Source organism: Cydia amplana, chromosome 9 (assembly GCF_948474715.1).
Source record: "Cydia amplana chromosome 9, ilCydAmpl1.1, whole genome shotgun sequence".
NCBI classification, from domain to species: domain Eukaryota; kingdom Metazoa; phylum Arthropoda; class Insecta; order Lepidoptera; family Tortricidae; genus Cydia; species Cydia amplana.
Genome location: NC_086077.1, coordinates 10849492 through 10921580, shown reverse-complemented (window position 1 = coordinate 10921580; position 72089 = coordinate 10849492). Strand labels below are relative to the sequence as shown.

Below are 72089 nucleotides of genomic sequence, written 5' to 3'. Positions count from 1 at the left end.
GTTATCATAAAGTTTATTTACATTTTTATTTACTTTTAATTTATTGATGGTGTGCCACAGAGATACTCTGCCAAAATATATCATTACCAATACGTTACGGGACAGCCAAGTCGCGAGGCGGCCGCCCCGCCCGCCCGAGGCGAACCCCCCACGCTTCACGATCCCGACCTACGATCACAAAAGCGAATGACTATAATGTTATAAATAATGTACATTATCTATTCTATTTCGAGCATCTTCCAGTGATCTTACGATTAAACATTAACGATTGTAGTGCTAAGTTAGGTGTAAGTAAAACTGTACCTTGTCGAGCCGCACGCTCGAGAACTCTTTCACAAATTAATGAAGTAAGTTATGAGGCGCTTGGACCTGTAGTAGTTTAGTGTTAAATGTGTTGATGTGTGATGTGTTCATATTGGAAACGATCAGCATTTCTCATTAAATAGACTACCTATACTTACCCTCGGCGGCGGAGCCGAGAGCCCCGCCGCGAACTCGGTGTGACGCGGAGTTCTGTTTTACTGACAGTACAAGTAAAGTAACACCAATATAATTTAACATTTTTTTTTAAGTATAGCTTTCGTTTTAAGCCCCTTCGGGCGACGATCGCGAAATTTTTTTTTGCTATCGACCTACAAATTGAATGTCGGCTCGGAGGGGCCGATACTATGACAATGTCATGACGTTTAATGTTAGGTGCCAAAGAGTGAGTATCAAAGATAAGTAAGAGGTGTCTGGGACGATTGGTTTGCATCTCTTCGTTTAGTGACAATCTTCCAAATCGTTTTGAAATTATTTTTGCGGTACGGGTAATCGATCTGATGTTCCTATCTCGGCGCGTCCGCGCAACCAACAGATCAGCGTCAATTCTATTGTCGTAAAGCTCAATTTAAGTGATCAACGTGTTCTTTTTAACAGTTTATTGAAGTATTAACTAAATTTAAATAATTATTTTTTAACAGAAATTTTTCTGTCCAAGTCTACACCAATTCGAAATGCCTCAATCGCAATAGTTTTCTGGTGCAAATGTGAATTTTTATAATACAGCAATAAATGTCATAATTATAATTTTTATAAAGCGTTTTCCATTTTAAAGTTAGATAAAGCCAATAACGGAAAGTATAACGTTCCAGTGCCCTGTAGAATACGTTGTCCATAGACTTAGACGAAAGAAGTCATGCCTTGAAAATGTTTAGTCAGTTAAAAAGTTATCAGTACTTAATAATGGGTATAATATTGTAATGAAACATTGTAAGTGTAGGGGTGTCGGTATAGTGGTGTTAGGTGTCGGTACAGGCCGCGAGCACGGCATGCCGGGCGGCACTCGCCCTACTGCCACTGAGAAACTCGATACACAGGAGTGGCGGGATGCATAACATGCACCGTGTGAGCCGGTCGTGGTCGCCAGACTCGCAAACCGGCTGCGCCAACATGGCGTCCCCAGCTTGTGTTACACATCCTCCCCGCTGTACACGGTCGCCACAAGCGTCGCGTCAGCGCGGACTGCCTATGATGTGCCAGTAGGGTTTGCACGACGGATCCGAAATGTATGGAAAGATCCGCGGATCCGGATCCAGATCCGGATAATTTCATACATTTCGGATCCGGATTGCAAACCCTATGTGCCAGTGGCAGCAGCGTCGCGAGTGGCCTGAGCGGAGTGCCGGCGGCAGCTAGGTTGTGAGACGCGGCCCGCGGCGCGCCGCGTCACTTGAATCTCCTCTCGGTTCAATGACTGCATCATTATTTCCTGCACACGATTGCGTCACGTGCAATTTTAGTATATGTTATTATTATGTTGTTGTATATTTATACTTAAACCTATACTGTAATATGTGTATATTGTGAAATTATATTCTTAAAAGATTTAATACGCTTCACGCTTTCACTTTTAAAAACATTTTTTCGTGACTCGTTTCTGTTATTTAGAATAAATTTACGTACCTAAAAGTAATTATAATAATTATCATAGGTAGGAGATGTAAGACAAAAAAAAACAAAAAATACAAAAAAAAAATATAAAAAAAGAAGCAATTAAAAGAAACCAATGATTGTGCCTCAATGAACTGTGGTACGTTACCGTAACCGATGGCAGGTGTAAACGTTTCCTTGGAGAGAAATATAATGAATTGTGCGAAATCGGCGCGGGAGCCGGGCGGCCGGTCGGGCTCGGCCCGGCCCGGTCCGGTCCGGCTCGGCTCGGCTCGGCCGCGCTGCGGTCGATACTCGGCCACGGCCGCGGGGCCCGTGCCCTCGCCTTGTGTAATCATTAATGAGCTTAGCTATGTTTTACTTTTATCGTAAGTGTTATGTCATCAATCAACATCTAATAGTTATATATATATTTTATATAAAACCTATGTGTAAATATTTTTATCTATTTATTTATTTGTTTTTCATGAAGTTTACCCGAATTAATAAGTAATTTAAATTTTTTCGAGTCTGTTTCTTTTTAATTTTAGTCTAGCGTCTGTCTCTCGCGTGGAATGTGAATCCAAAATTTGCGTCTATTCCATAACACTATGCCAAAGTCTATGTGTAATTGCCATTTGAAACATAACGACCACTGACTTTGTTAGATAGTCCCGCGTAGATCTCTATCATCACAATATACTGTATGATCGTACAAAACGGAGCCCGCCCGCGGGCGCCTCCAAGCTGCTCTGGTATTATTTTAGCTCAAGTATTCAATAGTAGTTTGCTCATAATATTGTTGTTAATTTTTATGTTTAACTCTTAATTAGTGCTTTTAAAATTCTTGTAATATTTTGTAATCTCCGATATTAGGTCTTAATTATAAGGTACCGTTATCGAGAGTTGTGTTTGGCGAATCACACATGCCGCCTGATTGCGTGTCAGACCGCTGTCACAAGTTGCCGAGCGCCGCGCTGCTTGCCAGATGCATACGTTTACCATTTATTATGGTTTCCACATAGACAACCCTTTGTCTCTAGAGAATATATATTTACATTTTGATAAGTCAACGTTGCCTTAATTATTCGGCCAATCCTCATGAATTTACAATCTCATTTTTACACTTACCTGTACATTAAATAATTGTATTATGGTGCGGCAAGCGGCAGAGCGTGAAATCGGTGTTTTGACGAATTATTAACTGTAATCCAGCAAAAATGTGTAACACGCATCTCGAAGGGACCAAATATGTGTGCGGTCGCTCATTCTACAAACAATCCTGCCTGAGCATTCATTTGATGACCTCTAAAAGACAAAACCATTTTTTCCATAATATTAAATACGTTTTTCCGAGCGCATAAAATCTCTTGTTAATGAATACTTACTGTAACGTAACTTTATTATAGTGATAGTGTACAATATACAGAAGGGCCTTTTTAATTTGATAAGGTTAAAGTTTTGCTTGTTGTCTTTATTTATTTATATATAATAATATTTTTGTACGTTAGGGCGTTCGTCGTCGGGTCGTCCCGATCCCGATCAATAGAAGCACATTAGTGATATCTACTTGTAAAACTAGTCTTCCTTGTTTGACGTTACGGCACGTGGAGGCGAGGCGCGCGAGAGGCAATCATTCCTCTAGTCTTGTTATGTGGTGCGATTACATAAGAGATAGATACCAAATATAAAATAACGAAGGCTTTGACATACGTAGTGTTAGCGCTAATGTTAGAGGCCCGAGCAGCTTGGAAAGGAACACGTTACAAGGGAATGGTTGGCTAGTATTATTATATGCATTTATTTCTCTTTGTCATAGTCACTCAAGCATATATTTAATTATTGATTGAGCTAACGCCTAAATTTGGAATATCAAGAGTTTATTTAGGATGTTTAATATTTTACATTTTAGTGTTTAAATATCTAAAATTTACCTTAATTATAGTGAATGGATTTTTGTATTATTGGTATATAGCTGTAAGAAAAAGGGTGTTCTTGATAAACACTAACAACTGATTAATACAAAATAAAAAATGTACTGAGTGACTTTACGTGTAAACAGAGGGCCATTGATAAAAAAATGTTGACTAAGCTAAATTCTCTTTAATGTGGTAATTTAACTTGAATGTGATTGCTGAGAATATTTTTAACTGCTATACATATAGATGTATAGTTGTAGATCGGTAAGTCGCCATTATCTGTTAGTTCCCTCGCGGTCCTTGCATTGTATTTGTGTAGCGTTGGATGTCCCGCGTGCGGATCGTTGTATGTATATAGGTAGGTATGTACCGCGTACGGCCAACCCCCCACCACCAGTTAATTGATGCAGTAGACTCCAGTTACTGCTCGCTAACTACACAACACTGCTTCTCTAGTCTCTCGCATTCAAACATCGCTTTAAATAAGCTTTTGTTATCGAGCATAATTATCAATCATATCCTATATGAAACTAGTTTATATTCGTATTATTCTTTCATTAGATCTCTGTTGTACCTGTGTGAAATTGTTTATATTCAATCATTTGTACTCTAAAGAACTGTGCTGGTCTCGACTTGACGTCGTGTCGTAGGTATTAGAATACGTACGTGCTCGCAGTTGATACCGCGCCAGTTCCACTGCTGCACCCAGACTCGTACTTGTATCGGCGTCGACAATACTCTGCGCTCGTTATTTAGTCACTATTGTACCTTGATTGTACTTGAATAATAAACCTATGTAAGTGAGGAACGACTAATACAATTCTGAAAATATACTTAATTTAAATTTTGACAGACTGATAGCTGTGATTAAGAAAATATTTTTAATATTATCCAGTGAGTCGGATGAAATATTTATTTTGTTAGAGGTTTCCTACTGCCAGCAACGCGTATGTAGGTGACGAGACAACCGCTTCGTATATTTTATACTTAATAATGTATCAATTATACATTTCGAAGTGCATTATACGAGTGGATGACTGCCGTTACTGGATTACGTCGTACAAAGACGAACAAGCTAACCTAGCAATGACCCCACCACGTCTAAAGTAGCTATCCCAATGTGTGTATCAAAGAGAATTACTAGTAAGTGAATGTTCATGACATCACCGGCCGCGCCGACCGCGTGAGCACTCGCGGCGCGCCAGAGACTGATATTCCTAGTGTCAATACCACCGATGTCAACTGAAATTTATTTTTCCTAAATATTTGATCTTTGAACGTTGCATATCTACTACATTTCTAATTCGAATTAATTTTGTTCTATTCATATCCGTAATTCCCATAGTATGCGTTAAGTTTGATATTGAAATCCTTGTGTTATAATAATGAGTACTAAATCGAATGCCTTGTAGTGAGTGACACTCTTAAGTAATGATTGGCGTTGTTTTTTATAATAAAAGTATATATTTTTCGGTACCACCTTTGAGTTAAAGTACAATGTAGTTGTAAACTCGTCTCAGTGACGTATTCATCGTAACGATATCAACTGTAACTAAGGATAAGTTAGAGTAGACCTAGCTCAGTCTCCTCTCGCGTGCATCTATGTACTAAACATTGATCCTCGTTATATACCTATTGTACCCTATGTATTGGAACACTTACTATGATAGACAGATACTAAATTTACCTATGTCATAAATATAATATCAATAGGCTTACAATAAGAGATTTTTCTGTGCAAATCTCTGTGATGGGAAAATTTATTCTAAAGATCTAGTATTAGCTGAAAGTGAAACAGTTTCATGGTAACTTTTAAAGTTAAACTTATTATCAGTCTTTTCGCGCAAAAGGTTGTGTATTATTTTTATGTAGTACAAATGTGTTCGCAATTTGATTGCTGCTCTAGTGTTCCTTATGTTCTTATTCGAATTAACTATTTTGGGTATTTATTTGAACCTTGTATTCGTGTTTAAAATTGATTGATGTAACTCAATTAATATCGTAATATATTGAGGCATGCGTAAGGATGTTCGAATAGTAAGTTTTAGGAATGGCTGCCTTATTTAGTAATACTTGTAATCTATACTGTACACCATCTATCCTGTACGTCCCGCAGAGGACAGCACGTACCAAATAATAGAGTAGCGGCGTCGTCGCGTCAGCGCAGCGGCCAGCCACGTTCCGTCTTAATACCTCATGCCTAACCTCACCTAGTGTCCTATATCAGACTTATTTATCGACTCTCCGTACTTATCACGAGCACTGCACTGTTATTTGGTACACACTCATATTACTAACCTCTCTTAAGTTAATTTAAGGCGTTTATTATCATCATCAAACTTATCAGCGTAATGACTAGTTGATGTATTTTACTGTTATTTTTCTGGGACTACCTAAAAGCAATGTATTTTACAAACAAAGCAGGAGAACAATAATTATTATGTAAGTGTAACAGTTAGTGAATTTAAGTGTGCTATTTTCCATTCCAGAACTCAACGATATCAATGTTCTTGTAATACTTATGTTCGGGTTTTAAAAAGATGTTAATATTATGTGTAATTAAACTAAACCTTATGTGATTGAAATGCAATGTTTAGAAGTATTTTATTCTTTATTTTTTACCATTAATAATAGTTAGTAGAGATCTATTTGAGAGTCTAATGTATCAATTATTTGTAAAGTTGGCTGTAACTAATTAGAAGTTACAATAAGTAGAAATATTTTAATATAAAAACATTTGGAGCAAATTTTATGTAGATGACAAAATAGTTGTTTTGAGCATTATGTGAAGTGTTGTATCGTATCGTATCGTATTGTATCGTTAGCGCAATGTGTACGCACAAGGCCGGGGCGGCGCCGGCGCAGGCGGCTCGCGCCTCGCGCACAGCCAGGCGCAGCGCCCCGCTCGCCCCGCCCCGCGCCGCTCCTCGACCGTACCCTCGACTGTCACTGCACAGCACTGCTAGACTAATTCAGTTATTGCGTAAGGATATTTTTCTTACATTTCATAAGAGTAACATTTATAGTATAGGCAATAAATAATGTTTAACAAAAAGTCCCTATGTAATCGAACTGACGACAGAAACGCATGTTATATTTGTGGCCTCTTTATGAATAAGATCTAAGTTACATGTTAAAAGAAAATTAATTTTGCTATGCACAGAAATGATACTCAATTAATTGCCAAAAAGTTATATGTATATTCATAGTTCAACAATATTTCTTTTGGGCATATTTACTTTGAATTTATGCAAGACGTAGATTATGATTAAGTAGGTTGTAGATTAATATGTAGAGTGAATGCATATATTATAATATATCTATATATTTAAAATAAGGTGAATTTGAGATGTATCAATTTCTTGTATTGTTCATAAGTTTAGATAATAAATGGGTTTAGCCATACTTCGGCTGGTTTGTATGTTATATGATTAATTGTAAAAAAAAAATAAAAAATCAATAAAAATGCGTGGTTTCATTTTCTCCCTCACCTAAATTCGCCTTTAGTAGGTACATAACTTCGCCTTAGATAACATAAATTATAATTTCAGTATTATCATAATTATACTGAACGAGTGAAGACGAAAATAGAATATATCTATATTGTTTATGTAACTCCTACTGTCTCCTCCATACATTGTTTACGTCGAAATAAATCTGGTACATAATTTCAGTATAACTTGCATTCATGGCCGTTTAGCCACGGTTTTGGTACCAAAAAGACTATTATTTTCATAGTCGACACTACTCAGCATCGAGTAGCGGAATTATCAGTACTGCTACTTGACAATAGATGTAGCACCGACCGGAAAGTCTTATGTTGAGCATTAGATTCGTTGGTAAGTTGGTTGGTTGGTGATTCAATTTTATTCATCGCTCACTCGGGAACATATTATGAACGAATCCACTGTAGTTTTTCATTGCAATTCAGGTGATTTTGTAAGAAAAAAATTAGATACCTACAAACCAAATAACTTATGTAAGGGTCGGCAACACGCATGTACCTAATACCAGGCGTGTCTCACTCCGCGATTTCGTCGCTTTGCTACAGGTAGCTAAAAGTACATCCGTTCGGCCCCAATTTTGGGGAAAGCCATAAGCCGCGCGTGGCGCTGTCGCCACCTAGCGGCCCTGATCGTAAGACGCGTTTTGTTAGAGAGTGAGTCTTCTGTACTTAGTAGGTACTATTATTTATTATGTGGTAATACCCAGAGTTGCAGGCGGGACGTATGTGCTTCTTTGCCCGACGTACTACAGTGAAACCTGGTTAATTGACACCTGGATAAATACAAAACCTCAATAATTGCAACCAAAGGTCCGGTCCCGGTCCCTTGAGACCAAAAGGCCTCTATAATTGAAATTTTGGAACCTCTATAATTGCAATTTAGATTTAATTGCTTTTCGGAATTTTCCCTTTGTAATTGACCACATTGCAACTAAGACCTCTATAATTGACACTGCTAAAAAAAACCGTTATTTTAGCCTTTCTCATTACCTCTATTATTGAAACAAGTCTTACTTATTACCTCTGTAATTGAAAGAATGTAGGACTTGTAGGGAGCAGAAACAATATTTTAATAGCAATGATAATTTTATTTTAAATCTTCATCCGAAAGTCAATTTATTTATTGGCTATCTATCACAGAGTGTAGTAGGTGAAATAGTTTTAATCAAAACTATTTCACCTACTACACAATATCAAAAACATAGTATGCTTTTTACATTCCAATTAAACTTTCTTCTACAATTCAAGGGATATTTTTTTTAAACCCAAATGACTATAAGAAAATAAAGTAGTAATTAATGTAGTGTAAAAGTGCAAGTTACATAATATATAGACCAGAAACCCAGAATGTAAGCTTGTAAATCTTCTTTCAATTGTTATTTGCACCTCCATAAAACCAATTTGTTAGAACGCAACCTCTATTAATGAGAACCTCTATAATTGACACAACGATTTTTTGAACGTCGTTAATTGGCACGACCTGCTTAATTGAAAAACCTGGTTAATTGACAAAAAATTGCCGGTCCCTTGAGATTGCAATTATCCAGGTTTCACTGTATTAAAAAAGTCATCATCATCATCATGGGCTCTTGTTGCTCCTATTTATTTACCGAAGGAAAAGACAACTTTGCGCGGAGTCGAGGGAGTCTATTTTTTTTCATAGAGTAAAGTAGGTGCGAGGCAGGGTGGTTTAATATGCATGCCTCTGAATAATGCTACCAGCGAGACATCCGGCTTATTTCGCTCGGGACGTGGACTCGTATTCAAATTTGAGATAAATAAGATACCTACTTGTACCTACTTTTATGACATTAATCTTAGGGCGTCCTTCTCGAGTTTCATACCAAAATAATATTTAGTGCCAAAATAGTGCGATCAAACGTACCTACCGTATCCGCACCGTGATTTATCACAATTACTTATAATGGTGTCATTTTTTATTTAAATGTAAATAATTATGCCTCTAGTGCTTTATCTATCTATCTATCTAATTAATACCTTTAAACGAGCAATTCTTGTTTATATATATATATATATATATATATATATATATATATATTTATATACATATATATATATTTCGGGGATCTCGGAAACGGCTCTAACGATTTCGATGAAATTTGCTATATGGGGGTTTTCGGGGGCGAAAAATCGATCTAGCTAGGTCTTATCTCTGGGAAAACGCGTATTTTCGAGTTTTTATATGTTACCCGAGCGAAGCTCGGTCACCCAGATATTATTAGATAAACCGGGTGGGCCATGTTACAGGAGCAATAAATTAAACTAGGTACGAGTAGGCTGTACTCTACAATCTGACCAACATTTGTTCAGCGACTTTTAAAAATAACTTGGTTTATTTTTAATTTTTAGTATTATACTTACTTTAAAGTTTGAAAGCGCTGGTGGCTTAGCGGTAAGAGCGTGCGACTTGCAATCCGGAGGTCGCGGGTTCGAACCCCGGCTCGTACCAATGAGCTTTTCGGAACTTATGTACGAAATATCATTTGATATTTACTAGTCGCTTGTCGGCGAAGGAAAACATCGAGGAAACCGGACTAATCCCAATAGTTTACCCTCTGGGTTGGAAGGTCAGATGGCAGTCGCTTTCGTAAAAACTAGTGCCCACGCCAATTACTGGGATTAGTTGCCAAGCGGACCCCAGGCTCCCATGAGCCGTGGCAAAATGTCGGGACATCGCGAGGAAGGTGAAGATAATTATACTTTAAAGCTTATTCTAGAATGTTTTTGCGAATTTTGATATGCAACGTTAATTACAAATTATGATAGCGTGCATTGAAGATAATAATTAATTTATACCGTAAAATGGAGTAAGGTTCGTGGGGAGAGTTGGGTTATGAATGGGGAGAGAAGGGTTGAAAGGGGGGTGAGATGGATTTTTAAGGCTACTACTACAAAAATAATGTATTCCAATTTAAAATGGAGCTATAGTATACTCATAATAAAAAATAACCCAAATTACGAGGGACAACGGGGTGAGGTGGATTTTCCTGTTTATCGTCAAAGTTATGAAATGGAACTACCCAAAATAAAATAAAAACTAAAATACAAACGTCCGGAACACTTATTATATACACCATTCAGTTTGCATAATATGCATATATTATGCAATGCATATATTATGTAAAAATAAAATGTTATCGAGGTTTGAATTTTGAATGTCAGTTTTGCGCCTACTCACCCCATTTTACAGTACGTAAAATAGGAAGTAGAAGACTTTTTATAATTTATAAAAGTTATTAAACAAAAGTTTTATCGTTTGGACTGTTTGAAGAGTAGTGTGGGCGACAGCCGACCCGCTGACCACGACCGTACCTATTATTATTACATAGATGACCCTAAGATATAAATTCAATTCCTTACTTAAGTTGTAATAGCTAAAAAATAAAGATCTTGATCAACGTAGGTAGCCTAAGACCTAGGTAGACCATGTATTATGCCTAAGTTGTAATTAGTTAAAACCTAACTGAACCGTTAGTTTAAAATGAGTACTAGAACCTTGTCTCTATCCCAGTCATAATAATAATGAGCCCGATTATGCCTGCATTCCATTTATATTTACGTGGTCGCCGATACCACGGCGAAAGCCAGCTTTTTCGCTCTCTAATTGGTCACCAGTAGAGCGAGAGAGTGTGTGAGCTAGACAGGTATAAAAATGGTAATTTTCTCTAATTATTTTGGAGAAACACTTTGATACTCATTCCTACTTCAGGCTTAGAACTATAGCTAGAAGTACGTATGATTATCATTGTAGAAAAAGGTAACGGTGTTGATCTAGGTAAAATCTAGACTCTCACATCTCTCCTCGAACCGTAGGGCGAGAAAGCGTGCCTAGCATTTGTCATTCTTGGCAAACTTTGGCTCATTAATCTGAACCTTGTAGCTAGACCGTAATCATGCACTTGTTTAAACTATTGCCAGTCTATAGAGCGTAAGTAGACGCATCTAATAACGTATAGTAGTATAGCTGAAAGATTTAGCTTGAAGTAGGAAACCTAGATTCTTACCAAATTGAAAGAGAAAATTCAAGCAAATAAGTCTGAACTTGTGCATTTTTACCGAAATCGCATAAGCCAATCACAGTCGCTAGATCTAACGCGTCCCTTGGTTTGTATGTGTGTGTAAACTATCCTGGCCGCGTAGCCAACATGCCCATCGCTTTCGCTCCGTAGCGATCGAAACGCAACTATCACTGTCGCACTAATATGAAAGAGTGATAGAGAGACACAAAGCGTTTCGTTATCGAAGCGATAGCGATTGTCACCTTGGCTAGGCCGGCTGGTCTCTGTAAGTTACCATGGAGAGAGCCGCGAACTTGCGATTGTCATTGGCTAAAAGTCTACACTCGCAAACGTATAAATACGAGCGGGCCTGTAAAATTCGAGTTAGTTGTGACCAGGACCCAAACCGTGCAGTTTAGTTTTTACCCAGGACCCGAACGATTAAAACGTAAAGTGACCCGATCCTAGAACCTAAGCTTAGAACTAAGTTAGTGTTGTCGCGAACCTAAGTTACAGTGATCCTTGTAATTTCCATAAGAACCATCATTATAACAGATACAATCAGACCCCTTTTGATTTTGAACCCTTGAACCTTGAGCTATCGTAGATGTCTCTGTAGGCGACCGTCTCCTACAAGTAGGTAATATGTTTTAAATAATACATCTCGAGTTACAGGACGCGCAGTAATTAGAATTACGTAGAGTAAAAGTAACGTACCGTAAGTTGTAATTATGCCTACTTGAATAAACTATCTTTTATCTTTATCTTTACCATGCTTTACGTTACTTGTGATCGTTGAAGAAAAGTCCTTTTAAGTTGGTATTCTCATTGCAGTCTCGCAGAATGTAAAATGCCGGCATTCCATCGTCAGGATGGTAGGGAACTAGGGAAGGGTTCCGACAAGAAATTTGAAGTTTGCTACTGTGGTCTGCTAAAAATATTTTAACGCCATCTTATACCTTTAAACGAGCAATTCTTTGTACCTATATAATATTTCGGGGATCTCGGAAACGGCTCTAAGAACGATTTCGATGCAATTTGCTATAGGTATAGGGGTTTTCAAGGCGAAAAATCGATCTAGCTAGATGGTATCTCTGGGAAAACGCACATTTTTGAGTTTTTATATGTTTTCCTAGCAAAGCTCGGTTTCCCAGATATTAAAAATTATACCACTTCAGTTATTAGGTACACTCATTACCATCAGGCAGGCCGTATGCTTGTTTGCCACCGACGTAGTATTAAAAAAAACGACGTAGTATTAAACTTTAATAACTACCCAACTGGTGCAACTCAGCTGTAACGTCGGAATTTAAGGTAAAACAATGAAATTTTATCGCAGTAGACTACTTGTAGTGTAATAGGTTCACATCTCGTTCTGTTCCTATTAACAAGTGATTTATTAATATAAATTACTGAATAAATAAAAAAAAAAGACATAGACAGGAATATAAAACTAACTACAATTTAAATAACTAAAAATTAAAAGTATCTATCAAAATTAGACCCTTTTGTGTAATTAAATATGTGTACAAAACGCGAGTGTTTATAGTGTTATTACCTATTGATGCTGACTGTATTTTTTATATTAGGTAGGTACCTACTGTAATAAACCTCTATAGCGGTATAAAACTTATATGTAAGTATAAATGCCTACTTATAATAGTGAATTAATTATAAGGTACCTATAATTCATTCATTATTGCTAAAAATATTTACGAATGGAAACGTAGGTATTTTTATTTCATATAAAATTTATTGAATAAACTACAATTACATTACTGAATATATATTTACATATTTGGTGAACTGCTAGTCTTAATTTTGCTATTTTATGTTTAAAATATTTATTTACAATCCATTCAAGTAGGTAGATATTTACAAAAAAATAAAATACAGCGTTATAACTTATAACTTAAAATAAAGTTCTTCAAGGTGACACAATTGATGTACTCTTGTTGAGCTATATTTATCAGCTATGCGAGTGGATGAAACAATTTTACACTTTAACGTCATAATAATAAGAGATATAACTAACTATATACATAGTACAAGGCATGATCATAAATTTATATGCGATGCGGGTCAATAAAATAGTTGATCTACAATTCTATATTACCTACTGTATGCGTTAGAGCAGCGGTTCTCAATCTTTTTTTTTGACGGAACCCTTTTGGAAAGTGAAATACTTGATGGAACCCTACAATAAAACAATAGTTTTTAGAAGTGTATTTTTGAAGTGAAAACTTCTTTAGCGGCGCTGGGCACTTTTTGAGGCGGGGAAAAAATGATACACTCGAGACAGGGTTGCGGCGATCACGTGACCGTAAGGACCGTAAGGTTTAGATGGCCACTCATAATCGGCTCGCGGTGCTCGGGCGCGGCACCGCGGTAGGGTGCCGCGCTTCAATAGGATAGGTTTGGTTAGGTTAGGTTAATTTAGATAGCATTTAAATCAATAAAGAAAAACTCAATGTTATTTGACATTTATGTTGCGGATTCCTTTTCGAGACTCTATGTTCAAATAATTTGACGTTGTTATGGCAGTATGTAAATAAACATGTCAATGAAAAAGTATGATCTTATTTGATAATGATAATAATATATAACAAATAAATAGAATACCTCCGCTAAACGTATGTATCGTGTTACCGGGCGTCGGTAACATAGTGAGGTAAGTTTTCACTTCTATCAGCACTCCCAGAGTACAACCGTTGTTGCTTGTTTTATTAATAAGCATAATTCTAAATTCTTGCGGAACCCCTGCAGGGGTGTCATGGAACCCTAGGGTTCCGCGGAACACACTTTGAGAATGGCTGCGTTAGAGCATCTCAGGGATAACAAATAGGTTGAGTGGACTGGACTCCATTCTATATTTAGATATGTAATAACTACACATACTATATTTGTGTTGGCACTACAGACAAAAGTGCTAAACATTTCCATAGGCGATACTGTCTATACATAGACTCTATGTCTTAAGGGGACGGTATATGACGTTTTCGATTTAGAGCTCACTTTGTGCAATCAATTTGTTCAAGAAATGTTTAATAACTGCATTAAATTATACGTAAATTTGTTCACGAAGAAGCCGTGTACCGGCTCTTCACGGCATAATATTTTTTATTTGCTGTAATTCTCTACAAATCGACACTAAAAGTATCCAAAAATCAAAATATGGAGTTCCGTTTGAGCAACACGCATTACAGTTTTGCCTTTAACAGTAATTGAGTTGTTGTGTGATTTTGAAAGCTAGATAACTAAACTAGCAAATTATTATCTACTTATATTTTTACTCACAAATACAACACAGAAATTCAATCCCAAATGTAAACTTTCGTACAATTTCCATACATTGACGACATCACTCAAAATTCTTCTTCGAGTCAGATGGCCGCTGGCCTTGGATCGAAGCAGACGTGTACGTCGTTGTAGCTCGTTTTTGACATTATTTAGACATTTCATCATATACGCATACGAAAATGTATACCAGTAGATAAATTGTATTTCAAAAAACAGGGTAAATAAATTTATTTAAAATTTGATTTGTTGTTATTTACAGGTCGTAACGATCGAAAACAGCAGTAAACTATCCTAAAACAATACGATTACAATTGAATTTAAGTAACTTGTTCCTTCAAAACCCGCTTAAAATGAAAAAAGTTTAAAGACTCGTTTTACTGATTGGGATTGATTTTCATTATGCTGGTATCAATTTTGCGTCATTAAAAAAAAGTATATGACTTCTGTACGTCAATGACATTTGATGTCAATTGTAATCTTGTATTTACGTTCGAGAATATTATATATTCATTTAAATATTACTTACCTATTAATACGAAGCGTAATTCGTTTAATACCTGAAAGTCTTAGTGTCTACACCTACTTTGTTGCCGTTCGTTCCGTCTATATGTGTGCGATTACGTGCTGTTCTCAATAATCAAGAAACAAGCCATAATCTTCAAGAATAAAATGACAGCAAGACCAGCATTTAGTACTAACTAGTTTTTGCGGATTTGGAGACAAGAGATGAAGCTTACAGGCTAATACCGCTGCGGTCTGGTTATTGTTATGTGTATATATCGAGTATTATATAAATTTACTATAAAATAACAATGTTTTATTTCAATGACATTATGTGCGTAGGTATGTATGTTTCGGTGATTATAAGAATTTTGTCCACACAATAATTGTGCAAAGCAGAGACTGCATCATGCTTTCTTTACGGTATAAGCGGTATGGTACCGTTATTATTTATCAATACCGGTTCGTTTTGAAGGTAAAACTATACCGGTTGAAATACAAAGTACGGTACCGGTATAAAATTACAGCAGGGACAACCATTTTTATAGGTGTACAGTCAGCTGCAGAGAAAAGGTACGACCAGATAGATAATTGTATGCAGGGGACCACCCCTGCATACAATTATCTATCTGGTACAAAAAAGTGAAAAGGTACCAACCTTTTCTCTGCAGCTAGCTGTACCTAAACCATCATTGACCGAGCGTTGGCGAAGGTCTCCGTTTCAACTTGGGCAAAAATGCTTTCGTATGTCCGAATTCTTCTCCTTTGCATATCACATTTCTCAACTGATTCTCGTGAAAATTCGGTAGTCCGATATAATTATTCGGTTTCTTTTTTTTTGAACAATTTTAAATAGGCAGAAATTGTCATAAAGGACTTAAGCGCCAGTAGGGTCTGTGACACTTAAGACCACTGCGATTATTAGGTACTTACTGGCCCCTATTTCACCACGACCACGGTGACAGGTGCGACAGTTGTCGACATCACTGTTGCTGACGTCACAGGCCTCCATAGGCTACGGTAACCGCTTACCATCGGACGGGCGATGTGCTTGTTTGCCACCAACATTTTAATAAATAAATAAACTCCATTATATTGCCACTAAAAAATTCTTATTTTGCGAAGCTAATGACAATTGTCACAAGAAACACGGCAACTGTATCGAAATTGCGACACAGAACTCATTTCCTGTCAAGACTTACCGAAAATTCTTTGAAAAATCTTGTGACAATTGTCACAAGATTTTTTCGCGAGAGAAATGTCTGTTTTATCCGATATAATAAAGTTTTTTTTTAATAATAGGTACAATTACGGTGGCAAACACGAATACGGCCCGCCCGATGGTAAGCGGTAACTGTATTATTAAATTGTACAACGGGACTTAATCGCGTATCTAAGTTTTAAGATTTACCTCCGACGTTTCGAGGACGGCGTTGTCCCCGTGGTCTCGGAGAAGACTGGCTTAAGTTGATATCAGCATCTTCTAACCGCGCGAGTTTTTCGAACTACCCGCACTTGGTCTTGTTTATCCGCTTGAACGTTTTGCGGTTCCGTTGTACAATTTAATAATGTGTAAAAATCGTGAAAGTTTAAATCAATGTTAGCGGTAACTGTAGTCCATGGATGCCTATGGCGTCAATAACAGTGATGTTTTTGTCGTACCTGTCACCGTGGTGAAATAGGGGCCAGATTACGCCGCGCCGCGTGGAACGTGAGGTGCATTGGGGTAAATGCATACCATTCACTCAAGGAAAATAATCTCCCTTATAAGATCACTCGTGTGTCTGCCATTTTGTTAAAGCCAATTTTCACCGTAACTACTGGACTAGTTCAATTGAAATTTAGTACACATATGTCAAGTAAGGAAGTAGTAAGTCGGTGATCCGAAGATGAGTAACGTAAATAAATGAACTTTTAACTTTGCGGCGATTTTTGGTATCAGGTTTGGTATCTCACATATCAGATATAATACATAACTATAAGTAGGTGAGCAAAAATGTACCATAACCTAACTCAGAATTGTATTACATAAATACATATACAAAAAATAGTTCAACGCCAAAAGATTAATGGAAGACAGTCCTATAATAGGTGAGTTGGTCTTAAACAAAAAATATGCAATAAAAATGTGTAACTGTGGAACCCATAGTGAATCCTACTCGTACATGATCGGTTTTTATATTATGTACCTATAAGATATTTTCTACTTTATACTTTATAAGTGTACCTACATAATATTTACTTATAAGCAGTTGTCACGTAAAATATTTGTAGATTTTTTTGGAAGTATGTGTCACATCATCATCATCTTCCTCGCGTTGTCCCGGCATTTTGACACGGCTCATGGGAGCCTGGGGTCCGCTTGGCAATTAATCCCATAAATTGGCGTGGGCACTAATTTTTATGAAAGCGACTGCCATCTGACCTTCCAACCCATAGGGGGTAAACTAGGCTCTTATTGGGATTAGTCCGGTTTTCTCACGATGTTTTCCTTCACCGAAAAGCAACTGGTAAATATCAAATGATATTTCGTACATAAGTTCCGAAAAACTCATTGGTACGAGCCGGAATTGCAATTCGCACGCTCTTACCGCTAGGCCTCCAGCGATTTTTTTGAAGTATGTATAGCACAAAAAAAATATTTAGAAATGTAACATTTAAGGTAGGTAATTAAAATACGGTATAAACATTATTGGAGAAGACTTGGAGGAAGTGTCATAGGGATCTACATTCGATGCGTGGAAAACAAGTTCTTTTGTCTAATTATAATCCATCGGCAATCACGCGAGCGCATAAAACGAAAATCATTTTTTTTTCACTCCCTAAAACTCCCTTAACCTAATAACAGTAAAACAAAAAATAAAATATAGAGGGTTACCAACCAGCCAAAGAATTATAAGTAGATATATGCACTTATCCCAACGCACCTCACGTTCTACTCTGCACGGGGTTCATTGCCGCTCCTACCGCCGTAAGTAACTATCAACACCTACATTATCAAGGCTACGATCGAAGATAATCGCTTCAGCACTGAAATAATACCGGTGGAATACCGGTATAATATTTTTTATTTTAATTGTATTAATTTAATAGTAAGTAGTGTAAGATATTAGGGGTACATTAGCCAACACTGTTTCCATATATTTTCAAATTTTATTTTGTCCGCCTTAATTAAATTTTGCACCCTGCCGGAACTTTATTTATTTAAATTCTCATTTAATTGATTTTGAGCCTTATGAAAAGTCGTATAGAGTAGTAAATAAAATTTTACATCTGACTTAATGACATCTGGTTTTATTCGGTTTAACTTTAGAAAACGCGTATCTCGACAAAGCCATAATGTAGAAAATTGTCAACAACCAAATGAATTATTAGAATTTAAATACGTCACGTGTGACATGAACAGACAAGGAAAGCAAGATTAAATGTATTGTTTCTCTTTCTTCTTTCAATGGAACGCTTTTCCTAAAAGGAGGCCACTAAACTCAAAACGCTATCTTAAAAAAAAACTTGATGGGTCAGTGACCTGTCCCAGTAAAGTGAGGTAGTGTGCGTGAAGTGCGCTTGTGTGTGAAATGGGGTAAATTGACAGAATCTGAAAATTTACCCACCTCTACCGTCACCTTAAGTTAAGTAGGTATAGTTCGTTTTTTAGCATTAGAAAGAACTTGCAAGAAGGTAAGCGATCTTGACATGTCTTTTAATTGAAAAACGCTTTTTAAAAATCAAAAACTATGACTTATGAAAGCAGAAGAATATAAATGATCGTAATAGATTCATAATTGTTACATATTTGCCGTAACTTATTTTTAAAATGTGTTTTTCAATTAAAAGACACATCAAGATTGTTTACCTTATTTCTAATGCTAAAAAAAACGAAGTATAGGTACGAGAAACCACGAGTCGTTTGTAACAAACTCGTCCATTTCTATACTACGTAGGTACGAGGGGCGTTCAAAATATTCTCGGTATTGATATCTTACAACCTCTTCTAAAATTTCTTTCGTTACTGGCCGCTAAGGTTTATTCATTGACATTAAAAAAAAGTATAATTCGAACCGAGATGTTCTTTTGTTTTTCTGCAATTGCTGAACAAACATGAACATCATGTGGGAATTGACAATGTTAACTAAATTAGAACATCGATGCGTGATAAAATTCTTGACAAAACAGGGTACAAATCAAAAAACCATAAAAGAGGAAATGGATTGTGTTTACCGTGAGTCTGCTCCTTCTTTATCTACCATTCAAAAGTGGTCAAGCGAGTTTAAACGTGGAAGGGAGAGTGTTGAAGACGACCCTAGACCTGGCCGGCCTGTAGTAGCTACTTCACAAGAAAATATTGATAAAGTGGAAAAACTTATATTGGAAGATAGTCGAGTGAAGGTAAAATCTATAGCACAAGTAACCAATCTCTCTATTGGTACCGTACATGATATTATCCATGACCATCTTAATATGTCAAAAGTAAGTGCAAGATGGGTTCCGCGAATGCTGACTCGGCTTCAAAAAGACATGCGTGTAGCTTGTTGTTCCGATTTTATTGACCTGTGCGGTGAAAATCCTGATGAGGTGCTGCAAAGAATAGTTACTGGAGATGAAACCTGGATTTATCATTATGACCCAGAGAGTAAACAAGAGTCCATGCAGTGGCACATTAAGGGTTCAGCTTATCCCAAGAAGTTCAAGGTCATTCCTTCAGCTGGCAAGGTCATGGCCACGATATTTTGGGATTGTGAAGGAGTATTACTGATCGATTATAAAGAAAAAGGTGTAAATATCACAGGACAGTACTACGCTAACATTCTACGTCAATTAAAGGATGCAATCAAAGAAAAGAGGCGAGGAAAGTTAACCAAAGGTGTTATGCTTCTGCATGACAACGCCCCCGTCCATACTGCTCATATTGCCAAGGCAGCTATTGTTGAATGTGGGTTTGAAACTGTTACTCACCCACCGTATAGTCCGGACTTAGCCCCCAGCGACTTCTTTTTGTTCCCCAATCTTAAAAAGGATCTGCGTGGAAATAAATTTTCCGATGATGAAGCATTGAAGGCGGCAGTGGAGGAGCATTTTTACACCAAAGATAAAAAATATTTTTATGCAGGATTAAAAAAAAAAATTGATCGATCTTTTAAGTGTATGAACATAGGGGGGGAGTATATTGAAAAATAAAAATATCAAACTTTTCGTACTTGTTTGTTTTCATTCTCATACCGAGAATATTTTGAACACCCCTCGTACCTATACCTACTATATGTTATCCATAGCTAAACCTTAGGCTTATTATGTATATCGCTTAATTAATTAGACCACATTAGTACCCACCTGCATCTACACAATTGTAGCTACAAAAATGGTTTCAATTATTTTCTTGAATTATTCGAAATATCCACTAAAAAGGTTAAGTTTTTATATTCGATATCTAAAAGTAACTATAGTATTTGTATAAAAATTACAAATAGCTCCCTATATATATATAGGTGTAAAAAGCCTCCATTGTTTTATACTTACAATACAAAATATATATCTTTATAACTTAAAATTAAAGTAAACTGTGAAACATCAATATGTTAGATACGTACTCGTAATTTAAAATTTTAATTCGTACCAGTAATTAGAGACATCTTTTTTAACAAAAAAAACATACCTACACTTAAAATCGTAAAACATCTGGATCATATATGATCGTAAAATAAACTTGATAATGGCCAAAGACTTCAATTCGGATAATATTTAAAATATTATCCAGGGTGTGATTGTTTTGAAAACCTTATACATATATGTTTACATATTTATGCTGAAAAGGCTGAACAGAACATGGGCGATGCGCGATGGACATTTTCCACACGACTTTTATGAAAAAAAAAGAAAACGCGACAAATTACAAACACCGAAGTTAGGCGGTGCGGTTTCAGTATGATTGAGAAAAAAGGTAATGTGAAAGTGTTCTACAAAAACATACCTATTATATAGAGCTGTAATAAGTATTTATATGCCTGTTTTTTCTCAACCTTGCTATGAAGCAAGGAGAATAGTCTTTTAGACCTAATTTTCAATTTATGACCCTACTGAGTGAGATTAATACAATGTGTTACTTATTGATATTGGATGTCACAACATAAAATTAACGCTTTGTGCGCTACTTCTAAGTACCCGGACTTCCCGAAAGTTAAGGACGTGGGAGAATAATGTCGATTCCGAAAATCCGAACTTATTCTTTAAATAAAATAATTAACAGTCCGGCTTACCGCGAGAACGCTACTACCGCAGTTAGTATTTTTTCGTTTTATAGCGACAAGTCGACAACAATTCGTAGCGTTTTATTACAAAAAATAAGCTTTTGGAGACAATTTAATATGTGTAATGAAGTAGGTATTCAAATAAGCAATCCAGAGGTAAACGCTATTTGAAATTCGCTTAATTTTTGGTTTAGGTTAGGTTAGTAATAAATACACGCGTAATAAATAGGTACATGAACGCCGCAAAATACTTAGGGCCCGATTCGGATTTTGTAATAGACATCTATTAGACATCGCCAAGATACGATAACGATATGTTTAAGATCTAACCTGTCAAATTTGACATTTCCGCGATTCTAGAGATACTCTTGAACGATGTCCACAAGAAATATCTTGTGGACATCGTCTCTAATCTCTAAGTAATAACTTAGAGATCTAATTCACATCTAGTATATATCTAACACGATCTATCGTAAAAGTGACATTGGTTGCCCGAATTGCGCTGCAAAAGAGAACTAGTTGAAATCTAAACTATAACGTATCTAGAATGGATCTAGTACGTGTCGTCTCTTGTGAATATCTTGAAGTTCGAATACGGCAGTATGGCTCCTATGCTTAACTTTCGAGAACGGGACATTTTGTGTTTCAGTCACAATTCAGCCGCTTAGCTCATGCTATCTCGCCTCGGCGTTGAGGGTCTCGAACACGTGATTGTACCAGAAGTCGACGGTCTTGCCCCATGCACCGAGTGTAGAATCGTCTAGTTTCAGCACTTCAATGAACATCTTCACTATTACGTCCTTTAAATCCTGGAAAAGATATAATGTACGTTTAATCTAAATTAGTTATATAATTATCGTCGACAACTGCGTGGCTAAGATGACAATCGTCCATCGTTAACGCTTCCCCCTACCTATAGCTACTAAATTTATCAAAAAAAGGGTAAGACAACTGCTAGTCACTAAGTGATACATACTGGTAACTAATGAAAAATAATCAAATTCTAAGGATTTTATTACGTTAGTAAACTTAAGTCAAAAAAAGGAAAAAAAATTAGCTAATAGGTACCTCGGCGGATTTGAGATTTTTACCATTCAATTTTCATACAGCGCACTTTACGTAATCGTGTAATAATTTATTAAACACGCAAAAAAAAATAGCAACACCACTAACTTCCTCTTTAATATTCTGATATACTTACATGAAAGTGGCTCTCTTTAATCTGCCGTTTCTTATGCGACTCCCCGAGCCTCCTCATCATGGCGGCGACCACCTCGGGCTGGTTGAGGTTGGCCACGGCCTGGTCGAGCGAGCTCATCAGGTTGATGACGTGCGCCTTGAACTGTATGTTGCTCGAAAAGTCTTCCTCGGTCTGGTTGCGGAGCATCTTGAAGAAGTCTTTCGTCTCGGGGTATGCGCGGAATAATCTGTGAAAGAGGGGTTCGGATTTATAGTTACTATGTTTTAAATAAGGTCAAGCGAGGTAGATAAATGCAACTATGGGGTTATTGCGTCTCACCGTTCTTTCTCGTATACGATTGGTCGAAACGCCCTCTACTATAATATGCAACGTTTCATTTCCAAGTAGCTCAGGCTTTATTACTAGACGACGGGAGCTTTTGTAATTCACGTTGTTGTAAAAAATAAGTTAAATAGACACAATTACCCCATAGTTGCATTTAACCCGGTCGACCTTATGTGTAATTTATCATGTAAAGTGAGAAATTGCGACCAAATAGAAAATATCCATTATTTTGACGTATTCTATATTAATTGACATTTTACGATTAAGGCCCATCACTTGCACCATTCCACTAATCCAGGGTTAACCGGATAAACCTGGAGTTACCATAGTTACCAGTACTCAACCCCGGGTTAGTGGGATGGTGCAAGTGGGCGGGCCCGTAAGACGCCAGTAGAAATTTCAATATATCGATTTTACGATTTAGTGACAATTTTGGCACCGTGACAATTGTATAATTTGATAGATATAGTTACACTTACGAGTATTACGTGCCCTTGTTGCATTTAGCATTATGTACAAGTTATTTAAATTATGTAATAAAACTTTGCCGACAAAAATAGTGTTGCGCTGTTTCATATTTTCAGAAAAGTATGAATATTATAATCATGGGAAAAGGGAAAATAGGCATAAAAGTTCACCTTGTGAGTTCTTGTGTCACGTGAAATACATATGTACAACAATTCTGTACTTTAAAATAAGTTAATATTGTAACCAAAGAAAAGGATTACTCGTATGTGATTTCTTCTTCGTTATTGATTCCACTGGCCCAATGACTAATCAGTAGGCACAATTAATTAAGTCCAGTTTAGCCGGCGCCAATTAGGTGCACGCTGTACTGAGTCGCATAACCAATGAAATTTGACAATAAATTAATTACGAGAGCTGCAATTAGCAGCTCCAGCTTAACGATGCGCGGACAAACTGAATACTAATGGGTCGTTCTACCGTTTCGTGCCGATTTGCCACTTTTTTTGGGATTTTTTTTATTTTGAAGTTACAGTGTAGAGTTTGATATTGTGAATGTGTATACGTATTGTGTATATTATTTTAAGAAAGGCACCTATATACTAGTTATACTTTTGGAAAACAAATAAGGAATGTAATGAAGGCACAGATGGAAATGAAAAAGCAAGGGAAGGTAATGAAACACGAATAGAAGGAAATGAAATTAGATTAAATATAAATTAACTTTATTGCTTAAAATCAAAGTGATAATATTTTAAACGATGGAACCATAAATATCTTGGCTTTTTAAAAGTATATCTACCCTGTTGACCTGTTTAATATAATAACCTACTTTTTAACAATACTTTTTACGATGTTTCAGTATTCGTTTTCGGTCTCATTATTTGTCAGAACTAGAAACATATAATAATGAGATTTGTAATGTAAAAAACTGCTTACATAAATGAAATTAAAAAAGCTTAAATTATCTACAAATTTTTATAAAAAACAATCGTTATTTATGATAAAATATATTATTCGGGAAAGAACTGAGGTATAATTTTAAAGTATCCAGTATCGATGTAGGTAATGTGACTTAGCCGTCTTTGTAAAGGGCAGATGCTGTTTTTTTAAATAATGAAGTGGGCCAGAATATTATATTTCGGACACGACCATGATAAGCCGTTTCAAAGGGAACGGCGGGCTGAGGTAAAGCTGCAGGACAGCAGAGCTGGAGACGAACAAATAGTTGTGTATTAAAAAGCAAACTAGCGGACCGCAAACACGATGTTGAGCTCTAAAGCCATTGGAGGTCGAAGAGCGTACTCTACGAAACACAAAACCCTGTGTAAATAGAGGCCAAAGGCCGAGTACGCCCCAATAATCAAAATACTTATTATAAATAACAAACTCCATAGGGTTGTAGACTCAACAAGTCGCACTTTCGAGGAAAAATGCAAAGGTCAAGCCGCAGGAGTTAGTTAGTTAGTTCTCAAGTTAGGTCTTCTATGGAAGCGCAACGTGATCAAACGGACTGGGCCTTCAGCGTTTATGCGGACCTCGGCCTTTGGCCTCACTTAGCAAAGTTCTGCTCTCTTGCAGATTGATATTTGGCCTTGCACGGAAATGTGCCCCTATCTGAAGCTCCCCCGGGCCTTCGGCCTTGCTTTTTAATACATTCGGCTATTGGTTCTTGTTTGAGGTCAGCTTCATTGAAGCTCAGTCTTTGACCTCGCACGATTGTGCCCGCTGCTAATAGTTAAAAGAAATTTTTAACACCTTTTGCGGAGCCCGGCTTTCGGCATCGGTTGCATTTGGGCATTGAAACAATTTAAGGTCTACTCTCCTGCGAAAGCTCGGCTTTCAGCCTCGCAGGAAAGCGCGCCACAATCGGACGCTCCGAGCTGCTTGCTCTTTCTTTGCGGAACTCGCAGAAAGGGGTGGGAATGGGACGCTCCTCTCCAGTTCTAGATGGTGTTGGACCATTGTTTCATGAACTTTCTAGATTTTTCTAAAGCTTGGCCTTTAGACGGTTACAAAGTTACAAGAAATTTCCCTGATACGGCCATCCTGTATTTTTAACTTAGGTAGCACAAAAAGAGGCTCCCGGGAGCAGATCTTTGTGAGACCCTCCTCATAAATATCTGGCATCGGAGGACTCGCTCTTGAGCTTTATTCAAGAGCTATCAAAAGTTTTCAGTATTTTAATTAGCATATTTTTTTCATTAATAGGCGTTAGATAAGTTTCAATCGGGTCATCTGTCCAAAATGTTCCGCATTTATAAAATGTTGGAAATATGATGTATCTATCCGATATATTTACAATATTTGCCATGACAAAAAAAACCTACTTACGCGCCTATCTGCTTATTTATAGGTATGCAATATTCACAACCAACAGGATTCCCATGACATAGTGTCGGGTATAGATAAGAACCTATACCCTGAAACTCTGTCAAACGGTCTAACGAAGTCGAAAGAATTGGACATATATACGTTTCAAAACATGGGAGTTATGATTTAAGAGCGTATGTGTGTATATAACTCTTGGGCTGTGGGCTAAAAACATAAAAAGGTATCACATCTGTCATACAAAATTATTGTTCATTTCCTTCCAAACTGGTTCATTTCCTTCACCCGACAAGATTGGAAGAAATGGAGAGGGATGAATTGGAGTGGAATGAACTTTCGACGGTTTTTTTAAATTTCTTTATAGTCTTTAAGGCTAGAATGTCATCAAGTAAAAGTAATGAAGATATACCAAAATGCCAACAGATTATTAACAAGGTGATTTTTTTGCAATATATATAGCACCAAATTACTTAATGTATAAAAATGAGTAGTAACCGTGACAAAGTGCCTTTCCGGTGAGGAGAACCTAAATTACTCGTAAACCAAGAGCGCGAAACCTCCTTCGTTGACGTATTGCGGTAGACTAAGGTAGTAAAAACACGTAGCAATCACAGTTATTCGTGAATAAAGGCGCGTTTAGATTTGGCATGAGTGGCAATTTTTTATAGTGAAAATGAAGTCTTTCGCGTGACAAAATTAAAAAGTGCGTTCTCTCTATGATAATTTAACTTTAAAAATACGCACCATGTACCATTATAATACTGATTATGTGCTTATTTATAAACAATAATGGAAAGTAGGGTTTATCTGCAAATAATAGTGTTTTTTAATTTTCGAACCCAATGGTACGCCATTTTAGGTGCGAGGGAAATGAATTTTTCGCATGTTTTTAATTTTTATTTAATAGATCATTAGGTTTAGCTAAATTCCAAAACTGGCGCATTTTTCGTACCACATAAACATACCTTTTAAAAATAACCACAAGTAAAAAAATATAATTTTAACGCTTCATGTGGGCTCGGACACGAAATCGGCACGAAACGGTAGAACGACCCTAATGGATTTTAATTAAGCTGCTCCACGTAGTAGCCTGTTCTGCCTCGCTTAGGGCCAATTGCACCATTCCACTAACCCAGGGTTAACCGGTTAAATCTGGAGTTACCAGTACAATTTGACACTGGGTTAGCGGTTTATCCGGTTAACCCCGGGATAGCGGGATGATTCTCCACCCTTCCATTAAAAAAAGATGTCCCAAAATGTCCATTCCATTACGTCACGTTTTATTATGAGAAAAATTTTCACTTGTATGGACGTAACGTAGTGGAATGTACAATTTTCATACAAATTTTTGGGACATTTTTTTATCATCAGGATTGAATATGCTTAGTGATGCTGAGTTGAAAGAAAACACCAGGATCTGTGAGAATCGGGTTTTCAATATTTATTTTAGAAAACGCCCATCTAGTGCCAAGCCCGTAGTTCTAAAGCGCATCCTGTAGTACGGTTTTCCCAGTAAGTACTCGTAATAAAAATGATTTGTAACGACAATGTGCCGTCATTAACAGTGAATTCGTTAAAGCTGTCTGAGTTTGCGAATGATGAGTGAATTCCCTTTGTAGTGCAAAATGACATTCACCTGTGAAGATTGTATTTACCTAAGTATATGCATTTTCTTTAGAGTACTCGAATTTGAAGGTGTAATTAACAAATGCTATTGATATCCAAGAAGTAAGCAATACTATTCGATAAATTATCGTATAGTACCATGGTACAAGTATAGGTAGTCAACCCGATGACCATTAATTGTGTTTTGGTTCGTTATCGGTTCGCTACACTTTAAATACTCGTAAGGTGAGTTTTAAGGTAGCATCAGCATTCTGCATTCATGCAAATAGTCTTAAGTTAATTCCATTAACATACATGCATAATTCCAAACGATTTTTTTAAAATCCTACTTACCTAAAACAATAATACCAATATGTATATTTTACGGTCAAGTTTTACGATCACTCGCGCCGGCGCCGACGGCGGTTCGGGCAGTAAAACTCGTAGTAAACCATGTTTCGATCAAATTCATTGCTTGACAGGTGATGGCCCATTTGTTCGCTTTAAAATTTTACATTTGCTTCATAATTTGAACCCATGCCATTTTTATAATACAACAACATATTAAACATCATCAAGAAACTAAGAATGTCTCTGGAATAATCAAATTAATACGATTTGAAAACTGCATAATAGCGCTTACAACATAGATATAAAATGGTGTATTTATCTATAATTCAAGTGAAGAGTGTATGTGGAAAGGGCAGACTCGTGAGATGTATCGGTTCCCTTATATTCCATGATTCTTCTCTTTCCGTTGTCCGCGTAACTTACTTTCATGGCAGCTGTCATTTCAGTATAATTTTATATTGATACCCTAACCTTCGATCAACACGGAAGGGATGCGGCATTCGCACTAGTTCCCCTCTGCCTAGGTCTAGGTACAAGATCAACTGATCTAGCGCGGGTAATAAAACTAGTTGCGCTCGGATTTTAAACTAGACCGAGTCCAGACGCGCGAGTGAACACAGCAGCAGAAAAAATAATAATTACTCGGTTTCTTGTTGTAAAAAGAGGTTGGGGACATCAAATTTACAAATAGAAGGTGTTACATTTCACATGTAATATTTTTTTTACATATCATACGTTTCATTACATTTAAACACAATTATTATATTTTAGTCTCATGAAATTGTTGGATTTATCGATTTTGCTCGCCCAGTACAAATTGCGGATCGGTCGAGCGACAAATCCGACTTCTCATCTCTCAGAATACAATAACATTCTTCGACGAAAATGGGTTAGTGTGCGTGTTGTGACACTTGTGACTCATCCGTACACAAAAAGAGATCGAGGTTTGCAAGATTTGTCTTTGACGTGTGTCATTTTCTATGTATTTGTGTCGTCATTACAGATTGGATTTTGTATGTAAGTGTGTGAGAAGTGCGACTGTGTGCACGTTTCCCCCCGCGAAAAATGGCAGAATGATTTGAATGTCAAGATATCGCTTGGGCCTATCCCTTCCGACGTGTCGGAAGCCCGTGTTGATCGAAGACCCTAACTGTCATTTGCATCAATGCGGACGTGTCTCCTCATTGCCGGTTAATTTGTCTTTCATTCGCAACGAAGATCGAAGAAAATGTACATTCCGATAAATACCTTCATTACGTACGCATATTCATTTTTCGATTGGACGCATCACGATGCAGCGTTCGTGCTCACTTATCTAATTCAAGGTTTAGTACCGTAGGTTCTAGATGTTTACCTCTTGAGGAGTTCCGTCCCATTAGCAACGGAGTTTGCAGCGACGGGGGCCCAAGAGCGTTGCACGGCGTACACCTCGCGCCGCGTCAGACCTGACACTTCGTTCACTGCGTCCGGGTTTCCGCCCCACCACAAGTAGCTTAACCAGCCCCCCATTGTAATCTGTAAAAATAAAGTCACTTTTGGCTTCAGACAGAAAATCTAGGTACTGTTTCTTGCGGTGAAGTAAATAGGGATTAGAATAAAAATAATATTTCAAATAAAGGATATACTTTAAAACAGTTTTAAATGCCAATAAAATTAGATCACTTTTCATATGCAATGTTTTTTTAATAACTTCTTTTGAGCAGATTTTCTTAATTATGGACTGAATTTCAAGAGGAATAGAATCAGTGTGGATGGCCGTTTAGACATTTGACAGACATAGTTTTAAGGTAACACTCAAAATATTCAACCACTAGACAAGCACTCCTTTATTTTTAACTAGCATCCCGCCCCGACTTCGCACGGGTAGTTCAAGTAATTTACACAAAATCATTACAAATTATACACCTAAACCTTCCTCAAAAATCACTCTGTTGATGGGTGAAAACCGCGTGAAAATCCGTTCTGTAGTTCTTGAGTTTATTGCGAACATACAGACAAACAGACGTGGCGGGGGACTTTGTTTTATAATATGTATATTGATGATTCTGTCAAATAATATTTATTTCAGCTCATACTCAGCTCATTGGTAAATACATTAATTTCTAGTAAGCTTTTTCGTCATTTAATCGGGTCCCAGGTTCTATGAACGTTAGGTATATAGGTACTGTTAAGTATTTAAGGTTATTAAAAAATTAGGTAACCGTAGTCATAGAATAGATAACATTAATTGAACAATAGTGGGACCATCCTATTCTTATGCAAATTAGAATCAATAAATATGTTCTTACCTTATTCATATTAAATAAATGTCAATTCAGTTAAAAAAAAACTTAGTAGGTACTTAGTTCGTAGATGTGCTACGCCGTAGACCTCTACAATCGAAATGTCAAACATTTAAAACGCATTGAATACATCTCTTGTTTGTGTCTATTAACATCAAACAAAGTTCACATTCATTATTCATAGTAAAATTTGGAGAATAATTGCTAGTTGTACCTACTTAACGTTTAATAGCACAAACCAACTAAATATGTACCTATGAGTAAAATTAAATAAGTAACTGTAGGTTTGAAAGTAACTTTTTATTTTGTATACTCATTGTATTTAATAATGCCTAATGTAGTATTTAACATTAGAATATATACAGATGTATTATTTTGAAAACTAACAAATGGGAAATTAATTTTGCATGAAAAAGGAGCTTTTTATATTTCATGGTAAATAAAACATAAAACATAGGCACATACTTACAGTAGTAAGTAATATTACAAATTAGCACATGTCTAGATGAAAGATTAAAAATATTACTTTGAGAAAAAAATAATATACCTTTGATCTAACCTTTTGCCCACTTTTAAGAATATATATAGGCGTATTATTCTGAAAAATAACAAATGGGGATATAATTTTCCAAGGAAAACGAGCTTTTTACATTTCATGGTAAATAAAGCATAACACATAGGTACATACTTACAGCAGTAAGTAATATTACAAATTAGTACATACCTAGATAAAAGATTAAAAATATTACTTTGAGATAAAAATTATATACCTTTGATCTAACCTTTTGCCCACTTTTCAGTCTTTTTAAAACAACAAGTGCCGTTAATAGAAAAAATATTGACGATAAATACACATAAAGTAACATTATGCAGCCTTCTCTTCGTGTCCACCAGTTTAGACTGAAGTATGAAAGTCCAACGTTTAACTAAGTGAGTGTTCTCAAAACAGCTTTATCATTTGTATCACGGGACATAAATAAATAGGAAAACATTTGAGTGACACTTTGAATGCAATGTTGGTGTAAAACACACAGACGATTGTTCCGTTGTTTATTCTTAAGTAATCTTAGGCATGACTACTATGTCATTGTGTTTTAATGAATATATATATACGCAGCGAAAATAATTATATCATGATTATACTGCATGTGGGACCCGATTTTGCACGCTCGGCTATATATATAAGAAATTATAATTAAAGCGATGAAAAATATTTTCGTGCTTTTAAGTTTATTTTATTTAATTCAAATTACTACTAAGTATATTCAAATCTCGGTTACTCAATAATTTTTGTTCTTTCAATTCGAGGCCTCTATAACGAAGGGAAGCAAACAATAATTATTAGGTGAAAAAACTTTATAAATGAGAAAATAATTGGCTAAGTAACACAACGACCTGCCAAAAGATGGAGTTGATACTGAAGAATATTAGGCATATGTTTCTTTTATATTCTATTCATAAATATATCTATGTGTAAACATTTTATTACTTTACTAGGTATACGCTATAGGGCTGTCCCTTAATTCATCATATAGCAGTTGTTTTGACATTTAACTATACGGTTGAATATTGGTAGATGTAAGTCCTAATTGCTAATTACTAAATTTACCAATTTTGTGATTGTGTCTGTAGTTTTTTTGTAGCATGTTCATCGCATTAATGGTGTCAGTTCTTTTAAATTGGCTCTCTAAAATGGTCTTTTATTGATAGTTTAGGTTCGATTCGAGCAATTGTCAAATATTTTATTGATCAACCTGCACTTCGAGTATCTGTTCGAGAGGTAACCAAGTGGTAGGTAACCCTATTTAGCACTTAATCACATTATCATCACAAAAAAGCGCGTGTGGTCACAATGTATGTATACCTTTCTCAGTAAACAGCATTCGTCGCTGAAACTTATCGCAGAGATAATATTTGAGTAACTCGGCATCACATGCTCGAAGCAAACGAACTGAGACAATATTTACTTGAGACCTAATTTCTTAGCAGGTACGATTTACTTGTGTGTTTACTTTGTAAATCTTTAGATCAAGAGAAACAAACGATGAAGTAAACAGAAGCATACATGCATCACATAGGTATTGGTAGAATATTAGGAACGTAATATAATAAATATTTCTGGCAAATTGGTTACATCGGTATCTTAGACCTTGAACTGACTTGAGCCCAAAGAGTAGTAAATATACATATAACTTGAACCTACTTTGTGACATTCGATTTTCTTTTTGATTCTGTGTTCATATTGAAGTGTAAAAAACGCATATACCTAATAAATTAACACTGGCACCAAAACTTAGAACGTGCTGATGGTTTTAGAGATATTTAATTTGTCAATTAATAAATTGATGGGCTAAATACCTACGCCTTATGGATTATCATACGCGGTTATCAGTATTGTCACACGATGCGGATCCGCTCGCCGGTCCAGTGTGTGAGAGACACAGCTCTCTGCGCTGATATGGCGATGTCCCGTTTGTTCACCGGAGCGCCGTGCGGATCCGCTTCCTTTGCTAAGATCATCATGTTATGCGAAGGTATACTTGATCAACCAGATCTTGACAGTAGAAAAAGGCGGCAAATTTGAAAAATGTAGGCGCGAAGGGATATCGTCCCATAGAAAATTAGAATTTCGCACCTTTTTTTACTGACAAGATTTGGTTGACCAGCTATACATCACACACGGGCTGATATTTTTCAGAAATCCAGACCCTGAATCTCTATGGTCACTAAATACCTATAATACATTCTGATATTGTCAATGCCTTTTTTGTGGAAAAATCTCTATGGTCGTGGAATACCCGAATTTATCAAGTGACCATAGAGATTCGGGATTTGAATTTCGAAAAAAAAAACAACTGCTCGTATGCTTTAGATATACTTGGTCAACCAGATCTTGACAGTAGAAAAAGGCGGCAAATTTGAAAAATGTAGGCGCGAAGGGATATCGTCCCATAGAAAATTTGAATTTCGCGCCTTTTTTTACTGACAAGATTTGGTTGACCAGCTATAGACATAGTGACACAAAAGCCTCCGCGCAGAGGCGGTTCCGTATGTTTGCCGCCTTGGTTGACAGTGAGACACGGTGCACGGACCACGAATTAAATTGGAGTTTGCGGCGACCTCGCGCTCACGCCTGAACACCAATAATTGCATTATGCGGGGTTGGACCGCTCGTTTAACGCAATTGGTCGATCATCGGTCAATTAATTGAGAGTTTTATGTCTTCGCCACTGCCATCTGGAGACTTATTAGGAATGTCAAAAAGATTTTAGAGTTTCACTGTTGCTGTTAATATACCTATTTGATTGAAATAAAAAATAGAAATGAGATTTGTTGGTTACTTTGTTGGTTAATCACGATAGTCACGGCCAAAGTAGCTAATAAAACTTGGTGTTTTTGATAAGTCTACTAACTACATGGTATAATTTCAGCTCTCTAGCATATTGGGACTCGTCCTTATTTTTATGGTAACCACGGTGTGTATACATATACAATACCTATGTATATTGTGGCCACTTTAGCATTCACTATATATTTGATGCAGAATGTACAGTCATGTACACTGCATGTATGTACTATGTGTATCAAATTCCTGCGTTCTTACTTTGTAACATGCTGATTCAAAGTACCTAGCTAATGCACCAATGCTCTAAATAAATTACGAGTAAGTCGATTGCAATCCGATATCGTTCATTCGTACTTTAGAAAATGCAATTTGCTGTAAATCGATAAGAGGTTGTACATTGGTTCGTTCGAGACATTTTTCTTTTTTCAAAGAGAAAACAAGCAAAATCGTCAATAAGCAACCAAACTTACATAAATCTGGAACAAGTTTATCTAAATTTAACTTAAAGGTCTCTGCCCACTACACCGTATTATACCATGACCGTAGTAGGAACGTGTTAGGCAAAAAAATATTCTTTGTATTAAAAAGTATGAGACTATGCCCACTAGCCCGTTCCGTCACCGACCATACCCGTAGCGTGCCATGCACGGACCGTCAAAATTTGTCGGCGAGGATATTTTGCCGGTGCCGAAACGCTTCGTGCATGGCACGCAACGTTGTCAGAACGGCGGCGAAACGATGAACATACGGGCCAAATCGATTCAATCGATTGAACTAAATGGCAAAGTGTAATATGGCGGCAACAGAACCATATTTTCTTTTAATTTATGATATGACATTCTCAAAGTTAATTTTATGTAAAATAAGATTTTATATCTAGCTAAAGTGAAGACTCAAGATTTAGTTTTTTTATAATGAATTCAAAGAAATGTTTTCTGAACTCATGGGCAGAAAAACAAATTACGCTTTTACACTTAAATGGTATAATTTGCCACAAGACGTGGTGCGAAGGCTGCGCCCTTGGGGTTAACCTGCAAATAGCCCAGGTAGATAGCGCTGACCTAAGTAAGACATTCAGATAACCCCTAACATAAATGAAGCTTTAGTATGTCCACTTGTGTTTAGTTGAATAATCGTACCTACTCGTAAATATATTGATGTAGTTTATTTCGGATAGATAAAAAGACACACAATAACAATGATGCTGATTTGGTCAATGTTGAATAATTGAGATAACCTTAAATCAAAATACTTAGCAGTTTATTTAGCCCGTTGCCAAATTTATAAACAACTAGCGACCCGCTCTGGCTTCGCACGGGTTACACAAAACCTTAACCATTTCCTCAAGAATGACTCTATTAATAGATGGAAAACATATGAAAATCCGCTCAAAAGTTTTTGAGTTTATCGCGAAAGACATACACACTAACAGATAGACGCGGCGGGGGCCTTTGCTTATACGGTGAACCCGACAAAATTATGATGTTGATATAGCAATGATTTGCAAATTATGATGTTGATATAGCAATGATTTGCATTTTTTGACAGTTTTAAACAGAAACAATATTGTTTATTTTATGTGGAGATAACGAATTTATTTCTCTACATATGGGCCTTAGTTGCCTGAAATTAAATGACATTTGATTATTTTATTTGATATGATTTTATTAGCTCAGTCATAAATAGAAATATAATTTTATTAGCTCATAATGATTTTATTAGCTCAGTCATAAATAGGTATACTTCTGTATACCTATTTATGATAAAACAGAAGTGATTTTATTAATCACTTCTGTTTTATCATATTAAATGTCGTTAAAACTGCATATTCATCATCTTTTCTCGTAAATCTCGATGTTTAACATTAGGTAGTAATGTTTGACGTTGCAAAACATGCGCGATAATGCCATGACACGGACATTCATGAAAATATCGATACAAAATTACCTAAATTTTTCTCGAGTGTAGGTACTTTACACAATGTATTGATCAAAGCAATCCACAGGGTACCTTTCTATCAATTTACTTCGTACCTATAATTACTAGTTTTAGCAACGTATGGACTATTTAAGGTCGTTTCTCAAAAAGTTGGCACCGCCAGCTTAAAATTTATGTTTTTCAAAAATTATGCATTTTCGCATTTTTTTAAATTGAGATCGTTAAAAGGCAACTTAAACTATTAGAAAATGTGGAAGGGAAGCAATTCCTTCAATTAGTTTAGAAAATTCAGGTGAATGACATCAAGGACAGGTGAAAGATATTTTGTCCCCAGGTTATCGATAGTAGAAGCAGGTTATCGAGAAATAAGTACAAATTCCACTGAAAATATTGACAGGTTATCGAGAGGCTCCATTAACCTGTGTCCGTTGCCGTTAACCTGGTTTCTTGTTATCATTCACCTGAACTGAGTGTCATTCACCTGTCCATCACATCATTTTCAATTCCTTCTAAAAATAATCGAAAAATGTGTCATTTTCTATAAAAAGGGACCTTATTGTCCACTACGATGATTACAATAGTATGTTAAAATTTTGGATTCTGACCCACCTCACCTTCGATACGATTCCCAATTTAACAATAAGTTTCTGTGAATAAGTAACATTCAAACTTGCTGTCACCCTAGCAGTACCTAGTGGAACTCAGGTTTGGTGCAACGTAAGCACATGCTGTTTTGGTCATCCAACTCGTCTTGATGAGCACTTGGGAGAGCAGTACCCAAGATAGCGCTGATGCTGGACTATCGCAGTACCTAGTGGAACTCAGGTTTGGTGCAACTTAGGCACACGCTATTTTGGTCATCCAACACGTCTTGATGAGCACTTGGAAGAGCAGTACCCAAGATAGAGCTGATGCTGAACCCTCGCAGTACCTAGTGGAACTCAGGTTTGGTGCAACATAGACACACGCTGTTTTGGTCATTCGACACGTCTTGATGAGCACTTGGGAGAGCAGAACCCAAGATAGAGCTGATGCTGAACCCTCGTAGTACAAGTGGAATAGACTTGGTGCATCATAGGCATACGCTGTTTTGGTCATCCAACACGTCCTTGGAGAGCAGTAGGTACCCTAGATAGAGAAATCATATTCTTGGGGATCGTGTAGTTTCTGATACAAAATTGAAGAAACTTGATCTTAAAATTCTTCCCGCCGTGTACCGATATGTGTATGTGGGTCCGGGTCCCAGCCCCAGTCCCAGTCCAAGTCGAAATCGAAATCGCCAAACGTGTACTATGCGTCGTTGAAGAGTTCTGTTCTGATCATCATCAGCAGTTCCACTTCATCAAATGCGACATTTTTTAATGAAAATGCTTGATTTTCTGATGAAAATCCAAAAGTCTCTATACGCATGCCTTTAAAATTTGAGGAGTTCCCTCGATTCCTCATGGATCCCATCATCAGAACTCGAGCTTGACAAAAATGTGGCTTAAAAACTTAACTTGCTTAACAAACATAACGAAGAGGACAAATCGCCAAACGTGAACTATGCGTCGTTGAAGAGTTACGTTCTGATCTTGATCAGCAGTTCCACTTCATCAAATGTCACTTTTCTGAATGTATATGCTTGATTTGTAAATAAAAACACAAAAATCACTATATGTATGCCTTTAAGATTTGAGGAGTTCCGTCGATTCTTCATGGATCCCATTATCAGAACTGACCTCTCTCTCTCATCTCATCACAATAAAAGAATTGAGCATGTTTTCACATTTGTACAAAATATTTTAATATGACTGTCTAAAACTAAAAACCCTCATAAGGTACCTTTTCCCATGGGACGTCACAAATCTACTTAATTACTGTCTGAGTATATGTAACGTGGATTTAAAATAGTTATCGTTCACCTGTCATATGGCAAGTGAATGACGCTTCATTCACCTGCTATTGCATCATTCACCTGACTTTTTTGGACGGGTTAACGAGACGTAAGACAAAAGTACACAAATTTGAATAATATGCAGCTTTAATAGACAGGATAGTTTTTATTCCTAAATTACCACACAAAAGCGATATAACCGCTATACAATTATATAGTTACGAGTATTAGTTGTGGTATCAGTGACATTAACCTGCCGCAAAATCTCATCCACCTGGCAGTTTTAGCCAGGTGAACGATATGCAGGTGATGGGGAAAATGGCAGTTATATCACGAATACACAAAATGTATTAGCTTGATGAACTCCATACTTAGGCATATAAAACTAAACTATTGATTACGTTACATATCTTAATAGTAATGCGATAGGTTACCCAATTAGCAAGATATCCACGCCAGGATAAAGAGTACTTACCCATTACAAACTCCAATTTCCGATACTTTGTCGTTTGTGTTTTATTTGCGGAGCACAATAACCACGTCTTCGTCCTACCAGGAGATAGCTGATGACTGACGCCTTCGGCTCGTGCGGAGTGAGACGGGAAAGGTGCGGTGGGGGTTATACAATCGTCGTGAACGTGACGCGACAGGTGAATGTCAAAAATTGCCTTGGACAAACTTTGAAGCCGAATAACTTAAAATATAAGCATAATATTGTTATACGATAGTAATACCTTAAAAGTTAAGGATATATGTTAATAAAATCCGGCAATGACGTTAAATTAAGTCAATAATTTATGTGGTTTTCATAGCTCGGAACATCAGTACCTCGCGTTGGGACACGACAGGTTAGCGGATAAACGTAGTTACAATTTTTTTTTTGGAATCAAATTTTATTAAATCTGTTTCAAAGTATTAGGCCTCTGTGTAAAAAGTCTGTCTAAATATGTGTTAAAATTTTATATATAAAAATTATACATAATGAAAAAAAAGTTCTAACATAAACCTATTGACAGGTGGCGGTGCCAATTTTTTGAGAAACGACCTTAAATAGGTAATTATGTACCCACGAAGGACACGAGGCAAGCAAATTGATAGCAACACAGCTAAATGAGCCCTGGTGGTGACGTGGCCGGAAGGGCAATCTTCTCCCAACAAAAGCAGTCGCTGGTCACAATGTCGACCAAACTGCATACTAATAAAAAAAAAAGCTAAATGAGTCCCGTTCTAGTTTAAAATGCGTAAACTTCTACTAGCGACCCGCCCCGGCTTCAAACGGGTTAACAAATTATACATAAACCTTCCTCTTGAATCACTCTATCTATTAAAAAAAGCCGCATCAAAATCCGTTGCGTAGTTTTGAAGATCTAAGCATACATACAGACAAACAAACAGGGAAGCGACTTTTTTATACTATGTAGTGATAAATTAAAGAAAAAAATGAAAATTCTCACCGCTTCGGGCATTACTCCCTTACTAATTTCTCGGGTGAGATGCTGAAACAAATGTCAAACTAATTCTTAAAGTAACAATATTCTTTTCACCACACCAGCTCGAAAAGGCTTACTTTGCACTTAAAAAAATGATAGCAAAGTTGCATTTTATTCACATGTGAGGCAAAGTAATCAAATGCAAATTTTGAGTTATTTTCTTATTATGTTTGCTGGTAGAATTGACTTTTAAATGACGATTTTGGATGATAAATATTTAATAACATCATTTGGATTTGATTTGGTTTGATTTTGTTTGTTATTTTACATTTAATATTTGCTTCGGGTTGGTGTGGTGAAAAATTTTATGTCTCACTCGGGGGCAAATTTTGTTTAACCCTCGTGCTTTGAAACCCTCGCAACGCTCAAAATTCCATTTTTCGAACCACTTGTTACGCTCGTGGTTCAATTTTGGAATCTTTCGCTTGCTCGGGTATCAATATTAGCACGAGCGGTTAAACAACAACTTTGGCCCCTTGTAAAACAAATAACTATTTCTACATAGCTATGATACAATAGCAAAAATGTCACCTATTTCAGGCAGACATTATATTCTATTATTGAATGAGCTTAACTCTTAAACGGTATCAAGTAACCTTTTGAACTGGTGAGAGGAACGTGGAGGAACTATCCTTTGTGCTCAATAATAGCTGACGTTATTTCATCGCCTGTTATCATTCATATGCGTTTTATTGTAGTGCTATATTATATGTGGCATATAATACTTAGGTACCGTAAAATGGGGTGAGTAGGGTTCGCGGAGAGAATTGGGTTATGAATGGGGAGAGAAGGGATGAAAGGGGGGTGAGATGGAATTTTAAGGCTACTGCTACAAAAATAATGTATTCCAAATGGAGCTATAGTAATACACATAATAAAAAAAACGATCCTACAATCTTCCAAAATCACCTTTGTATGAAATCCCATCTCACCCCAATTACGAGGGACTACGGGGTGAGGTGGGATTTCCTGTTTATCGTCAAAGTTATGAAATGGAACTACCCAAAATAAAATAAAAACTAAAATACAAACGTCCGGAACACTTATTATATAAAGTATACACCATTAAGTTTGCATATGTAAAAATAAAATGTTATTGCGGTTTGAATGTCAGTTTTGCCCCTACTCACCCCATTTTACGGTACCTACTGCATTTTTATTGGGGATTATTTTATTACGCGTATGTCTAAATGGTATGTATAATATTAACTTGTATTTGTTAATAAAGTGGGGTTGTAATCACTCTGTGCATATAATTGATTCTTAAACCTACTACTACTACACCTACGAGTGCACAGGTAGTACCTAGGTACCTTATTGAACATAGTGGTATCATTCCTTTTCACCACACCAGCTCGGAAAGCCGTACTTTGCACTTCAAAAACGGATAGCAAAGTTGCACTTTGCTATCAGTAATTCACATGTAATCAAATGCAAATTTTGTGTTGTTTTCTTATATTTACTGGTAGACTTGACTTTTAAATGATGATTTTGGATGATACATATTTAATAACATTCATTTGAATTTGATTTGGTTTGATTTTGTTTGATATTTTACATTTAATATTTGCTTCGGGTTGGTGTGGTGAAAAATTTTATGTCTTACTCGGGGGCAAATTTTGTTTAACCCTCGTGCTTTGAAACCCTCGCAACGCTCAAGATTACAATTTGCGAACAACTCGCTACGCTCGTGGTTCAATTTTGGAATCTTTCGCTTGCTCGGGTATCAATATTAGCACGAGCGGTTAAACAACAACTTTGCCCCCTTGTAAAACAAATAACTATTTTTAGCTTATCTACAGTTCATTTAGAAATATAATTTGTTTCTGAAAGTTTGTAAATAATTGAGCGTAGTGAAGTTACATTTTCAAATGTATCCAATTATAACAAAACTATGTTTTCCACTTTTATTATATATCTTTAGACTTTATGTCATTTGTTATTAATAAACAAGAATACCACAGCGGACGGGAAATAATTGTAAAACAAACATGCAACATACATCTCTTTAAAAACAATAAATGTAAGCAAATTATAATAAGTAGTTATTTGTTTTATAAGAGGGAAAATAAGTTGTTTAACTCCTCGACCTAGTACTGATACCCGAGCAAAGTGGAATTTTGAGCGTTGCAAGAAATTCAAGACACGAAGGATTAAACAAACTTTGCTACCGAATAAAATACATTTTTTTACGATACCAATGCGAGGTTCTCCTAAGTGCGCTACGCTTACGTACAGTTTTAACAGAAATTAAAAAAAATGTGGTGGTCCGATTTCTTTGCACTGGAGTGTGGTAGTGTTATTTAAATAATGTAAGTGGGCATGATATAATTTGTGGTACGTCCATAGTCCATTTAGAAACCATATGGTTATTTTACAAGCTTGCGGCTACAAATCGTATCCCAAACTTAAAACTAACAATAAAACTATAAATACTCCATAAAATGTCGCTAAAACCGTTCACATTTACCAATTTACGGCTTGGCCTATTTCCAACGAAGTTTGTCAAACCTACCAGAGTAAACGTTTATGATAATTAACGACAGTTATATTCGGCGTTTTAAGTGTTACAATTTTAGACTGGTTTGCATTTGCACGTGCTACGAGGAATATGGGCCCATTTTGAGTAAAACTGTAATTTCCTTCATGTACTGAAGTCGTGAAATTATTGCGCGTAAGGGATTAAGAGTCATTTTAATCGTTTTTGTAGTTACAACCTAAGAGCTAAAAATATATCATTCATTAATATTACCTAATTTATTAAACATTTACCTACTTAACAAAACAAATGACTACATGTCTCGCTAACTCGCGTCTTTAATAATTAAATGAACTCTTATATACATACATGTATACTTATGCAACATTATCGTGCTTTTTGAATTGATGTCATATATATTATTATACTCTATGTGTCAGCCACATCTTTTTAGTAGCGCTCTGTCGATTTCAATTAATAACTTCTCGGATCGTACTAGAGTTCGACCGCCGATAACGATTGGCGTTCGCCGATAATGTCTCGTCAGTTGTTTGCTCACTCATTGCCCGTATGCTAAGTGTGAAATCAAATAAATTTTATGAGTTTATTCTTCTCGGGCGAACTGTTGTGATTAGTTAGCTTATATTTTTATACCATTGTGGTTAGAGTATGTAATTTATTAAAGCCCCATTTCAAAATGTTTAAGTAAAAGCCCACCCTTACTACATAACAATAAGCTTATTATGTCCGTACGTCTGCAATCTGCAAGTCTATCAGCGGGCAATATCTCAAAAATCGTTTGAAAAAGATAAAAAAAATATATTTAAAGCTACAAGGCTCATAATCGGTTGTAAAAATTGTTTTATTGCTAAATCACCAGGTACATGTCATTCCTAAAATACTGTACGAAAAATATATAAAAATAATAATTTAAAATTCCTCTGAAAAGAAAAAACCCTAAATTCCTCTTAATTAAGACTATTAAGATATACACTGTAGATTAATTGTGTGATGGTACGGAACCATCGGGCGGGAGACCGATGGGCATTTGGCCGAAACCACAGCATTATCATAATATTAACAGATCTACGCACTTATAGCCTCCTAAGGTCACAGTCCTACCAGCAATTGCAACTTACTTGTTGTAGGTACTTGTTTCACTTTTTGTACTTAAATTAATTTCATTTGCTACAAATTTATACCTATGTGATTGATTTAAATTTTCCTTGTATGGTGGCTCGCTAGTTAGAGGATATACCTAGAGGAGAGCCGGCTGTATTGTACCACCGGTTAAATCTCAGCACGTCTAGATTTTACGAAATAAGAAAAATATAATGTGGGTTTAATACACATACAAATTTCAGTGACCGGCAATAAAAAATATCTGATCTTTAGGTAAACCTACAATAATAAACATGCAAAATGTCTCATGGAAATAACTTTAAAGGTGTTGGTACGATTTAACCAACTCGTTGGCTGAATCGTATCCATGATTGCCCTTTCAAAAAATATATTGTGACTTAGTTAATTTAATCCCATAATATTCATCTTAATACTTAGCCAAGATTATGTATCTTAGCTAATATTAGGTTTTGATTAGGTATGCCTAATATGCTGTTATTTGCATATTATTCGAACACATTCGTATCTTCATAAACAAACCAACCAAGTTGGACGACTTCTTCACCCGCTGGCGTCTGTGCCCAAATCCCTCTAAGACCGAAGTCTGCTGTTTTCACCTGTCCAATAGGCTCGCACATAAGACCCTGAGAGTTAAATTCCGTGATACCACCTTACAGCACAACAATGCCCCAAAGTACCTCGGTGTCACACTCGACAGAAGCTTGACATTCCGACTGCACACCGAGAAGCTGAAGAGTAAAATAAGGACCAGGAACAACATAGTCCAAAAGCTTACTGGAACCTCTTGGGGAGCTTCTGCATCCTGCTTGCGTACTACGGCGCTAGCCCTGGTTTATTCTACGGCCGAGTACTGTGCCCCCGTATGGATGAACAGCGCACATGCTGGTTCCGTGGATGTACAGCTGAACGAAACCATGCGGCTGATCACTGGTTGCCTCAAACCCACTCCAACATTCTGGCTCCCAGCTCTTAGCGCGATAGAACCACCACACCTGCGACGAAAAAAGTGCCAGCTCCGAGAGGCTATAAAAACCAAATGTCAACCCACACTGCCTATCCATAAAGACCTCACTGACTTTGGAGAGAAACGACTCAAGTCTCGTAACCCGCCAGCTCTTGGGATGGTGCATATTGACAACGAGTGGGACATACACGACTCATGGATGACCGAGTGGAGTGCCCAACAACTTAAGGGTGAACAACTTTTCACACTCAACCCAAAAGCACGTCCACCTGGCTTCGACAAACAGCGCCGGGTATGGAGCCAATTGAACCGCATCAGAACAGGCGTGGGAAACTGTGCCTACCATTGGCATAAATGGGGCTGGTGTGACTCCCCCCAGTGCGCCTGTGGTGACCCTGAGCAGACAGTCGAACACATTGTTCTAGAATGCCCTTTCACCAAATTCAACGGACGGATCGAAGACCTCACGAACCTCAGTGAAAGGGCCATCGAGTATCTGAAGAGTGCAAACATCGATCTCTAGGATAGTGTTTGGATTGAATCCAGTAACTTTAATGCCATACGATAAATAAATAAATAAACAAACCGACCTTTAAGTAAAAATTGGTACGATATTTTAACCGACTTTCCCCTAGAAAACACCTTTTCTTTACGCACTTCATGTTTCATTTAATTTCGTTTGATAGCCGGCATAGGACTGAGTGGCACATACAGATTATATTTATGTGCCACTCAGAGTAAGGCGCAATGTTATGAATATGATAATTTAATTATTTCGAACTCGCACTCCGAAGTAAATTGCCACGCTACGTCGACGATAAATATGTTTTTAAATATTTAATTAATATTCGCTAAGTACCTAGTCTAAGCACATCGTTAGATATATGTTGATTATAATAGGTATGATGTTTATCAAGACTGTTTTATCAACACATAATTTCAGAATCGGATAAAAATACTGCTGTCTTTTGTTTATGTTTCAGGTATACAAGGTCAAGTTCACGCTACATATCAAGCCGGAACCGTGTCACTCTTTCATAAATCTCTCGAACTGCATAAATCAAACGTAAACACGATAGCAGAATCGCGTGAACAACATAATACTTACGATTTACGCCACAGAGCCGATAGAAAATTTGGCGCCCTTTTTTTAACGACAACGTTTGTGATTTTCGTCAAGCCAAGGCACGCGCGTTTCAACCTGCGGGTGGGTAGAGACTGAGCTCAGCTGTTCACTACAGCCGCCCGCCCTCCATACTATCGCCTCGCCACTTTAATACCTAACCTAGATGAATGCATAAGTTAGTTGATAACGTCTAGACGCAATTTAAGACCTGGAAATTGAATCCCATGTGCTCTAGATGTAGATGCAATTTACACGAACTTAATACCTTGCTCGCGTTACTTAAATACACTCAATTCTAGTAAGGTGTAATTTCAAGTAATCTAAATATCAACAACACATCTTTTTCGCTATTTGGACATACAGTGTGGGAAGATAAGTCGGGCCCTGGAGGGAAACTACCTTAAATCCTTAAGCTGGCTCATTTTACTTAATGGAGACATTCCTTTATTTTTAAAAAGAAACAAAACTGCATTCAAAGTATTTTTTTTTCTTCAATTTGGCTTGTCTAAAAAAATCTTGAGTACTAAATATTACATTTTATGGATATTTTGTACGACAGACGAGTTTAAGACCTAATGTTACTTGGAGAAATGTTATCATTAACATTAACTGTATCGACTAGTAGAATAAAATAGCGAGATTTTATTTTTTGGAATTTTTAGTCGGTTCGAGTCCCGGGCGAGGCAAGCGAGTTTGAGAAAATCTTTGAATGCAGTTTTGTTTCTTTTTAAAAATAAAGGAATGTCTCCTTTAAGTAAAATGAGCCAGCTTAAGGATTTAAGGTAGTTTCCCTCCAGGGCCCGACTTATCTTTCCACACTGTATATGGTATTCTAGTTAATAATGTAAAACATAGAAGAAATTTCGACTAGGTAGTTGAAATTACCCCGCAGTCGAAATTGTCCCCCTGTACCTTAAATTGAATTATTAATTAAGTTCAGTTCAATTCGAAGACATTTCGTAAGATCAAAACAGAAAGCTTTAACTACCTATACCTAGAAGAATATAGAAAGCTTTATAAATTATGCTTTCCGCTAATTTATTTTAAATGAAATATACTTACACTAACAATTCTTAGCAATAACCAATAACATACTTTAAAGAGTTATGTCTAATGGATGTAAATATAGCACCAATTGTCCTTGGTAAAATTATTATGATATGGATGCAATATGGTAAGCCAAAAACCATACGATGGGCGCATAACCTGCGTCAGTGTTATCGACCTCACTTTGACATGAGACATGGTAGGTAGGTAAAATATGGGTAAGTAAGTACCTACTTAAAGAACAGAACAGTTAACAAGTACAATTGAAATAGTCAAGCCACCCATTATCGTGTAATCGTATTTATATAAAAAATCGTTTAAGAAATTGTGAGAATTTTTTACGTTTTAATTTGAAGTCGGTTGATATTAGGTGGAAAGTTCTTATAAAGATATTGTTATTGCCTCCACCACTCACATGTGGTTAAATCTACTGCCCTTTTATAATCACACGCTGGTTGGCAACAGTTATTAAAATAAAACCAAGCAATTATTTTTTCACCTCAGCAGCTCGAACAAGGGTACTTTGCTACTTAAAAACAGTGAGCAAAATCGCATTTTGCTCACTGAAAGGACAAAATGAGCAAATTGCGATTTTGCTCACTCAGTGAGCAAAATGCGATTTTGCTCACTGTTTTTAAGTAGCAAAGTACCCTTGTTCGAGCTGCTGAGGTGAAAATTTAATTGTTGGTATATCTTAAGAAAACATGAGTGAATAGAGGTAAGTGATGAAGAAGGAATACATTTTTTGGGTTCTCTAATATGTTCTCACTGCTGAGGTGAAAAATGTTGTGTACTACTCGAGATCAAAGTTATTTACATCTCGTGCGCTTTTGAGTCCCTTACTACGCTCAAGATTCTAAATTAGATTCACTCGCTACGCTCGTGAATCTATTATAGAATCTTTCGCTTGCACGGGACTCAAAATAAGCACTCGAAGAAATATCAAACTTTGATCTCTTGTTGTACAAATAACTATTAATGAGGATAATTATGTCATTAGGTCATTACTCATTACCAATATAAAATAACGTTAATGACAATGACAACTGTTTTGTTATTAAATCATTAGTATGTTAATAAGTAATAATGTTTTCCACCGTAAAACATTTACTAAGCAAATAAGCAATAAACAAGTATCTACTTTGTACTCTGATTCATAGTTCAGCTAGTGGAGTAGCTAACACTGCATACCGCCTAAGAATTAAAAAAATGTACCTCGAACTGAACAACATCTGAAGTAGATGTAGGCGAGGATGTAGACAGCCCCGTACATTCGCTTCTTTAAATTACCCAACAAAACACAGTTGGTATAATAGGTTGGGTCTTGCGACAAACTTGCGTCCGCTGTATTCTGAATTTTGCTTTGGTATTTAGGTACACCTAATGTAAATGGAATTTCGTATGCACGTATGTACCTACAACATATAAATAATCAGCTGCAGATATAGTTGACCCCTCTGCAAAAAATCAATGCAATGCAGGGCATGTCAGTTATTTCTGCAGCGGACTGTATGGTATATATATATCTATCTAATCTAATATCTTTAAACGAGCAATTCTTGTTTGTTTATTTATTTATTTATATGTATATATATTTCGGCGATCTTGGAAACGGCTCTAACGATTTCGATGAAATTTGCTATATGAGGGTTTTTGGGGGCGAAAAATCGATCTAGCTAGGTTTTATCTCTGCAAAAACGCGCATTGTCGAGTTTTTATATGTTTTCCGAGCAAAGCTCGGTCTCCCAGATATTATATACCTAAAGCCGGCAAAAAGCTACATGCAACGTTTGGCTCAATAAATAATGCATCTGTGGCCCGTTATTAAACTTAGTCACGTAACAACAGATTGTAATACAATAAGAACACCAGACGAATACGGAATTCGTTAATCCAAAACTCTTTCATTGTCCATAACACAGAACATATTAAAGAGGTTAGAATGGCTATCGCGCGCAGTTAGTATCGGAACCGGTGTCGCCGCTCGTTCCTCTCCACATTTACTAACACTCGCGCAACGGTAGTAAAAACTTGTGTGCGTGGTGAATGGATACGCCTTCTTTAGACAGATTTGATGTCTGGCTTCTTAATCTGAAGGTTATTGTGGCGCAAAAGGCATGTTTTTCGGTCAGCGCGGGCGAGTAGCATGCGAGCGTTTGCTCAAAACCGGCGGCGACACGTACCCTGCTCGCATCGCCATTCTAACGATCTGTGGTCCATAACTTCTTGGCTCTCCCAACTTGGCCTCTGTAGGTTACACATCGTTTCCTGTGTAGTTTTAGAACTTTTTGGTGGAATTTAATTCATTCTACTAATTTAATAAATGTTGAAGTTTGTATGTTCGGAAAGTACCTATTAGGATAATTTAATTCTAGGGTGTAAAAAGGGGAGTTTATTATGGAAGTGGTATATGGGTATACTAATTCTAGTCAGACGAAGTCGCAGACAGAAGATACTTTACTCTATATGAGTATAGTTATTTAATTTTTACCTTTTAGTACATGACACTGACAATTCTAGGTAGGTATGTACTGTCTTTATCAAACAATACTAACGATCCGCACGCGGCGGTCGCGGGTTCAAACCCCGGCTCGTACCAATGAGTTTTTCGGAACTTAGGTATGTACGAAATATCATCTGATATTTACCAGTCGCTTTTCGGAGGAAAACATCGTGAGGAAACCGGACTAATCCCAATAAGGGCCTAGTTTACCCGCTGGGTTCGAAGGTCAGATGGCAGTCGCTTTCGTAAAAACTAGTGCCCACGCCAATTCCTGGGATTAGTTGCCAAGCGTGGCAAAATGCCGGGACTACGCGAGGAAGATGACTAACGATCCGCATGATTCCTTCACGCGGAATGGACGTAATTTTCTGCATTTGGTCAGGAACTGTTGAAAAATCACACGCACTACGAACATTTACAAACATTTAACTGTAGGTATATTTTTGCTTATTTTTCGTAATCTTCATGTGTTGACAATACTTCTTGTTTTTGACCTTATTGATAAACTGAGAATGTAAATCAAAACAAAAGAGCCATGTTCTTCTTATTTTTGACTGGAAACTTTTAGATGATAACTTGCTTCGCTGAAGGTATTTCGTTAATACTTATTATAACGCATATGCATTCATAATGTCATACCTATTATGCAGCGTTTAGCATCGATAAGAACCATCTAATGACCCATTGTCCAACGTGGTGGACATTCGGTAATGAATACTAAACACTCCCGCTATTGCGACTGCTTACCGAGACACAAAGTACATATTTAGGTTGAAAATGCGTAGTTAGGCCGTGGACTCTAGACAGGCGTGACATGCGTGAAAAAAATATTTACGAGTAATTTATTGGTTTGTATAAAATTACTTTGTTTTGTTGTTTATAAACTAACTATAATAGGTAACTATAATTGAAGGTATCTCTGTTTGGCCCTATGGTTGACTGGTAGAGAATGCCATTTGGCATTAAGTCCGCCATTTGTACATGGTAGTATATATTTTGTGTAATACAGTTTAAATAAATAAATAGGTTAGGTTTAAAGATATTAATTCTCATAAAAGACATACAAGTCACTTACACGAGAACAGAGTTATGAAGTAAAAGTAATTATGTATATCTAATAAAACTAAGTATAATACCACTTTTACGTAAAATGAGCGATGCCATAATGCCGGTTGAAACATCCGGTTCCTGAATAAATCACAGAGAGCTTATAATATGTGTGTAGATAAAACAGTGTAGGTACCTAATATGTTAACGTACACATGTAAATAATTAGGCATTTTATTATGTAGCAGTCACATACTATGATTAGATTATTATAACGACAAAATCTAAAAATTAAAAAATGTCGTTATACCAGTTATTAGGTTTTTCTTGATACTACAAATATTGAGTAATGTAAGAGACAGAGTCACACCATTAAGGGTTCCTTTTTAGGGTTCCGTAGCCAAATGGCAAAAAACGGAACCCTTATAGATTCGTCATGTCTGTCTGTCTGTCTGTCCGTCTGTCCGTCTGTCCGTCTGTCTGTCCGTCCGTACGTCACAGCCACTTTTCTCCGAAACTATAAGAACTATACTGTTGAAACTTGGTAAGTAGATGTATTCTGTGAACCGCATTAAGATTTTCACACAAAAATAGAAAAAAAAAACAATAAATTTTTGGGGTTCCCCATACTTCGAACTGAAACTCAAAAATTTTTTTTTCATCAAACCCATACGTGTGGGGTATCTATGGATAGGTCTTCAAAAATGATATTGAGGTTTCTAATATCATTTTTATCTAAACTGAATAGTTTGCGCGAGAGACACTTCCAAAGTGGTAAAATGTGTCCCCCCCCCCTGTAACTTCTAAAATACGAGAATGATAAAACTAAAAAAAATATATGATGTACATTACCATGTAAACTTCCACCGAAAATTGGTTTGAACGAGATCTAGTAAGTAGTCTTTTTTTATACGTCATAAATCGCCTAAATACGGAACCCTTCATGGGCGAGTCCGACTTGCACTTGGCCGCTTTTTTTACCTTTTTATTCGGAATCGTAAAAATTAAGCTAACAAGTATATTATAAACTACGACAATACTAAAGGGAAAGGGATTGCAAGGCGTATAGGCTAGCGGTAAGCAATTGCAAAGGGCTAGCCTTATTTTTGGCTGAGCTTTTCGGTAAGGGTAAGTCAAATGAATGGGCTTGCAGTTCAAAATGGAGAGTCTTATAATGTGTTAGCCGTGTGTAAGGGACGCCCATTGAAAGGATTTTCTCGCGGAAAGGGTTGATCGGTCCCTGTATTATGTGAACTTTTATATCACTTTATTCAGCCGCTACGTACTTGAACTTAAAACAGCTTGGACTGGGCGGTCGGCTCGTCACAGATATGCGCTCCGTACGTGTAGGGAATATGCAGGCTGAGCAGGTATTTAGCATTAGCCTCTGCCTCTGCTCGGGCACCATAATCATATGATGATTAAAATGTATTGTTTACGTTTAGGGAAGGCACTCCCACAGTACTTATTTTATGTAAACACACAGTTCTACTAGAATATGTGCGTTTTATATACAGGGTGCTTCCTGTAACAGGAGTAATAAATTAAACTGTAGGCTGTACTTACTCCTCAAACTGACCAACATTTGTTCAGCAACTTTTGAAAATAACTCATGTTTTGATTTTTATTACACTTTAAAGTTTATTCTAAGACGCAATGTATTGCAAATTTTGTTATGTTTAAAGTGTGACAAGCAACGTCAAACACACTGATGTCAGCGTACATCGAAGGCAATATTTATTTTGTATGAAAAAGAGGCAGTCGAAAGGATTCATAATTTTTAAAAGTTGCTAAACGAATTTTGGTCAGTTTGAGGAGTACAGCCTTTAGTTTAATTTATTGCTCCTGTTACAGGGAGCACCCTGTCTGTATATTAAAATACGATAATTCAACTTTAATCAGTTCTAACATAATATATTTACAAACGAGTCACTCTCATCTCACCAACGCTCTCCCGAGCCCAGACGACGTCCAGGATAGGTAATTTATTACATCATTCATCTCTTTCATGCAACCAAAAATTAGGAAATAGGTAAATACTAGCTACCCGCCTCGGCTTCACACGGATTACACAAAATCTTAACAAATTATACACCTAAACCTTCCTCAAGATCTTCTTCTATTGATAGGTAAAAACCGCATGAAAATCCGTCCTGTAGTTGTTGAGTTTATCGCGAACATATATACATACAGACAGACGTGCCGGGGGACTTTGTTTTATAAGGTGTAGTGATAATAGTTAACAACATCTTGTGACGCGCTATTTAAATTTAAGTCTCCGAAGATTTTCTATGGGACGATATCCCTTCGAGCCTACATTTTTCAAATTTGCCGCCTTTTTCTACTGACAAGATGTGCTTGACCAAGTATAGATATACTTTTTCGATTTTAATACCTATTAAGGGTTATTAATCTATGCATTTGCTTCGAGCCTCGTATAGTTTAATCTAACTGGTTTTTATGGTACCGAATATAATTATTTTATGGCTATAACACTGTTTAATGCTAAGACGCAACATAGAATTTTGGGTGTTTAATACAAATATATAAATATACAAATATATATAATTATATAATACCTACAAAGTAATTAAAAAAACTAAAACTATGGAAAAAGTGTTTTTATTAACATGGACAGTATAAATATTACAAAAGCACCTAAAACTTATTAAAAATGTCAGTCAGTAACAGTAAAAATAATCTTATGTGGAATATAACTTTGTTCACTGTAACTTATCAAAAACATGTTTGTATATAAAACTTATAAATGTTTCCCACGCCATCATTTGATCGTTTGTCAATTTTAAATCATTCTTCAGCATGCCGACCAAGACATCTTTTGTTTCCTGCAATAAAAAAACATATATTATTATTGATGGATTTTTTTAATAGGAAATACTATTAAGTATACCTAATAAAATGATTTTACGTTGTTGGAAGGTAGGTTTTAAAATTGTGTACTTATTTCTCACTTATTATTTGTGGACCGTTACAATTCACTCACTCCCTCTAACCGCCCAGACACCTATAAAAAGGTCCATTCTACTTAGAGTCTTTAAAAAATTGCACTCAAAGTGCAACGGTACGATATTTGGCACGGTAAACTCTCCAAAGTAGAAATTGACACGCTAACGATTTGTTTGGCGCTCAGTTTATTATTAGTATCATTTCATTGAAATATAGACATATATAGCTGGCCAAGCAAATCTTGTCAGTAAAAAAAGGCGCGAAATTCAAATTTTCTATGGGACGATATCCCTTCGCGCTTACATTTTTCAAATTTGCCGCCTTTTCTACTGACAAGATCTGCTTGACCAGCTATATTTATGTGTTGGCCACTTTTCTCGCCACACCGCATTGAATGACAGAATCCGCCGACCTCTTGCAACCGTCGACGTGCCAACTCTATTGGTCAACCGACAGCTAAAGACGATGGCAAGAGCCCGGACGGCGCGGCGTGTTCCTGGTCTCGTGGCATGTAAGTGTAGCATGAGAACTAACAACATTTGCTGACTGTGTAAGGCACAGCACTGAAACTCACGTGAAAATACTTCGTAGAAATTTTCCTCTTGCTATGTGACTCTCCAAGTTTTTCCATCATAGCCACAACCACTTCTGGTTGCCTCAGGTTGGTCACAGCCAGGCTAATAGCAGACATGAAGTTGATGGCGTGTGCTTTAAATTGGTAGCTGCTTCTTATCCTGTCTTCGTCGAGATCGCGAATAGCTTTGAAGAATGTCTTCGTTTCTGGATCGGCACGAAATAACCTGTGAATAGTTTAGGTACTATATTAGGTTTTTTTTTATCACTTGTGTGAGTCAATCGGTCCTCGCTAGAAATACGGGCGGTCGGTTGCTCTTTGTCGGATGGAAGCTATACATATGTGATGTGTCTAGTAGGTGCATATTGCTGATTTGTTGGGGTAGGTCCCCGCAGCGAGTATGGGTTGTCTGTGAAATATTTCTTTTCTCCAATATGCTCGGAAATGTTCACCTTATTGTAGCAAAAATAGTACAGGAAGTTCTACGTTATTGTCAAACTCTAATTTAAAAAAATCAAACTATCGCTGTCCTGTTCTAGCGGACGGGAATGAAAAAAACACTACAGTAATAACTTATTACTGTAGTGTTTTTTACTTTTTAAAAATAAAAAACGCAAACAGCCAATTATTAAAGCCACGAGCCGCGTCTACACGACCCGATCAGCTATCATTTCAAGCTATAGGATAGAGTGAGATAGTAAGATAAGCGACCTTACTTGTCTCGTTCTTACAAGACCGTTGTGCTCGTGTATGATCGTGCGAATACTGCTTAATAAAATCAAAGATTATTTTTATATTTTTTTAAGGATCTTATCCGTGTACATAAAGTTTATATAGTTTGTCAAAGGACTTTCTCATTTCAAACATAGACAGAGAGAATCATACTATCTTTGTCTTACACTAGTACTAGTACCCAAAAGAAAAGGATAGGTATAGTTTTCCTGTTTTCCTTATATTGCAAAATTATATTGAATGAACGAATATTGAATGGTACTGAATGGCAGAATAACTTTGTGCCCTTAACTTTTAAAAATTAATTTTAGAAGGAAATTGTTTTTGACATTTTTGATGTGAAAGTTCGATTTGAGTCATGCTTGATGCTTAAATAATTATTATTTTACCTTATTTCCTCGCATGTTTGGAGAAAAGCACTATATATGCCTCGGCAGGAATAGCAATTCGTGGATTCGTCTTCTTTGTCGGACTCCGCTTCGCGTCGTCCGACAAAATCGAAACTCATCCACGAATTGCCCTTTCCCGGCCTCTGCAATAATGTACTATTTCTTTTTAGTACCTATATACGAGTTAAAGATTTAATAAGATTTAAGGGAGGGTCTAGATAAAAATATCAACGTTAATAAGTACCTAGAGTCTAACTTAGCTTAGTACCGACTTGAAGAGAACAAAGTAAGGGAGTATCAGTGTAAACTTCATATTTTCATAGAAATTTGACATTAATGCCTCATTTTGTCTTAGAAAATGACATGCAGAGTTAGCTTGGTATGTACGACTCCATGTAAAAAAATTGTAGATGCGGTAATTTATTGGATTTCCCGCCCAAGTTTAGATACGTGAAATCTTAATTCAAGCTTATTCGTTAGATGATGTTCTTAAAAGCATAAAAAAAGTTATGAAACTGGAACTTCATTTGTAGCATTGTAGAAAACGGCCAACAAATATTATCAAATTGTACTGTTCAGAAAGTTACAAAGTACATTGCAATAAAAATGAGAAAACTCAAACAATCTCATATTTATCGATATTATTTTATTTTATATTAATTAAATTACAAAAAATAAATAAACTGCTACATAATTATCAAAAAAATATACCATAATAATTCACAGCTACTCTTTTACTGGACCAGTTCTTATGAACGGGTTGGGTTCGCGATTATTCCGCGCCGAATATTTTCATGATGGGCGGCCGTGGCATTGACCTTTTGCCCCGTATCGCGAAAGGCCCCTTAATATAGTACGCATTTTATGGCACCTGAACGTGAATGCGATGATTCTTGGTGGCAAAATGGCATCGTGTAGAACACGAGCCCAAGGTCTCTCTTTATTCGCGAAGGAAAACGATTATTTTATTTTTTTATTTGTACATTTTGTTAGCAACAAAGCTTTACCTATATTGAGTACCATTCTTATATTAGAGCTTTAAAATATCGAATTGTCACGTCGTCACTTACCTCAAAAATAGCTCCATTCCGTATTTACCCGCGTCTGCGTTCAGGGGCTGCCAGGTGCTTTGAACCTGGTAGACCTGGCGTAGAGTCAGGCCCGACACCGGGCTGGTGGCGTCAGGGTCGCCGCCCCACCACCACCGGCTTAACAGGTGCCCCATGGTGCTGAAACTGTACCATGAACATGCAGTCATATTTATTCAGATGAAAAAGATTTTTAGGTAGAGATCTATCGAATGGTAGAGAGTACACACAGTTTAAATTAGATTAAATTGGATTGATGGTAGAGCTATTTAATTTAATTGGTATTTTACTTTTGGTGGGCATACATACAGTTTGGGTTGTCCCATTCTGGACAAAAACGGGTCAAAGCCGTATACAACCCATGAACACGTAAATGTTTACTAAGTAGGTACCTATGTGTTATTCAGGTACGAAGGGAAATATTTGATATACTGTTTAATTGCTCAAACAGCAAACTCCTACTAATTAGAAAGATACTTGCTGTAAAACCTGAGAACACAAGTTTTTGTTAACAAAAACCGGCCAAGTGCGAGTCGGACTCACGTTCCAAGGGTTCCGTAGATTACACAATTTTTAACAATGTATTTTTTGATGTGAAACGTGAGTGAAATGTCCTTAAAAAACCGGTAAGGGTTGGATCAAAAACTAAGTAATTAAATCCGGCTCACGCTTGACTGCACTGCATTTCTAATAGGTTTTCCAGTGATCTATAGGTAAAGACCTATTTTCTGTATTTTTTTCAAAATTTTAGACCTAGTAGTTTCGGAGATAAAGAAGGGGGGGAAAGGTAATTTTTTGCCTATTTTCTTAAATTACTTCTAAATTATTTATCTTAAAATTATAAAAAAAAAATATTTGAGATTCTCACAATGAGCTCTTTCATATGATATATAACACGATTTACGAGTGCGCAAAACTTTGTTTTTAACTGTCTCATTCCTTTTGAGGTACGGAACCTTACAAAGATCCTCAAAACACGTTTAATGAAATGTAGTAGGTACTCCTTAATAAAATAGATAACCGGTAAAACCGCGAAATATCACACTAGGTAAGCCATAAATTAAGCGCAGACGACGTCGTAGACGGCAAATGAATGGGTCGAATGAGGAAAACCGGCGCGTGTAGGTATTACCTTGCGAAATTGCAGCTTACTGGATTAACAGCGTAACAGCCAGTGCTATTGTTCCTATTGCTCACTGAGCGCAGGAAAGCTTTGCCTAAGTGTAAGGCCTGAGTGGACGCTCGAGTTGGGCGTGCAGCGGGGCGGGGCGTGCGGCGTGCATGTTAAACAAATGCAAGCATATAGGAGCGGCCTTAGTACACGCTGCTCAAATTACTTGTGACCCCGACGCCACGCTGCACGCCCCGCCGAACGCTCCGCTTCGAGCGTCCACTCAGGCCTTACACTAAGCGAACTAGTAAAAGTTAACTCCAAACGCTTAAAACACGTTGGAGAATTGCCTAAATCGGAATTAAAAACTTGAAATTGACATTTCACTCCAGAGCTGCCTAGTCAACGCATACCTACTCAATGGGGCATTGGAAGGTATGCCGCCGTGTAGAACCAGAATTAATTAGGTACATGACATTCACAACAAAAAAGATCATGTGATCTGATATTTTTTCCCAGAAAATCCGTGTCTTCGTTTTTTGGTTTTGTTGCCTAGAATTGTTACTTAACACTCCTCATGCTTTTTAGTTCAACGAAGGAAAAGGCAGCTGCAACAGGGATAAAGTAAAGTATTATATACTCATGGACAAATTTAGAGGAACACAAAAAGAAGGTTTAAATTAAACACTGGATTACAGCACCTAAAGTAATTTCAAAATTAGTACCTAATTAAACTTTTTATTGCGTTCCTCAATATTTTTTCATGAGTGTATTTTCTTCGCAAGGGGCCGATTTTTGAATTTCGACCACTCGATTTCGTGTATTTCGTTAAATAATATCTCCACTACTAGGCATTTAAATTCTACTAATAAAAATTGAAATCGAGTGGTCAATACCAATAGATTCCAAATTTCGATCGCTCGTATTTCAGAAATTAGCATTTCGCCGTTTTCCACCGATTTTCGAATGACGAAATCGGGCGATCGAAATTCAACAAAAATCGGCCCCCACTCTCATTTTATTAGATCTCCAGAGGCGAACGCTCGCCTTCGCCTACCTCGCTAAGCGGTAGATACATCATAATATCGACGTGTAGTGTAGGCAGCATACATCACGTGTCTTTAAGTATACTATATTGAAGCCGACGCATACTCTTTTTACTCGTACGCTACCTACAACTAATCGTAGTATTTGACTCATATTACCAAGAAATGTTGTCCTTCACTTCTATGCTCTAGCATATCAATGAAACTATGTGAAAATTCTACCAACAACTTTTTCTAATTTATTAATTTGCGTAGAAAAATTATATAAGAACTTGAAATAAATACACAGCGAAAAATTTATGTTTGCTACTAGGTAACGTAGACAATAACATCAATAACTAGCTTTATAACTAGCGAATCTACTTTTATCAAAGTAGAGTCATATTAAGAAGTTTTGAGGAATGTTTATATACTTACAGCATACTACATATATATTTGCAGCTGATTGTAAAATTTTGTTTTAAATGAAAGTCGTTGTTTTGATCAGAATAACGCTTCATGTTTATTGTATTATGTATGTCCGAGTCATGTATTAGTATTTGCATAATGTTTGCCGTACGTTTAATACGCCTTGGAATTTGCCTCAAACAAGGTACCCAGATATTCCTTTGAATATAATAAACGGAATTCAATTGTAAATGCGTCGTCAAATGCGCGAAGTGTCGATAATCGGATTAAATGTCTATTAAATTCGAATGGAATTGGCTGTTGGTGTATGCAACCTCGGTTCACGGCTCAGCATACTGCGCGGACAAATTACCTACCTAATCCAAGGATCTCAAAATAATATTAAATAGTAAATAAGTAACATACCTACGAAGTGTAATCTGTGTAATATGTGACATACTTAAGCACAAGCAGTATCATTATTCATGCGCTTTGCGAGTTTTACAGAGAGCTTCTTCGAATTGTTTATGAACTCCATCATATCACAGAATAAATAATAGTACCTACTAGGTACAGAAGACTCACACTCTATCAAAACGCGTCTGTTACGATCAGCACAGATATGGCCGCTAGGTGGCGACAGCGCCACGCGCGGCTTATGGCTAGCCACCAAAATTGGTGTGGAACGGATGTACTTTTAGCTACCTGTAGCAAAGCGACGAAATCGCGGAGTGAGCCACGCCTGATCATATGAGTAAAAGCCAGTCCAGATGGGACAACCAAATAGACCATTTGATCAGAAATTCATCTAGTGTCCTCAGCCACAAAAATGGCAGTCGTGCACCCAAAAAAAAAATCCTTCGTACGCGTATATTTAAGTGGCATTTTTGCGTCCGCACCTCCTGATTTTATCGGTCACGATCTTACAATCGAATCAAGTGGGATCGGCGAGCCAATTTAATTTTTGCGTCCACACCACAATATTGAGAGTAAACTCCAATTCTGCGAAAAATGGTTGCCGTCTGGACTGAACTTAATGTTTGTATAATTTATGTTTACGGAATACTTGTCTATCTTTCACGATAAAGGCTTGGATAAGCAATTCTTTTCCTCCTGGGGATTCCTTAGCAGCAAATTGTAATACTACAATGTTCATTAATCTATCGAAGAGTGTCTATTGTGACAAGTGACGCATCATTTATGAGAATCTCGTATTTACCGTCCTCAACCGTAAACAAGTTTTTATTGCATTCAATTTAATCATTCAGAACGCTTGTGTAAATACTCACTTCGATTGACGTTTGTTTTTGCGCTTTTTTTTTTCGCGTGATTTGTCTTTGGAATATTTTGAGGTTATAATAACGGAGAGAACACGCGCGACTCACTCTGTGACGAAAATAATACTGGCCACCTATCGCGGATAGCTGATAATGATCACGTATGTTTTTACGAGCATGTAAACCGACAAACTATATGCCCTCTACGGACATTTGCAGTGCAATCATTTTTAGGGTTCCGTACCTCAAAAGGAAAAAACGGAACCCTTATAGGATCACTCGTGCGTCTGTCTGTCCGTCTGTCACAGCCTATTTTCTCCGAAACTACTGGACCAATTCAGTTGAAATTTAGCACACATATGTAAGTTTGTGACCCAAAGACGGACATGTAACGTAAACAAATGAATTTTAAATATGGAGGCCACTTTTGGGGGGTAAAAGAGCAAATTAAAAAATAAAGTTTTTCAAACTATATCGTGATACATATCAAATGAAAGAGCTCATTTTGAGAATCTCAAATACATATATTTTATTTATAATTTTAAGATAAAATAGTTTAGCAGTTATTCAAGAATATAGGCAAAAAATGACCATTCCCCCCCCCTTTATCTCTGAAACTACTGGGTCTAAAATTAAAAAAAAAAAACTAAATAGTTCTTTACCTATAGATGACAGGAAAACCTATTAGAAATGTGCAGTTAAGCGTGAGTGGGACTTAAGTACTTAGTTTTTAATCCGACCCCTACGGGTTTTTTAAAGACATTTTACTCACTTTTCATTAAAAAAACATATTGTTATAAATACTTGTAACGTAAAAAAATTAATTTTAAATATGGAGGCCACTTTTGGGGGGTAAAAGAGCAAATTAAAAAATAAAGTTTTTCAAACTATATCGTGTTACATATCAAATGAAAGAGCTCATTTTGAGAATCTCAAATATTTTTTTTTATAATTTTAAGTTACATAGTTTAGCAGTTATTCAAGATTATAAGCAAAAAATGACCATTCCCCCCTTTATCTCTGAATCTACTGGGTTTAAAACTTTGAAAAAAATACACTAAATAGTTCTTTAGCTATAGATGACAGGAAAACCTATTAGAAATGTGCAGTCAAGCGTGAGTCGGACTTAATTAAGTACTTAGTTTTTGATCCGACCCCTACGGGTTTTTTAAAGACATTTTACTCACTTTTCATTAAAAAAACATAATTATTGTTAAAAATAGATGTAACGTAAAAATGGATTTTAAATATGGAGGCCACTTTTGGGGGGTAAAACAGCAAAAAAAAAAGCATTTCAAACTATATCGTGTTACATATATCAAATGAAAGAGCTCATTTTGAGAATCTCAAATATATATTTTTTATAATTTTAAGATAAATAGTTTAGCAGTTATTCAAGAAAATAAGCAAAAAATGACAACCCCCCGCCCCCTTTTATTTCTGAAACTACTGAGTCTAAAACTTTGAAAAAAATACACTAAATAGTTCTTTATCTAAAGATGACAGGAAAACCTATTATAAATGTGCAGTTTTTGATGGGGTTTTTTACTCACTTTTCATTAACAAAAAACATAATATTGTTAAAAATTGTGTAATGTACGGAACCCTTGGAACGCGAGTCCGACACGCACTTGGCCGGTTTTGCAGTTAGGCTCGGCATAAGGACAAAGTTATCAAACATTATTATGAATGTACAGGGCAATAAAAATGAAGTGTTCATTGAATAATTCTATACCTCATTAAATTATAAAACAAGTTTTGTCAAATCATTGTGGTTTTTGCGGACAAACAGTGACCGCTAGGCGCCGCACCCAGTAAACAAATTAAGCTCCCCTGCCTATGCTTTTCCAATAAATAGATATTTGTTTTACAAGGGGGCAAAAAACCCGAGCAAGCGAAAGGTTCCTGGTTCAAAAAATGGAATCTTGGGCGTTGCGAGGGTTAAACAAAATTTGCCCCCAAATGAAACACAATTTTTTTCACAACACCATCCCGAAGAAAATATTAACTGTAAGATATCAAACAAAATCAAACCAAATCAAATCCAAATGAATGTTATTAAATATTTATCATTCAAAATTATCATTTAAAAGTCAATTCTACCAACAAACATAAGAAAACAGCTCAAAATTTTCAACCAACTGAAAATCTAAGTTCCGCAATATCAAAGTTCTGCACTTTGCCGAACCTGCCATCAAGTGCCGAGAGCGCGGTGATGAAATTTATTTGGGGTGATAAAGAATTGTATAATCAGTACTTTACTAAGTTTCTTGGGCAGTCTATGTAGTAATTAGCCGCTCTTAACAATAAGGTTTCAATTGGCTTGTTTATTTCTGATTTGTTAGAGAAGGCCAATTACCTACTGTGTAGTGGCCAATAAGTCCAATAACTATAGCAGTCACCCTATGTTTCAGATCAGTTAGGACTGTTAGGAGTGTCATTGAGAAAATATCATTATAGTTTTATAAGAAGATGAAACAGACAAAAAAGAAAATGCATTTAACTTTTAAATTCTTTTATTTCTATCTATTATTGCCATTTTATAAAAATAGCAAAATAAAAAATCCTATCTTAACAAAATACCTACCTATATTCATTGGTCAACGATTAAAATAATGTTAAATCTAACCTAATTTTACAAACAGCCATACTTGTTTACATTGCTGCAATATAATTTGATAGCAGAACAAACGGCGCAAATACGCTTGTCCTCTGCGGGGCTACATATTTGCGACGTTGGTGTAGAAACTCGGACTCCAGCGAGAAAATCTTAAATTAAGAGACTTAATTCTCAGCGCCATAGATACCTCAGATGACTAGAGGGCTGGCAGAAAAAATCGGGTTTGCTTTACTTGCTGTACTATCATATCACTGGATTCCAGTTACTCTCATCTATGTCATTTAATCACACAACTCTTTTAAATAAGATCAATTTATAAATTGCCTCCTGAGCCTATAGGCTTGCGAATATGTGTTTGTACCAGAAATCGACGGTTTTCGACCAGGCGCCTAATGTCGTGTCATCCAATTTAAGTACTTCAATAAACATTTTTAGTAGCACATCTTTCAGTTCCTGTAACAAAACAAAATTTTATTTCGACTGTACATGATGCTTACTAACAGCCCGTTCAGGGTAGTCTAATGTGACGGATGTGTAACTACGGAACCCTACACTGAGCATGGACCGACATGCTCTTGGCCAGTTTTTTATAGTCGGAATACGATCTTAGTCTTTTACCTGAGGGCCACGAAACGCATGTTCTGCTTTCCGTGGCCTAGGCTTGCAGTAGTTACTAGGTTCCTAACTTCTTCCCGCTTTTTTTCCTGACTGTGCACTTTTATAACTTGGCGACATGGTTTTTCATGAATTTAGCCGTAGGTTAGTGCAATTGACGCGTGACTAGAAGGCTGGGTCGTATCTATTAGGATAGCGGATTAGCATTGCCATACAACGTGGCAATGCTGCCAGCCTTCTGGGCACGCTGCCAATAGGCGTCGATTTGGGGCAGATTTTTTTTTATACCACATCGGTCGCAAACAAGCATATGGGCCGCCTGATGGTAAGCAGTCACCGTAGCCTATGGACGCCTGCAAACTCTAGAGGTGTTACATGCGCGTTGCCGACCTTTTAAAAACCTGTACACTCCTTTTTGGAAGTACCCCATACTGTAGACCCTCGGGAAAACCTCGGAAGGGAGATCATTCAAAAGCCGCCGGAGCGTCCGCGGGACGAAATTCCTCTTAAACCGTAATTTTCTATTTACAGCCTATTTTTAAATTAAGTTTTTAATTTTAGTTTGTAATTTTTAGTTCGGATAAATTCACGATATAACATTAAAAAATAAGTTCAATAAATAGCAAAGACTTACTAAAAAGTGTCGCTCACTAATCTTCCTCTTCTTGTGAGCCTCTCCTACTTTTTCCATCATAGCTGCGACCATGTCTGGCTGGTTCATGTGTCCCACCGCCAGATCGATGGAGTTCATCAAGTTGATAACGTGCGCTCTAAATTGCATGTTGGACTCGTATTCATGTTCCGGCAGCTTTCGGACCATTTTGAAAAACTCACGCGTTTCGGGATAGGCGCGGAACAGCCTGCAAAAAAACGGTGTTATTTTTATATCAAAATTGAAAAGTGTGTAATGTATAAAAATGTAACTTATTTTTTGGTTTATTTCAATATAAACAATTTAAAACTGTAATGTTTAAATATTTTAGAGCAATTCAGATACGTAGTTGAATATATTTACAGAAAAAATATAAATAAAACAGAAGGTACTTAGTTGGGTTACGATGATACAAGCGAGTTCCACAATAGTTAATACCTAACTATCACCGGGCATAAGACCTTCTGTATTAATCATTTACTTACATTAAGTAATACCAATATGCTAAAACACAAAACTGATTGACCTTTAACAACAATTCAACATCCTTATACCTAAATTATTCAACAATATGATGATAGAATACCAATAAAATCTGTGACCTGTAAAAATGATAAATGTTGACCTTATTGATTTATGTCAACGAATGCAGCAAAAACAAATTATAGTTCGAGCGTAGGTCAAAATAAATTAAGTACTTTAATAATAAATAGGCTTCAAAGTCATTAAGCAGATGTATACCTACGTGTTGCATAATATTTGACTTCGAATTGACTCCCTTGGATTCGAATTTAGGAAACATTAATTTCGGCTCTGGGATTTACCTTTGAACTATTTAAATATGCTAAAAACTATTTTGACGCGTATGTCGTGCACGACCACTTTTTTAGCCGAATACCTAATTTGCTGTCGCTGAGTATAGCACAGTTTCTATTTAGGGTACAACGCATGACGTGTATATCAATTATAGGAAGAGATAACTATGTCTATCAAAAGAGTTCTATCTCAGTTGCAGGCACATGTGCATATATCGGTCGGCAGCTTTGATGCGGTCTATAAAACTAATATACCACTTGTAGTTTTACTATGTCATTACGCGGTCAGTTTGACCAATTGATATTATGTTCCTAACATGTTGAGCTACTACAGAGTAGATTATGAAGACTCACAAGTATTGGAGAATTGACATCTTGTACACAGATTCATCTAAAACCAAGATACTCACTTGATTCGGTATGTACTAACATTATTAATTAGCCATTAGATACGAATAGAAATAAATGAAATACATGAAAAAACCTTCCGCCTGGATAAAACAGAAAGAGAAAAAAATAACAAAACCCATTCGCGGTTGGTACCTTAAAATAGTAACGTAAATATTTTAATCTCACCTTTTAACCTAACACTCATATCATTTTATCTATAAGATATTGGAAAGGTGTACTTTATTGCACGGGAATAAGGTAAACAATCGAACGAGTTTTTCGATGGCATCTGGAGTCTATAGCTGTGCGAGTAGGTATAGCTGCCACTCTGATTCCTGTCTACAAAGCGTATTCAACCAGCAGCTCAATGGGAGCGAATTGAATCGACTTGTATTCAATTGGGGACACTACATATTCAATACCAATTAGAAGATGTGACACTTGGCCCCAAGGTTTCTCTGTATTGTGAGCCGAACTGTCAGTACAGTCGATATATTTATGTAGGTACGTTTAGATCGGTTGAATAGAACATTGTTTCACGGGACATTTTCACGTTTAGATTTATCGATAGGTATATGTACTTTTACATTTATGCCCCTGCACATAAAGTACATTATAACAACTTTCCTGGTAAAGTAGTACTATAAAGGTATTATAACAGCAGGAATATTTTTTTAACATTGCATACTCAATTACGCAAGTGTCTTTGATAACGTTACATCCCGACGAAGATTTACGCTTGAACTTAAACTGTGTTGGACGTAGCGCTAGATGCAACGGAACGATGTAATAAATATCGTTGCTACCAAAAGTGTCGACTAATCTTTATTTACCAAGTTTATTAAAACATGTTTCTTATTACCTTTTGAGAAGTTCTGTTCCATTAGCATCTGAGTTTGCGAAGACGGGCGCCCAGGAGCGTTGCACGGCGTATACCTCACGCCGGGTCAGCCCTGAGAGCGAGTTCACCGCGTCTGGGTCCCCGCCCCACCAAAGGTTGCTCAACCAACTGCCCATCGTCTCTAACTGGCGATCCTGGAAATAAAGGATTTTGGTTTTAATTCCCGGTAAGTCATAGGTAGAAATTATCCTTATCTTTAATCCTTAACTTTCGGGAACAGAATATGTTTGTACCTATATTATTTTGTTCCAATTGGACGTAAAACCTTATGTGCTTATTGTGTCTCTTTTCACAACTTTAATAAGATCACCTATAGGTATAACTCTTCTGCACGTGTATGTACGAGTATATTATCCTTTTATATATACAGGGAATAAGGAAGAGAGTCACGCCTGTGGAGTACCTACTAGGCTCAAGATGGAATCAAATGTAGCAGACGTAGAAGTAGCAGAATATGCCACTGAAATGGACCCTAAGTTGAAATAGGGAGAGAGAGAGAGCTTAATCCGTATTAAGCATACGCATAGCTAGAGCCTTATTTTGATGTGCAATTCCAGAAATTTATATTTAGGCCTTAACTCCATGCTAGAACCTCCTGAGATTTATTCGCTTAAAGAAGAATCCGAATTTAAATAAAAGAAAAACAAGGGTTAGGTAATTGTGGGTTGCAAATATGAATTAAATTGTTTATAAATTAAATACATTTTATATTTTTTTATTAACCTTTAGCCTTATGAATCTTATGATCCTACTGATCCTGAATAAAGAAACTTTTTGAAATCCCCGTTAGCTTAACGTGGTGTTTATGAAATGTAATCGCTAATGCAAAATAAAACAAATGACATTCGATCCAACTAGAACAAACAAATTTTAAAATACGTACGTTCAAACTTCCGAAACGTGATTCGAAAAGTTTTCGTTGTTATTGGCAAGGTCTGTGGTTTCGCGCGCGCTGCGGTCAACTGTTACACGTGCACTGTAGTCAGCTGTTTGTTTTGCTACACACTGGACTCAGACACTTATAAGCGTTCTGCCACCTTCTCGTCATTCATGGGAAATGAATGCTGGAGTGCCGAGTGCAATAACAGTTTACTAACGTATAAATGCTACATTGTTCAAGAAAAATTACGTTCATAATTATGCACTGGTACCTACCATTCGTATACAATATAGTACCGGTTAAAAGCTTATGTAGAGATAAACTATAGCTGAAGCTAAAGGTATACTTACGGTACAGTCACCTGTAATAATATGTTACTCTTCGTTAGCCATCATAAAATGTGACACACTCCTATGGCTCTACAAAAGTAATGAGATCGTGTCAGATATTTTTGCGGCCTTTCGTTGTGTAACATATTATTGCAGGATTTGCAGGTGACTGTACGATACTTTTTAGGAATTATCAGTAACAAATACACTTACCCTAATTTATCTTTTGTCTATTAAAGTACCTACCTATAAGGTCTTTTAAGGAAATTTCCCGGAAAGTCGTTGGGGTGTCTGGCGACCTCCGAGCAGGGTCATATTTTGTCCAAAGGGGAAATTCGGCCAGAGTTACTAGTGCGAGTGAGTTCTCTGGTTTGATTTTCCCCTTTGAACCATTTTCTTTAGTTTCTTATGAGCACCTGTCTTCCTGAGTGAAAAGGGTAAATTTTGTTTAGTAAAACAAGTACTTAAGGGACTACCGCGAAAACCGAAATTCGCAAATTGCGAGGATCTTTCTCCTTTACTCCAATGAAGGCGTAATCAGAGTGACAGCGATTTGCGAACTTCGATTTTCGCGGTTATTAGCCTTGTAGAGTTAGGGCGTGTAGAGTTTTCTAACTCTTATCTTAGCTTAGCTCTACTCACAGACATAAAATTTTCGCGCTCGCGCTTGACAGACAGCTTAAGTGTGCGAAAGGGAAGCCATCACGTATATGAACATCCTATAAGTGCGAAAGAGTCAGACTACCAATGAGAAAACGTGACCACTTTTGAGTTTGACGACGGCCGCGGACGGCCAAGAGCGTATCACCGTAATTTTCAATTTGAAAAATATACACAAATTCGGAAGAAAACTATTTGATAAAGTAATACAATGATGATAGTGTCTTGTAGTGTACCGGATTTCAGTGTCACGGGGCCAAATAAACCTAGCAAGTACTCATTTCAGAGGAATTATGATATTCCGAGCGAAATTTTCTTAATGATATTTTGTCAAATTAACAGCATAAAGAGTGTAAGAAGCCGGTTTATACAGTTAATTATAAGTTTTTCTTCCTTTGTGTGCTAATATTTTATCATATTACTCAATAATTTAAAATATTTTGTGTAAAAACATAAACTGATACTTTACGCTAGGGCTTGACAAAATGTTCAGATGACAGTATCGATAACTTGTCGGTATATTAATAGCTATGTAATCATTTCTTCACAAGACATCATTAAGATATTAAGCTTTATAATCGACTTCAAATAATAACGATTGTTATACCTTTTTTTTTAGCAGTAAATTTAAACTTCACTTTCCAACACAGTAAGAGTTGGACTAAGATAAGTCTGTAACGATTTTGATAGGACACGCAGTGCAAGTGTTATTTATACGTCATAATATCGTAGAATATTAACGTTCAAAATAACACATTTGAAAAAGTAGTCGATAAAGCAATCAAACACCGACAGATTATTAATATGTTGTAACATGACATCACTATTTTTGATCTCACATAGACAATTTACGCACACACTTGCATTTCATTTTCGGTCGCACTTTTGAAGATTGACAGTTGTTCTTGTCTATTCTAATTCTATGGCTCTACTCTACATGAGATCACTGATAACTTTTTGACAGTGTGAGCCATACGGGTCCCGCCTTGGCAACATTTTGCATGAAAATGTTTTTGGTGGGATACATTTGGGCCATTATCTATGAAAAGGGACCTTATTGTCGATGGCGCTTACGCCGCACAGCGTCGCGCGGCATTGTATTTATATCGGAGCATCGTTAATAATGGCGTAACCGCCATCGACAATAAGTTCCCTTTTCATAGATAACGTCACATTTAGTCCCAAAAAATCTTAACTTTTCTCTAGAAAACACCGCGTAACAACTTCACTAATGGATTATTGCGCAGAAGGACTGTAAAAAGGACTGTAACATCTGTATGCGTGAATAATGTGAATGATATTTTATGAATGGCTACGTGCCCTGCGGCATGCCTGGATGATGATGCGGATTCCAAGTTTCCAACTAGTACTAGGAAATGACTTGTAGTAATTTTAGCCTTTACTTTCCTTATGAATGAATATTGTGTAATCGTAACTTAATGATGACTTTGATGACGATGCTTGTAGTGGGTGTGGCAGTTGTTGACCCGTAGCAATATATATTTTAATTACATATATTATATAAGTATTATTAATAGCATATTTTTAATGTTGTCAATTAACCTAATAATAAACCTAGTAATGCGCGTGAAGTGCTTTAGCTTATTATGGCATAGTCTTTATTTAAAACAATTAAAACTAGTATAAATTGTTGTCAAGCCCTCTCCAGACTATGTGCGTGAATCGCGGCTTCGCGCCGCGATTCGTGCAAGATTCGTGCACGAGTGTGGAGGGGGCATAGACTAGGAATCTTAGTCTATGGAAGGGGCTTCAAAATCATTGGCACAACATTTTTATTCTCAAATCCTTAATTGTATAAAAGCGTTTTTATGTGTATCTCAAACAGCTAGAGCTGTCACTTTGACAATATTGACATATGACAGTTCGGTTCGATCCGGATCCAAGCAAAAGTCGCAGCGTCGTAGCGCAGAATTAGAATTGAATTGAGAATTCGCACTCGCAGATGTTCATTTGTTTATTAGTCACAGACCACGTTTTATTGTTTTCTTTCTTATTATTTCTACGATGGTGAACGTTAGTGAATCTGCTGTTGAGAGTATCGGCAAGGTTCTCAACAATGCTTCGCGGCCCATGAAAGAGCGCTTTCGGGCGCTATTTACACTGAGAAATATCGGCGGCGTGTCGGCGATTGAGTGCATTAGCCAGTGTTTCGGGGATGAATCGGTGCTGTTAAAACACGAGCTAGCCTACTGTTTAGGCCAAATGCAGGATAAAAGGGCTATACCTATTCTGAGGAGCGTGTTGGAGGATATAAATCAAGATCCCATAGTGCGCCATGAGGCTGGTGAGTATATTCTTATCATTATAGTTCTATTGCACGTACATGATAAGTTATGATAAGCTATATGAGGCATGTCTACAAAGTCATAATAAAATTATCTGTAGTCCACAAAGTATTAACAGTTGAAAACATTGAAGGTTTTGAAAAAGTTCAATACTTGAAAATTTTATTTATACTATGAAGACAGAAGTATCCATCACCTTTCTATTTAACAAACCTCAGTTTTTTTTGGTGGAAATTCGGTTTGATGTTTAAACCGTGCATGGATAAGTGAAACTTAAAGTAGATGTTGATACATACCACATCACCATTACATATTATTTACAGTTGCAATAAGAATAAATGAAAACGGTTTGCAAGTAGATAATGAAAGATCTGACATTCTTAATTAATACTGTCTGGTTCATGGAGGAGTCACCTTTTGTTATTATGATTTAGAAATTGCTTCATATCAACATCAATATCATTGAGTCAATATTTAATTTATCGCTAGTACCGGTGCATTTTTGCTCCTGTCAGACAGGGGTGTGATGATGATCTCATATTAAATATATGTCAATTTATGATTTCAGGTGAAGCTCTAGGTGCAATTGGTGATCCAAATCTTCGTGAGCTGCTTGAGAAGTACCAACATGACCCAGCAGTCGAAGTAGCGGAGACATGCCAAATAGCCCTACAAAGACTAGACTGGGTTGCGAATGATACCCAGAAAGAGAACATATCAAAGAGCTTGTATGCATCCGTGGACCCAGCTCCGCCCAGCACAGAGAGTGATATTTCCAAGTTAAGTCAGATACTGATGGATGAGACTAAACCTCTATTTGAGAGGTACAGGGCTATGTTTAGCCTTAGAAATATTGGGACCACAGAAAGCATAAAAGCTTTGGGTGAAGGTAAGCCATTGGTTTTGAAAAATATGTCCTTTCCTGTCAAGAAATTCTATATACTGTGCTACTATAGTCTGTTTCTTTTTAACTATGAATTACTGCCTATAAGAAATAGTATGGAATGCTTAGTTATTACTTGCATAGAAAATACAGCATAGGATGATATAGCTAAAAAAAGGACTAATAAATCATACACCATAATTGTACCTGACATAGGTACCATAATTGTCCTCGAACATTTCTGGTGGATACGCAGTCTAATAGTACTATTATCTGCCTTTCAGGATTCAAAGCCAGCAGTGCTCTGTTCCGGCATGAGGTAGCGTTCGTTTTTGGCCAGATGCAGGATGAGCGAAGTGTGCCATTCCTGGTCAAAACCCTGGAGGACACAAATGAGCATGAGATGGTCCGCCATGAGGCTGCAGAGGCCATGGGATCCATTGCCACGGAAGAGTGCACCGAGGTTCTGAAAAGGTATTGTGGAGACTCTAAGTTATGTTGAAACACTCAATATAAACTTTCAATTAATTTTATTTTTAGTGTTTAAGAAATACAAAATTATTCTTTGTAACAATTTTATGTGTATGTGACAATGACATCGCTCATAATATCACAAAAGTCATACAGTTAACAGATTAGCTGAGTGTGCCAGGTGTCCAAAATGGTCTGCGGTACTATTCTTATACTCTTAACAAAGTTGTGCTTAGATGATTTTGAACATCTCGCCTGGCTAGCTACTTCTGCTGTTGACTACACCGACTTTGAGCTTCTAACTACCTCACACCTAGAGTAAACTAACAGACTTTATTGAAAATTTAAGCATCAAGCTACATGACAAACGTAACATTATTCAACGTAACATTATTCAAACACGGTAATCTCATGGAATACACACACCGTAAAAGTGACTTTATTGTGACTAGGACAAGGCTCAAAGACACAATAGTAATCGCAACTGCCTTCATCATTGCAGGTATTTGAGTGACCCCCGGGCCGTGGTCCGCGAGAGCTGCGAGGTGGCCCTAGACATGTCGGAGTACGAGAACAGCCCCGAGTTCCAATACGCCAACACGTTGCTGGCCGTCCAGGCGTGAGGACCGTAGTTATAACTGCGAACTATGAACGTTGGGTCGTCTGTTTGCCTCTCATTCGGTCATATTGGATGTGTTGCAACCGACCCTAAATCTGCAGTCTGCTTTTAGTGTATTTTTGGAAGTGGAGTAGAATCATTCTTAAAAATAACGACTCTTAGGTAACTGTAAATACAATGGAGGGGCGTTTTTTAGGGTTCCGTACCCAAAGGGTAAAAACGGGACCCTATTACTAAGACTCCGCTGTCCGTCCGTCCGTCCGTCCGTCGGTCCGTCCGTCCGTCCGTCGGTCCGTCCGTCCGTCCGTCGGTCCGTCCGTCCGTCCGTCGGTCCGTCCGTCCGTCCGTCCGTCCGTCCGTCCGTCCGTCCGTCTGTCACCAGGCTGTATCTCACGAACCGTGATAGCTAGACAGTTGAAATTTTCACAGATGATGTATTTCTGATGCCGCTTTAACAACAAATACTAAAAACAGAATAAAATAAAGATTTAAGTGGGGCTCCCATACAACAAACGTGATTTTTGACCGAAGTTAAGCAACGTCGGGCGTGGTCAGTACTTGGATGGGTGACCGTTTTTTTGCTTGTTTTGCTCTATTTTTTGTTGATGGTGCGGAACCCTCCGTGCGCGAGTCCGACTCGCACTTGGCCGGTTTTTTTATAAGAATTGTTTTATTCTACGTTCTACGTCTATCTCTATGTTGGAACTGAATAACATTCCGGTTTTCTTGAAGTACTATCCCATCTGCAAACGAAAGTGACAACCGGAGTCGTAAAACTTCTTATTCACATTTGCTTAGTCCAAGTGAGAGTGAAAGAGATGGTAAAAGGCAGGTTTGCAGATATTCTAGTATAACAGCAACACTGTGCACCGTTCGCTCGGTGAAATTTATGTCTTTGTACTAAAGTTTACAAATGGGACTGACAACTGTCAAAAGTTTTTATAGATGGCGCCAACATAGGTTTTCCGTTTCTAGTTTTGTGCGATGGGATTTGGCTTAAAGGGACCCAGATGCTAGGGATCATAAAATTCCATAAAGAAAATAGGATTGACAGGTAAAACCTATGCTTGCGCCATCTGTCAAATACATCGACCGGCCAAACCAATTGTCAGTTAAAAATCTGTTGTAAGATCGATTGAATTGAATGTCAATTTTGGTGAAATATGATGAAATATTTCTTACAATTATGTCTTATAATATGTCCCAGGGGTCTAGAACTTAGTTAATTTATTTTTTCGTTATTTAAAGTAATTATCAATACATAAGTATTAGATATTACTGTGTATTTGTTAAGATACCTTTTCAGCCTTACCTATTCATTCACTTATTACTAGCTTTATAAAGACAAGGATCAACTTTTGTTCACTGCACAGACTCTAATAAGTATTATTTGTTTATTATATATGTGATTTGTATACTTGAAGTTGGAAACATTGAATTTTGTATCGGTCAAAGGAGTATT

At 36.8% G+C, this 72089-nt stretch overlaps 3 protein-coding genes across 7 annotated transcripts; 1 reads left to right on the top strand and 2 right to left on the bottom strand.

Annotated features, from left to right (window-relative positions):
• Nucleotides 1-22057: 22057 nt before the first annotated feature.
• LOC134650704 (globin-like) lies at nt 22058-44387 on the bottom strand. 4 transcript variants are annotated; one of them, XM_063505638.1, is made up of 4 exons: nt 44301-44387; nt 29029-29189; nt 22599-22824; nt 22058-22206 (listed from the first exon to the last, which is right to left on the bottom strand). In XM_063505638.1, the coding sequence occupies exons 2-4, from the start codon at nt 29181-29183 to the stop codon at nt 22072-22074; spliced, it is 516 nt and encodes a 171-aa protein (XP_063361708.1). In that variant the 5' UTR covers nt 29184-29189; nt 44301-44387; the 3' UTR covers nt 22058-22071. The 4 variants fall into 4 exon arrangements, with proteins under 4 accessions (XP_063361708.1, XP_063361709.1, XP_063361706.1 ...); XM_063505639.1 differs by having other exon boundaries at nt 44290-44308; XM_063505636.1 differs by lacking the exon at nt 44301-44387 and adding an exon at nt 30727-30862.
• A 7198-nt stretch (nt 44388-51585) lies between these two features.
• Nucleotides 51586-65561, bottom strand: LOC134650703 (cytoglobin-1-like). Of its 2 annotated transcripts, XM_063505633.1 has the most exons (5): nt 65363-65561; nt 64441-64613; nt 54648-54812; nt 52457-52682; nt 51586-51761 (listed from the first exon to the last, which is right to left on the bottom strand). In XM_063505633.1, exons 2-5 carry the CDS (start codon nt 64593-64595, stop codon nt 51639-51641), a joined length of 669 nt encoding a protein of 222 aa, XP_063361703.1. In that variant the 5' UTR covers nt 64596-64613; nt 65363-65561; the 3' UTR covers nt 51586-51638. The 2 variants fall into 2 exon arrangements, with proteins under 2 accessions (XP_063361703.1, XP_063361704.1); XM_063505634.1 differs by lacking the exons at nt 51586-51761; nt 52457-52682; nt 54648-54812 and adding exons at nt 61440-61559; nt 62356-62581 and having other exon boundaries at nt 65363-65540.
• A 2707-nt stretch (nt 65562-68268) lies between these two features.
• LOC134650702 (deoxyhypusine hydroxylase) lies at nt 68269-70676 on the top strand. The gene is made up of 4 exons (XM_063505632.1): nt 68269-68653; nt 69223-69543; nt 69822-70011; nt 70511-70676. Exons 1-4 carry the CDS (start codon nt 68374-68376, stop codon nt 70629-70631), a joined length of 912 nt encoding a protein of 303 aa, XP_063361702.1. The 5' UTR covers nt 68269-68373; the 3' UTR covers nt 70632-70676.
• Nucleotides 70677-72089: the final 1413 nt, after the last annotated feature.

Coding starts and splice junctions, on each gene's coding strand:
- LOC134650704 (XM_063505636.1), bottom strand. CDS start 30,822: ATGTTACTTTATGTGTATTTATCGTCAATATTTTTTCTATTAACGGCA. Junction 29,190..30,726: donor GGCAAAAGGTTAGATCAAAG/GTATATAATTTT, acceptor TTATTTTTACAG/ATTACAATGGGGGGCTGGTT. Junction 22,825..29,028: donor GGGACGGAACTCCTCAAGAG/GTAAACATCTAG, acceptor CCTCTTTCACAG/ATTATTCCGCGCATACCCCG.
- LOC134650703 (XM_063505633.1), bottom strand. CDS start 64,595: ATGGGCAGTTGGTTGAGCAACCTTTGGTGGGGCGGGGACCCAGACGCG. Junction 52,683..54,647: donor GGAATGGAGCTATTTTTGAG/GTAAGTGACGAC, acceptor AACTATTCACAG/GTTATTTCGTGCCGATCCAG. Junction 51,762..52,456: donor TTTCTACGAAGTATTTTCAC/GTGAGTTTCAGT, acceptor TTTTTATTGCAG/GAAACAAAAGATGTCTTGGT.
- LOC134650702 (XM_063505632.1), top strand. CDS start 68,374: ATGGTGAACGTTAGTGAATCTGCTGTTGAGAGTATCGGCAAGGTTCTC. Junction 69,544..69,821: donor CATAAAAGCTTTGGGTGAAG/GTAAGCCATTGG, acceptor TCTGCCTTTCAG/GATTCAAAGCCAGCAGTGCT. Junction 70,012..70,510: donor TGCACCGAGGTTCTGAAAAG/GTATTGTGGAGA, acceptor TCATCATTGCAG/GTATTTGAGTGACCCCCGGG.